Source organism: Bos indicus x Bos taurus, chromosome 9 (genome assembly GCF_003369695.1).
Source record: "Bos indicus x Bos taurus breed Angus x Brahman F1 hybrid chromosome 9, Bos_hybrid_MaternalHap_v2.0, whole genome shotgun sequence".
Taxonomy (NCBI): Eukaryota; Metazoa; Chordata; class Mammalia; order Artiodactyla; family Bovidae; genus Bos; species Bos indicus x Bos taurus.
In genome coordinates, this window is record NC_040084.1 from 29829850 (window position 1) to 29901938 (window position 72089).

Consider the following 72089-nt stretch of genomic DNA (forward strand, 5'->3'; position numbering starts at 1 on the left):
ATATGCACACACACCCTGAGAGAAATTTTCCCTTTGATAACAATGGAATGGTTTTAGTTGGTTGCTAATTTCATAGAATTATTTTCCCTAAAAGGTACAATTTAAAGCTCTTTGGAGAATAATATAATATGTTGATAGGTAGGCAGCTATGTAGCCAAGTATGCAAACTTGTACTCATTCCTAGTAAGCTGGGCTTCCCAGTCACAACTCAGTCAGTAAATCATCTGCCTGCAATGCAGGAGACCCAGGTTCGGTTCCTAGGTTGGGAGGATCCCCTGGAGAAGGAAATGGCAACCCACTCCAGTATTCTTGCCTGAAGAATCCCATGGACAGAGGAGCCTGGTGGGCTACTATCCATGGTGTCACAAGAGTCGGACGTGACTTAGCAACTAAACCACCATCACCACCACCACCACCACCCAAGTACAGATGATGAGACAAAGAGAAAGGGAAAGTCACTCACTCATGTCCGACACTTTGTGATCCCATTGACTGTACAGTCCATGGAATTCTCTAAGCCAGAATACTGGAGTGGGTAGCCTTTCCCTTCTCCAGGGGATCTTCCCAACCCAGGGATTGAACCCAAGTCTCCCACTTTGCAGGCAGATTTTTAGCAGCTGAGCCACCACGGAAGCCCAAGAATACTGGAGTGGGTAGCCTATCCCTTCTCCAGCAGATCTTCCTGACAAAGGAATTGAACAGGGATCTCCTGCATTGGCCGATTCTTTACCAGCTGAGTTACCAGGTAAGCCCCATGATGAGATAAACTGGCTACTAATCAGAGGTGAACTTTGCCACTCCTGATTAAGCCAGAGGCCTCTTTTGAAGCAGTAATTCTGCTTCCACAGGAGAATATCTCCTAAAATTTAAATCAGAGTTTAATAAATGTGGCCCTTGTCATTACTTGGCTTGCTTTTTAAATAGGTTGATTCTTGGGCTTCTCCTCAGATTTGGTGAATCAGAATCTTTGAAGATCATGCTCTAAAATCTGCATATTTGACAAACTCCCTCAGTGATTCTGATGCCCTGGAAAATTTGAGAACCACCATGGTCCAACTGATCAAATCTTCTCCTCCAGCCAGGGAGTCCTCTGTTCTTTGGGGTCTACATTCTTAAATCTGCTGCAGAGGATCTGAATTCTAACAACCTAAATATAGTTTCAAATTACAGCTTAAGGGGAAGGCTTTCAAATTGCTTCAGGCTGCTGTTGTTTCCTTTGGAATGTTTGACTCTTTGGAGTCAGTTACTTCCATCCCCAGATACTTGAGTGAAATTCTTACAGAATAACTTTCCACTAACACTGTCTCTGGAACCTGCAAGAATCCCTACCAACTTCTGCCTTCTCAGGTCCCTTGTTGTTCTTAAGTCACTAAGTCATGTCCGACTCTTTGCAACCCCATGGACTGCAGCAGGCCAGGCTTCCCTGTCCTTCACTATCTCCCAAAGTTTGCTCAAACTCATGTCCATTGAGTCAGTGATACCACCCCATCATCTAATCCTCTGTCACCCCCTTCTCCTCCTGCCCTCAATCTTTCCCAGCATCAAGGTCTTTTGCAAAGAGTTGGCCCTTCACGTCAGGTGACCAAAACGTTGGGGCTTTGATTCAGCATCAGTCCTTCCAATGAATATTCAGTACTGATTTCCTTTAGGACTGACTGGTTTTATCTCCTTGCTTGAGATAGTCCAAAGGACTCTCAAGAGTCTTCTCCAGCACCACAGTTGGAAAGCATCAATTCTTCGGTGCTAGTCCCCTTTCACTGCCTAGATTCTCAGCCAGTACTAGCCCCAGCTAGCTAGAGCTGAAGCTGCTGAATGCTACCACTCTGCTCTTCCCTGTCATCAAAGCATCCTGACGTGAGATATCATTTCTTGCCCACTAACCTCACTGCAAATGTCCATTCATTGGTGTCTCATTCATAGATCTTTCTGGCTACCTTCCTGCCTTCACTGAAATGTTTTTCCCCTGATGACATTCCTCCCTCTATGGGCTTCCTGGAGCAGAGACAGCTCCTCCCACCACATTACACTTCCCATATAATCTACAGATAATATTGACCTTCCCCTCACTTCTCTGTACTTTGGGGTTCATGTTATCTGGCTCATGAATGAATCCCTCTTGAGATGCCTCTTGCCAATAAGTGGCTTCATTCATATATATCATTATTTTATCCATCCACTCAATAAAATTTATTGAATGTTTAATATGCACCAAGCTCAGGGGGTACAAGATGAATGATAGACTAGTAAGGAAGATGGATTGTAGTAAATGATCAAATTATATGGCAACATTATTATAGTAATATATAATACATTGAAGGAGTGATTATACCCATGCATTCAACTAGCACCTTAGAATTCAAAATCTTACCTCCAGTTCAGATGTCTCTTCTGCCTTTCTGCTACAATTGTCAATTTGAGAAACAGCTAAAACCAAAGCTGTCAGGACTCCTCTGGTGGTCCAGTGGCTAAGACTCTGAGCTCCTAAAGCAGGGGTGTATATTCAATCCCTGGTCAGGGAACTAGATCCCACATGTAGGAACTAAAGATCTGGTCTGATGAAACTAAGACCTGGCACAGCCAAATAAAGAAATATTTTCTAAAATAAAAAAACCAAAACTATTGATATTTTCCCCTCCCTTCTCCAGGCTTCTGTATACCTCATCATCGCCATACATGCAGATCCTTAAATTAGAAACCACAGTGCAAGGACAGAAAACTCAAATGGTTACAGAGGATTTTCCCTGATGATGGCTCAGTGGTAAAGAATCCACCTGATCCCTGGTCCAGGAAGATCCCTCGTGCGGTGGGACACCTAAGCCTGTGCTCCACAACTATTGCGCCTGTACCCTAGAGTCTGGAAACCACAACTGCTGAGCCCTCACCCTTCAACTACTGAAGCATGCGTGCCCTAGAGCAAGGGCTCAGCAGCAAGAGAAGCCACCACAATGAGAAGCTCGCCCACCACAACTAGAGAAAAGCCCACGCAGCAATGAAGACTCAGCACAGCCAATAAATAAATAAAAACAATTATGAAAAAATAAATGATAAAAGAGGAGAAATAGAATCCCTAAGTTAGTAAAGTAGGACAGTGGTAAACAACTGGGAAAGGTGGAAACTGAAAACCACAGCCTCATTGGCAGGAGACAGTCACTGACCCATTCCTAGCAATTACTGCAGCTCAGGAATATGTGTCCAGTGCTGCTACATCTTCCAATTTTTAACAAGAACCTAGGGATACATATTTTTGTGAGCAATTTCCTAATTTGTCTAACATTATGCAGCCAGTTAAGGATCAGCCATGTAAGCAAAAAGCATTGAGTAAAAAGTTGTGAATGAGCAGTCTAGACATAAGCATGTTAAGCACCACCCCACAGAGAACTTACTACAAAAGGGAGAGGATGTCTGCACAATGGGGAAGTCGAGTGCAGGCCATTTGGAGCAAGTGCTCAAACTTCACAACACCAATAACAATAACACAAACTGACTTATGTGCCCCTGCTACAATTCAGTGGGAATTCCATACACGACGGCTGCCAAAAGTTTTAACCTGAATCTAATCACGAGCAAACAATCAGGCAAATCAAAATTAAGGGCCGTTCTCCAAAACAACTGACCTGAACTCATCATAAATGCCACAAAATGTCACAAAAGACAACAGCGGGACCCTGCTTTGCAGGAGGGTTTCCCCAGTGGCTCAGCTGGTAAAGAATCCACGTGCAATACAGGAGACACAGGAGACAAAGTTTCAATCCCCAGGTGGGGAATATCCCCTGGAAGAGGAAATGGCAACCCACTCCAGTATTCTTGCCTGGAGAATCCCATGGATAGAGGAGCCTGGCTGGCTACAGTCCAAAGGGACACAAAGAGTTGGATATGACTGAGCACTAGCACAGAGACAAAGAGACAAGACAGCTAAATGCAGTATGTGATTATTAAATGGATCTTGGATTGACAATATACACACACATACACAGTATAGTTGGGGCAACTGGGAAATGTGAATAATTATTGGGAAATGGATGGTAAAGAAGCTAATAATATTGCATCATGTTAAACTTCTTGAGTTTGATAATGATATGGAGATTTTTTTAGGAGGTTATCCTTTTTCTTAGGATATATATGCTTGAGTATTTAGGAGTGAAGTGACTTGATGTTTGAAACGTGCTTTCAGTTGACTCAGAAAAAGAAAAGGGGGTGGGCAGGCTGAGGTGAAAGAGAGAAAGAAAAAAAGTGAAAAATAAAAGTAGCAAAATTAACTGATGAATATAATAATATGGTGATTGCATGTGAAAGTGAAGTGAAAGTGTTACTCAGTCGTGTCCAACTCTGTGTGACCCCAAGGACTATAGCCCACCAAGCTCCTCTGCCCATGGGATTCTCCAGGCAAGAATACTGGAGTGGGTTGCCATGCCCTCCTCCAGGGGATCTTCCTGACCCAGGGATCACACCTGTGTCTCTTAGGTCTCCTGCAATGGCAGACAGGTTCTTTAGCACTAACACCACCTGAGAAGCCGGCAAAACTGCTTGCTGCTGCTGCTGCTAAGTCGCTTCAGTCGTGTCCGACTCTGTGCAACCCCATAGACAGCAGCCCACCAGGCTCCCCCGTCCCTGGGATTCTCCAGGCAAGAACACTGGAGTGGGTTGCCATTTCCTTCTCCAATGCATGAAAGTGAAAAGTGAAAGTGAAGTCACTCAGTCGTGTCCGACCCTCAGCAACCCCATGGACTGCAGCCTTCCAGGCTCCTCCACCCATGGGATTTTCCAGGCAAGAGTACTGGAGTGGGGTGTCATTGCCTTCTCTGGGCAAAACTGCTTACCAGTCCTCAAACACACCACACAAGTTTATTCTCTTGCTCAAGTGTGTCACTCTGCTACAGGGTCTTTCCTTCACTTTCAGGTCTAGCAAATTCCTATCCAGCATTCAAAACCCCAGTCCAGAGGGCTTCCCTGGTGGCCTAAAGTGGTTAGGATTCGGGCTTTCACTGCCGTGACCCGGGTCAGGGAACTGAGATCCCACAAGCCGCACAACACAGCCAAAAAAACAAAAACAAACAAACAGAAAGAAATCCCAGTCAAAAATCAACTTCGATGAATATCACATCTCTCCTCTGAAAGAACGAAGCGGTTCTTCCTGTGTTCCCTTCCATGGGCCCACTGTACTCTGATCTTCTATTGTACTGTGTCTGCATCACCTCCTTCCAATTGTATTTCATATGTTCCTTGAAAGCAGGAACCTGTCCACACTGTGGACATTGCACACAGGTACAGGATTATTTTAACAAATGATTCTTTAGTTATCACAGCCAATATGCCACTATAAACTAGAAGGATGCATCTTGCTCGGGAAACTAAAGTATTTGATGCGTTGATGGTCTTTAAAATTGCTTTATTCAATCTGTTTCTATTTTAGCGCTTTCTTGGAAAAGCTATTCTATTCAGGAGAGGTCTGAGGTGGGTACCTGTAAGAGATAACTAAGCATCAGAAGGTAATCAAAAACAAACTGACAAAGTATTGGGGAGGATTACTTGCTTCAAAAGCAAAATTTAAGTTTCGGGGCCTGTCTTCAATGAGGAGAAAATAAATCCCACAGCCAAGGCCTTCAAAGCCAAACAGAAGAGTTTTGCTGCTGTGAGGTGTTAAAGGCTTAACTTCTCCTTTTCCAAATGTCTGGGCTCTCAAGACCTTTTTCTCTTTCTTGGGAAATTCTAAACATATTACCATGGCCTTTTCAGTGTGGGGGTCTGTTTCCTGTAACTCCGTGTCTCCTTTCAATTAAGATCAAATGGAATTTAACATTAAGCGGAGACACGACTCTTTCTCAAGCTAATGTTAATTATAACTTTGGTGGATGCGTTGCAGCTTGTTCTCAGCCTATCTGATTTTATGAACAGACAGGGGCAAAGCTTCAAGGAGACTGAGCATTCTGCCTCTATTATTATCGTGTTTGCCTGAAATAATATATAGGAATTTTTTCTTCCCAGAAAATCTTCATATAATTATTTCTTATATTGAAAACACTAATCTTCCCTAGAAGCTAACAATAAAATTGTCTATTTGCTTTTACTATATCTTTTAGGGAATTTTTTAAAACTTGGATATTTTGTTCCAACATATTTAAGGTGATATTTTCTACCTTAAAAATTGAGCTCAATGTTGTCAAATCTTCCTATTAAAAAAAAAAGATAACAGTATATTTACTAAATAAAACCAGCCTACATTTAGAGTTGCCAGGTCTAGCAAACAAAAATGTAGGACTTCCCATTAATTGTGAACTTGTTTCTCTGTTTATCTGTATTTTACAAACCTAATGGTAAGTCATGTATCTTTGCAAACTCTTGTTTAAGGAATTTTTCAAAATTAATTTTGAACAATTTACTGTTGTGTAAAAGGATAATAGCCATTTCTGAACCAAAAAGTCTTGAAAATAATATGTGACATCTAAGTGAAGGCCATTGACACTCAGTGGTGGATGTAGATCATAATCATCAACATACCTACTGTTTCCTTAAACGAGAGTTTGCAAAGATGAGGGTGACTTTCCATTAGGTTTGTCAGATAAAATACAGATAAACAGATAAATTCAAATTTAATGGGAAGTCCTGTATTTTTATTTGCTAGATCTGGCAACACTAAATGCAAGCTGGTTTTATTTAGTAAATATGCTGTTACCTTTTTTTTTTAATAGTAAGATTTGACATTATTGGGCTCACAATCTTGCATTATATCAGCTGGAGCTGAGTAAGCATTGTCCATTCCATAAGTTATCCTTGGCTCTCTAGCCCAATGCAGACATCACCTGGTCCCCTCCTGATTCTTGGGTCCTGCAGGCATGAGTTTCTGACCCTGATCTGATCCACCCTCTATGTTTACAAACTATCTAGTTGCATACACCTACCAGCTCCCTAGACAACATAGTAAGAAGCAGAGTTATCACTTTGCCGACAAAGGTCCACATAGTGAAACCTATAGTTTTTCCAGTAGTCATGTACAGATGTGAGAGTTGGACCATAAAGAAGGCTGAGCACTGAAAAATTGATGCTTTTGAACTGTGGTGCTGGAGAAGACTCTTGAGAGTCCCTTGGACAACAAGGAAATCAAGCCAGTCAATCCTAAAGGAAATCAACCCTGAATATTCATTGGAAGGACTGATGCTGAAGCTGAGACTCCAGTACTTTGGCCACCTGATGTGAAGAGCTAACTCATTGGAAAAGACCCTGATGCTGGGAAAGATTGAGGGCAGGAGGAGAAGGGAGTGACAGAGGATAAGATGGTTGGATGGCATCACCGACTCAATGGACATGAATTTGGGCAAACTTCAGGAGATAGTGAAGGACAGGGAAGCCTGGTGTGCTGCAGTCCTTGGGGTCTCAAATAGTCCTACACGACTGAGTGACTGAACAAGAGCAACAACCAGTTCCACCCTGGCTGTGCCCAAATTCCAATTAAGAAGCAGATAACTTTACTAGAATGGTTCATATTTGTACTGACTCTGCATTGTTATATCCCACCATATATATGCCTCAAATATGCAAGTAATTTTTTGGTACTCTATAGTTCTTGCTTTCTTTTCCAGTCCACTGGTCAGTTCAGCCTCAGTCCTAAGCATTTTAGGTGAGATACAATGCCAAAATGAATTTTAAATAAGAATAGTGAGTATGTCAGTCCTTGCTCAATACTTAAAATAATCATGTGACTTTAAAAGTTTAATCTTGTAACATTTCAAATTTCCTACCTGAAAAAAATATAGAGGTTGGACAAAATGACTATTGCTTTAAGGATATATTACTGTTAATAATTGATGACTCTATGAAGTCAGTTTAGAGTCAAGGCTTTCCGAAATTCTAGAATCAGAACATCAACTCCTGAGGCAAACAGTTAAGCAACTTTCCAGTATTACTGTAAAGTTTTACAACATTGGAAAACATTTATCTGTTGTCAGACTTGCATAGCATCACTGCAGATTGCTAGGAGACAGTAAATGTTTTTATAAGCATAAAGCCTTCACTTTTTCCTACTGCTATCTACTGCAAAAAAAGTTCACATAGCTGCTGGTCCAAACAATCCCTCTCAGAGGAATAGATATACCATTTAAAGATTTAAGTTGGAGAAAAGAAAAAACTGCTTATTATCACTTAATCCACTTAGCGGCTCTCTGAAAGGTGGGATGGGGCAGTATAAACCAGAGTCAAATTTCAGTAATGTCCTTGAAGAGCTATTCCTAGCAGAGCTTTTGTTGATGTAGATCTACTGGGCATACTGGGCTTTAAAAAGCAGGGAAGTGCAACTATCCTCCAAATTGTAGAGACAAGACCACACCTGAATACACCCACTCTCTCTGAAAGAATTAAACATCTACCTCATCGTAAAAGCCTCTCTTTATGCAAACTAACCAGATTGCCTCAACCTTAAATGAGCACAATTAACACTTTCTCAATAGTTGCCCTTACCTCCCCAACAGCTTTTTTCCAGGTTCCTGTAATTACAGAGCATTGCTTCTCAAAAAAGCCAACATGACTCCTACCTTTATTCCCACAATTAACTTCCAAATTTAAATTATTCTGTAGTAAAAACTGAAGAATGAGCCAAATAGCATCCTAGAGAGTGAACTGGTTAGCCAGGGCACCTGCAAAATTCTTCTAAAGTGTATTAAATTGCTATCCTTAAAAATTATAATAATTTGTTGTTATAGTTAGTAATTACATAGAATTAAAAAGAACCAAGCAATTAAAGTAAAATGAAAGAGTACAATAGGAAGATGTGATGAAATTTTGAGGAAAAAAAAAAGAAATCCAAGATTTTCCAATGACTCTACTTATTCTTCTTATTATTTAGTTTTAAAAATGCATCAGAAAACATAAAATATCTTAGTTATGTGGTTCTTCAAATAGATTATACGTGCAACATTAAGTATTACCCATATCTCTACAAAGCTGTATGGATACAATTTTAGTTATGATGCTATTTTGAAGCAAAGAAAAAAAGACATTAATGTAGAATGCTACTGGAAATAATATAAAATTATTCAGAAACAAAGCATTCTAAACTTAATCTACTTCATCTCTATTTAATAAATGTTTGACCACTCACTGATGAAGTATAAAATAGAAAAGCAAATGAAAATCTATCATTTCAATGGAATAAAGATGCCATGTCAATGCACTACTATTACATGGTTAGTGTATTAACATCAGTAAAAGTTAACAATACTTTGTCTTATATTTTTATATCTAGTGGTAGACCCAGAAATACCTTACAAAGATAGTAAAAGTACTAATTAATAAAGGTTAGGGAAAAAAATGTTGGAATTGGTTAGAGCAACCCAAGTAAGAAGATAATTTAACACAGATGCTAGAAGTTCTATATATCTTATATGCTATATAGCCTCATAACAATGATAGGATTTTTTTAAAAAGCCTTTGCGTGATGCTTAGCAAAGAACTTTTTTTGACCTTTTTTCTCTTTAAAAAAAAAAAGAATAAAAATTGTGGTTGTTTTGAAATTAAATATGTTTAAATATAAATTGTTTAATTAATGAAATATTAAATATAAGTTGTTATTCAGTCACTCAGTTGTGTCTGACTCTTTGTGACCACATGGACCCCATAGATATAAATATATAATTGAAATTAAATATTTATCTATGTCTATATACAGACAAACACAGAACACTCTTAGAACAGTACATGACATAGAGCAAAAAATTTAAAAATACTACCAGTAACTATTATAATTTTGGTTTGTGGGAGGTCATGGCAGGAAGAAAAAGGTAGATGAGAAAATCCTATTTCAATAAAAATCACTTTTATTGAAAGCACACAAAATATTCTATGCTTTATGGAAATAATATTGTTTTTTGGACCACCTCAATGGCAAATGAGGATTCTGGCCTTTTTTAAGCTTGATGGAGAAAATGAGATGAGGCAGTAAAAGAGTACAAAGGTGAGTAACTAATACACTAATGGATTTGCCGTTAGGCAAATCTTCATAGGATATGCCACATACACCCGTACTCTTTTTTGTTAAATGTAAAAGTAGACAAAAATTTAAATATAGAAATATTTAGTTGTGTGGCTCATTCTTATGTAATTGTCTACTTTTTAACACCATTCAAGTCATATAATTGCAGATTTCACATATGACTGGGAAGTAAAATGTCTAAGTTTGTCAGCTTTTCTTTATGACATGCATGTGAGAAAATGAAGGATTTTATACCTGAGTGAAAATATTTACCACTGGATAACACTTTGCTTTGTAAATAGTGTGCAAAGCACTGAAAATTCAAATAAACAAGTACTTATCCTTAATTAAACTTTTTAATTTATGGAGAACTAATATGTCTTTTTAAAAACTTATTTATGTATTTCATTTTTTATTTTTTGGCTGCACTGGATCTTCGTTGCTATGCGTGGGCTTTTCTCTAGTTGTGGCAAGCAAGGGCTACGCTCTAGTCATGAGGCACGAGCTTTTCTTTGTGGTGGCTTCTCTTGTCGTACAGCACGGGCTCTAGGCACGTGAGCTCTGTAGCTGTGATATATGGGTTTAGTTGCCCCACAGCATGTGGCATCATCTCGGACCAGGGACTGAACCTGTGTCCCCTGATTTGGCAGATAAAGTCTTTACCCTTGGATCACCAGGGAAGTCCTAACTTGTCTTTATGTATTGAAGAACACTATAGAATTGCATCTTCAGCAACTGTAATGACATTCTTTATGTTGAATATTGGAGATAACTCAGAAGAAAATCAAAAAAAGAAAAGAAAAGAGTAAAGAGAAAGAAAGAAAAGAATGTAAAACTATAGTTTACTAGGAGAGGAAAAAAGAAACAACAACAACAACAAAAACCAGGAATCCAAGCTGACAAGTATATTGAGACTTAGGAATAATATAAAAGAGAAAACAATTATGTTTTTGATAATCATGCTTATTGGACATCGGTGTGTTTAAAAAGAAAAATTAAAATCTCAGTTTCTAATGTTGGAAAATAAATAATGAGAAATACAAGATGAAATATCCAGAGAAGTCAAGAGATTAGAATCAGACCAAAGGATGTGTTCTGAAATAGCATACTTAGGCTTCACTCTCTCCCAGTAATTCATGTTGAATAGTGGAATGAAATGAGATCATCTTGGTAATTAACAATAGTGGGGCGGAAGAATAGGCATAGTTCCCATATGAGTAACAAATGTGAAGTGTGTGAATATAGTTACCAGTCTGTGACATAATAAGAAAAATTGTAAAGTTCAAAACTAATTAAAGTTATTGTTAAAAGTTTCTCCTCCTGAACATCTCCTGAAGAAGAAGGAAATGGCAACCTACTCCAGTATTCTTGCCTGGAAAATCCCATGGACGGAGGAACCTGGTAGGCTACAGTCTATTGGGTTGCAAAGAGTCGGACACAACTGAGCAACTTCACTTTCTTTCTTAAAAGTACTCTTAAAGGTAGAAGCGTCAAAGGAGAAAGTCAATTAAGTAACATTTAATAATATATATTTATTTTTAGAGTTTCAACGGTAAAACACTGGTTAAAGATTGATGAAGTACACAATGTATGAGGATTTGGGGAGTACAGTAGTCTTCTCCCCACACTTATCCACAAGGAACATATTCCAAGACCCCCAGTGGTTGCCTGAAACTGAGAATAGTACCGAATCTTATATATACCACTTTTTTCCTATACATACATATCTATGATAAAGTTTAACTTATAAATTAAGAACAGCAAGAGATTAACAAAAATAAGTCACAATAAAATAGAATAATTATAATAACATTCTATAATCATGTTACATGAATATGGCCTTTCTAAAAATATCATATTGTACAGTACTTATAATTCTTGTGATGAGATGATATGAGATGATAAAAATGCCCACCTGATGAGGTGAGATGAAGGATGAAGGCATTGTGACGTAGCACTGGACATACTGACCTTCTGAGGATCATTAACTTCAGGTGATCCTGGATCATTAAGATCAATGATGTAAATAGTTGAATGTTGGGAGCAGATGATATGATGCCTAGGGATCCTGGGAAGCACAGAGCAGGAGGGCAAGAGATATCATGCTACTCAGAACAATTTAAAACCTATGAACAGTTTACTTCTGGAATTTTCTATTAAATATTTTGGGACTGCAGCTGACCTAAGGTCCCAATCTGAAACCAAAGGAAGTAAAACAGCAAGGAAGATCAGACTACTACAAGGAAGGAGTAAAACTACAAGGAAGGAGTAAAATTTGTCTCCCTGAAAGCAGGTTGTGTTACTTTCACTGATGTTGTTCAGTCATTAGGTTGTGTCCAACTCTTTGTGATCCCATGGATTGCAGCACTCCAGGCTTCCTTGTAGTTCACTGTCTCCTGGAGTTTGTTCACACTCATGTTCATTGAATCACTGATGCCATCCAACCATCTCATCCTCTGTCACCCTCTTTTTTCTGCTTTCAATCTTTCCCTGCATTACGATCTCTTCCAACAAGTCAGCTCCTCACATCAGGGGGCCAAAGTATTGGACTTCAGCTTCAGGATCAGTCTTTCCAATGAATGTTAAGGGTTCATTTCCTTTAGGGTTGACTGGTTTTATCTCCTTCCTGTCCAAGGGACTCCCAAGAGTATTCTCCAGCACCATAATTCAAAAGCATCAATTCTTCAATGCTCAGCCTTCTTTATGGTCTAACTCTTACATCCATACATGACTACTGGGAAAACCATAGTTTGACCAAATGGATCTTTGCTGGCAAAGTAATGTCTCTGATTTTTAGTATGCTGTCTAGATTTGTCACTGAAAGATGAACTCCCCAGGTTGGTAGGTGCCCAATATACTACTGGAGATCAGTGGAGAAATAACTCCAGAAAGAATGCAGACATGGAGCCAAAACAAAAACAATACCCAGTTGTGGATGTGACTGGAAACAAGACCCAAGGCTGTAAAGAGCAATATTGCGTAGGAACCTGAAAGTTAGGTCCGTGAATCAGGGCAAATTGGAAGTGGTCCAACAGGAGATGGGTGAGTGCTGACATTTTATGAATCAGCAAACTAAAATGGACTGGAATGGGTGACTTTAACTCAGATGACCATTATATCTACTACTGTGGGCAGGAATCCCTTAGAAGAAATGAAGTAGAACTCATAGTCAACAAAAGATTCTGAAATGCAGTACTTGGATACAATCTCAAAAATGACAGAATGATCTCTGTTCGATTCCAAGGCAAGCCATTCAATATCACAGTAATCCAAGTCTATGCCCCAATCAGTAATGCTGTAGAAGTTGAAGTTGAACGGTTCTATGAAGACCTACAAGACCTTCTAGAACTAACACACAAAAAAGATGTCCTTTTCATTGTAGGGGACTAGAATGCAAAAGTAAGAAGTCAAGAAACACCTGGAGTAAAGATCAAATTTGGCCTTGGAGTACAGAATGAAGCAGGGCAGAGGCTAATAGAGTTTTGCCAAGAGAATGCACTGGTCATAGCAAACACCCTCTTCCAATAACACAAGAGAAGACTCTATACATGGACATCACCAGATGGTCAACACTGAAATCAGATTGATTATATTTTTGCAGCCAAAGATGGAGAAGCTCTATATAGTCAGCAAAAACAAGACCAGGAGCTGACTGTGCCTCAGATCATGAACTCCTTCTTGCCAAATTCAAACTTAAATTGAAGAAAGTGGGGAAAACCACTAGACCATTCAGGTACAACCTAAGTCAAATTCCTTATGATTATACAGTGGAAGTGATAAATAGATTTAAGGGACTAGATCTGATAGAGTGCCTGATGAACTATGAAATGAGGTTCATGACATTGTACAGGTGATAGGGATCAAGACCATCCCCGAGAAAAGGAAATGCAAAAAAGCAAAATGGTTGTCTGAGGAGGCCTTACAAATAGCTGCGAAAAGAAGAGAAGCAAAAAGCAAAGGAGAAAAGGAAAGATATCTCCATTTGAATTCAGAGTTCCAAAGAATAGCAAGGAGATATAAGAAAGCCTTCCTCAGTGATCAATGTAAAGAAAGAGAGGAAAACAATAGAATGGGACAGACTAGAGACCTCTTCAAGAAAATTAGAGATACTGAGGGAACATCTCATGCAAAGATAGGCTCAATAAAGGACAGAAATGGTATGGACCTAACAGAAACAGAGATATTAAGAAGAGGTGGCAAGAATACACAGAACAACTACACAAAAAAAGATCTTCATGACACAGATGATCTCGATGGTATGATCACCCACGTAGAGCCAGAAATCATGGAATGCAAAATTAAGTGGGCCATAGGAAGCATCACTACAAACAAAGATAGTGGAGGTGATGAAATTCTAGTTGAGCTATTTCAAATCCTAAAAGATGATGCTGTGAAAGTGCTGCACTCAATATGCCAGCAAATCTGGAAAACTCAGCAGTGGCCACAAGACTGGAAAAGGTCAGTTTTCATTCCAATCCCAAAGAAAGGCAATGCCAAAGAATGCCCAAACTACCACACAATTGCACTCATCTCACACACTAGTAAAGTAATGCTCAAAATTCTCCAAGCCAGGCTTCAGCAATACATGAACCACGAACTTCCAGATGTTCAAGCTGGTTTTAGAAAAGGCAGAGCAACCAGGGATCAAATTGCCAACATCCGCTGCCTCATCGAAAAAACAAGAGAGTTTCAGAAGAACACCTATTTCTGCTTTATTGACTATGCCAAAGCCTTTGACTGTGTGGATTACCACAAACTGTGGAAAATTCTTCAAGAGACGGGAATACCAGACCACCTGACCTGACTCTTGAGAAACCTGTATGCAGGTCAGGAAGCAACAGTTAGAACTGGACGTGGAACAACAGACTGGTTCCAAATAGGAAAAGGAGTATGTCAAGGCTGTATATTGTCACCCTGCTTATTTAACTTATATGTAGAGTACATCATGAGAAATGCTGGGCTGGATAAAGCATAATCTGGAATCAAGATTGCCGGGAGAAATATCAATAACCTCAGATAAACAGATGACACCATCCTTATGGCAGAAAGTGAAGAGGAACTAATGAGCCTCTTGATGAAAGTGAAAGAGGACAGTGAAAAAGTTGGCTTAAAGCTCAACATTCAGAAGACTAAGATCATGGCATCTTGTCCTATCACTTCAAGGCAAATAGATGGGGAAACAGTGGAAACAGTAGCTGACTTTATTTTTCTGGGCTCCAAAATCACTGCAGATGGTGACTGCAACCATGAAATTAAAAGACATTCACTCCTTGGCAGGAAAGTTATGACCAACCCAAACAGCATATTGAAAAGCAGCGACACTACTTTGCCAACAAAGGTCCATCTAGTGAAGGCTTTACCAGTTGTCATGTATGGATGTGAGAGTTGGACTATAAAGAAAGCTGAGCACCAAAGAACTGATACTTTTGAACTGTGGTGTTGGAAAAGACTCTTAGGCTGCAAGGAGATCCAACCAGTATATTCTAAAGGAAATAAATCCTGAATATTTATTGGAAGGACTGATGTTAAAGCTGAAACTCCAATACTTTGGCTGCCTGATGCGAAGAACTGACTCATTTGAAAGGACTCTGATGCTGGGAAAGATTGAAGGCGGGAGGAGAAGGGGACAACAGAGGATGAGATGGTTGGATGGCATCACCGACTCAATGGACATTAGTTTGAGTAAACCCCTGGAATTGGTGATGAACAGGGAGGCCTGGCGTGCTGAGTCAGTGGGTTGCAAAGAGTCGGACATGACTGAGTGACTGAACTGAACTGAACTGAGGTTTGTCATAGCTTTCCTTCCAAGGACCAAGTGTCTTTTCATTTCATGACTGCAGTCACTGTGCACAGTGATTTTGGAGCCCAGGAAAATAAAAGTTGTCTCTGTTTACACTTTTTCCCCATCTTTTTCCATGAAGTGATGGGACCAGATGCCATGATCTTAGTTTTCTGAATGTTGAACTTTAAGCCAGCTTTTTCAGTCTCCTCTTTCACCTTCATCAAGAGGCTCTTTAGTTCCTCTCCCATTAACGTGGTACCATCTGCCTATCTGAGGTTGTTGATATTTCGTATTGAATCAGTGCAGATTTTACTGGTTTAACTCTTAGATGCCATCTTCTTCCCTAATTTCCAAGTGCTTGGAGTAGCACACATTCCAGGTTCTACTTAAAAACTTTACTTTTGGTTGCATAACAAGGTCTCAGGTAGATTGTGATTGGGACAAAAGGGAATACATTTTTCTTATTTAGTTAGTAATTTTGCATTCTACTTCACGAAATATCATTGTGTCCCCCAAATCAATATATCAACATACTGTGAAGTAGTGAAAATGTAAATATTAATGACCGAAGTTATACCCACTCATGGAATAGATAGTGGTACCATTTCTGACCTACAGAATTCCAGTTAAGGAACAGTTTTGGGGAATGAGATTAAATTTTTCTTGAACATGTTGTGTTTTGCTTTCCTTTGAGACATCCAAGTATTTTCCAGAAGACAGTTCTGAGCTCAAAGGCGGGAACTGTTAATAGTGACATATGAGTCCTAAGGACTGAGCAAGGATAGAAAACTATCCCTTTGTTTTGACAATTTATGTCATGGAATACCACATGAGAATGACTTTTCTTGGACATGCAGCAGAAATAAGATTTCAGTGGGTAGAAGCATAAATGGGACATGTTTAAATAGAATAGAGAAGAGATTCTTTCAAGAAGTTTGACTGTGAAGGGTCAGGAAAAAAGCAGGTTTTTGCTTGACACATGCTGACATGGGAAAAGTTACTTTTGTTGTATTGGTTTTGTTTTGTGTTCTTTGTGGGAAAGACTTGGGCATGTTCAAATGCTGAATGAAAGCCTAGAGAAAAGATGTTAAAGATACTGCAGGCAATATCTTGAAATATTAATATTTCAAATATTTATGCAGAGACTAAACAAATTGATGGCATTTTATGTGTTACCCAAATCTAAGGCAACGTCATGTGATGCTTTCTAAACAGGATTTTTTTTTTTTTTTAAGACAAAACCAAACCAAACCAGAGCAATAAGCATGGTGAATTCAGAAGGGCCACTCAAGGGCTCCAGGTGTCATGGTTTGGGCTGTCTTATCGTGTCAGGGTGGGTCTACACTGACCGTGGAAGTAGACTGAGCTTCAGTTTGATCTATGTGCCCAGCTAATTTTCATTTACCTTGGTAGTCATCCAAAGAAGCCTCTGATAATCAACACTGCTATATGTTACACATGAAAATTGTCAAGAAAGTAAATCTGAAGAGTTCTCATCACAAGGAAAAACTTTTTTTCAATTTCTTTAAATATAAATCTTTATGAGATGATGGATATTCACTATATTTATTGTTATAATCATGTCAAGAAGTGTTATAAGTCAATCATTGTGCTGTGTATACCTTAAACAGTGCTGTATATCAATTTATCTTTAAAAAATGGGAGAAAAAAGAAAAAGATAGTTAAGGGAGTAAGTGACTGAAATAAAAAAAAAAAAACAACAAGAAACCTTTTACTTTGACTTTATTCCTTCCGTTTTCTAAAGAACAGAACCCATATTTAAAGTTTGGAATCCAGCTATATGAAGACACATAAGGCAGCCAAATTCAAGAAGAGCTAACGCCAAGTCATACTATATCTTTAGAAAAAGAAATCATGCAAAAACTTAAAAAAAAATCATTAATAAAAGACCCTGGAGGAGGAAATGTCAACCCACTCCAGTATTCTTACCTGAAAAATCCCATTGACAGAAAAGCCTATTGGGCCATGAGGTTGCAAAGAGTCAGACACAACTGAAGCAACTGAGCATTAACAAAAGAGTGATGAGAGAGTTAATAATATATAGGAAACCAAAAAGACCTTGCTCTGTTTATAAAATTTTGGTTTGAAATCTTTCTAAAAGCTAAGAATGGTTCATATAGGTAAAGCTGATGACTATAAATTTAATTTAATTAAGTTAATAAATTTAATTAAAACTGAAATCTGTCCACTAAAAGAGCCTAAAGCAATGATATCCCCAGGAACCCTTGAATAAATGACTGATTCTGGGGCTGGTATAGGCAGAGTTAAATATGACCCTTAAATATCTTTTGATGCCAGAAAGTAAGGAAGTACTCAGAAAAGATAAGAGATACTCAAGGACACAGAAGGCAGTTTGAAGGAAAACTACAGGCCAAATTTGAAACAATCTGCTTATCAAATTCAGATTGTAACAAATGAATTGAACTGCATTATAAATATAGGACATGACCTCTCTGAAGTAGGTGCAGTAGAAGGAACTGACCCAAGTAACTTTGGAAAACCATATTTTGACCAGAAATTGTAAGGCTAAAGACAAAATAAACATTGTACTCTGGTTTTCAAATTTGTTTTAACTGGAGTATGTTTTAACAATTCTGAAAAAATATCTATATTAAGGATGAATAAATAGGTAAATTAATGTTAGATTATGAGAGCCAGCTTTCTTCTCACTATCATAGAAAGAAATTAAAGTCAACTAGAAAAGTCTAGAACAAACCATGTGATAACAGTTGAGACATCAATATGAACTCCTGTTTAGTTTTACAGATACATTGATCATAGACAGATAAATGATTATAGGTTTTGTGAATACATTACTTAATGTATATTCCCCAGTACTCCTCACTAAAAGCAAGGCTATGCAAATAGCACCCAGGACTCTGACACCCAGTTCTTATTTCTAATATAGTAAACAAAAAGAGAAATGGCTTTTCTAGCACTGTGGCAGAGGTAAGCCTCATACAGGATGGACCTGCAGCATCTTTAACAGAAGAAAGTAAATAAATGCTCAAAACACAAGAGGGCAGAGGCATGTGAAAGGTACACAGGAGTCATTCTGAAAGATCTCACACTGGCCAAACCTAGAACAATTGGAACAATACAATAAATACCAAGCTATTGGATCATAATCCAAAGCGTAAAATAGACAGGAGTTCATACTAATACAAATAAATAATTGAGGGAATAAATAAAAGAGGGAGTGGACTAATCCTCCTCAAAGGAGAATTAAAAATAAAATGTAGATATTCTCCTCTAGGAAATGAAGGTTAATTCCCTCTCTCCTTGAGTGTGGGCTGGATATAATGACTCACTGCCAAGCAACAGAGTATGGATAGTTACTTTACAGTGGAGAAACCTGTTGTTATTCAGTCCCTAAGTCACGTCTTACTATTTGTGACCCCATGGACTGCAGCACTCCAGGATCTTCTGTCCTCCACTGGCTCCCCCTGTTTGCTCAAATTCACGTCCATTGAATCGGTGATGCTATCTAATCATCTCTGCTGCCCACTTCTCCTTCCACTTTCAATCTTTTCCAGAATCAAGGTCTTTTCCAATGAGTCTGCTCTTCACTGTAAGTGGCCAAAGTACTGGAGCTTCAGTTTCAACTTCAGTCCTTCCAATGAATATTCAGGGTTCATTTCCTTTAGGATTGACTGGTTTGATCTCCTTTCTGTCCAAGGGACTCTCAAGAGTCTTCTCCAGCACCATAATTCAAAAGCATTAGTTCTTCAGTGCTCAGCCTTCTTTATTGTCCAGCTCTCATATCAATACATGACTAGTGAAGAAACCATTGCTTAGACTATATGGACCTTTGTTGGCAAAGTAATGTCTATGCTTTTCAAAAAGTTGTCTAAGTTTGTCATACCTTTCCTTCCAAGGAGCAAGTGCCTTTTAATTTCATGGCTGCAGTCACCATCTGCAGAGATTTTGGATCCCAAGAAAGTCAAATCTGCCACTGCTTCCACTTTTTGCCCTTCTGTTTGCCGTGAAGTGATAGAGCTAGATGCCATGATCTTAGTTTTTTGAATGATGAGCTTTAAGTCACCTTTTTCACTCTCCTTTTTCACCTTCATCAAGAGTCTCTTTAGTTCCTCTTTACTTTCTACCATTAGAGTGGTATCATCTGCATATCAGAGGCTGTTGATATTTCTCCCAGCAATCTTAACTCAAGTTTGTGATTCATCCAGCCCAGGATTTTTCATGATATACCCTGCATAGAACTTAAATAAGCAGGGTGATAATATACAGCCTTGATATACGTTCTTCTTTCCTCATTTTGAAGCAGTCGGTTGTTCAATGTCTGGTTCTAACTGTTGCTTCTTGACCCGCATACATACTTCTGGGGTAAGGAGAAGTAGGGTGGCCTGGTACTTCCATCACTTGAAGAATTTTCCACAGTTTGTTATGATTCACACAGTCAAAGGCTTTCACATAATCAATGAACCAGAAATAGATGTTGTTCTGGAACTCCCTTGCTTTCTCTATGATCCAATGAACATTGGCAATTTTATCTCTGTATCTTCTGCCTTTCCTAAACCCTCTTTGTGCATCTGGAAGTTCTTGGTTCATGGACTACTGAAGCCTAGCTTTAGGATTTTGAGCATTATCTTGCTAGCATGTGAAATGAGTGCAATTGTACAGTAGTTTGCACGTTCTGTGGCATTGCCCTCTTCGAGATTGGAATGAAAACTGACCTTTTCCAGTCCTGTGGCCACTGCTGAGTTTTCCAAATTTGCTGACATATTAAGTGCGGTACTTTAACATCTAAATCTTTTAGGATTTTAAATGGCTCAGCTGAATTCCATCACCCACTAGCTTTATTCATGGTAATGTTTCCTAAGGCCTACTTGACTTCACATTCCAAAATGTCTGGCTTGAGGTGAATGACCACACCATCATGGTTATCTGAGTTTTAAGAGCTTTCTTGTATAGTTCTGTGTATTCTTGCCATCTCTTCTTAGTCTCTTCTGCTTCTGTTGTTATGTCCTTACTGTTTTTGCACTTTATCGTTTCCATCCTTACATGAAATACTCTTGATATTTACAATTTTCTTGAAGAGATCTCTAGTCTTTCCCGTTCTATTATTTTCCTCTATTTCTTTACATTATTCATTTAAGAAAGTCTTCTTATCTCTCCTTGCTATTCTTTGGACCTCTGCATTCAGTTTGATATATCTTTCCCTTTCTCCCTTGCCTTTCACTTCTCCTCTTTCCTCAACTGTTTGTAAAGCCTCCTCAGACAACAACTTTGCCTTCTTGCATTTCTTTTGCATTTCCTCATAGTCAATAAAAGAATCCAAAATTCAGTACTTAGTTTCCACCTCAAAAATGACAGAATGATCTCGGTTCATTTCCAAGGCAAACCATTCAACATTACAGAAATCCAAGTCTATGCCCCAACCACTGATGCTGAAGAAGCTGAAGTTGACTGGTACAATGAATACCTACCACAACTCTAGAACTAACACCAAGAAAGATGCTCTATTCAGCATAGAGTATTGCAATGCAAAAGTAGAAAGTCAAATTATACCTAGAATAACAGGCAAGTTTGGCCTTGGAGTACAAAATGAAGCAGGGCAAAGGCTCACAGAGTTTTCTCAAGAGAACATGTTGGTCATAGCAAATATCCTTTTCCAATAACCCAAGAGACAACTTTATATGTTACATCACTACGTGGTCAATACCAAGATCAGATTGATTATGTTCTTTGCAGCTGAAGGTGAAGAAGTTCTATAGTCAACACCGGGAGCTGACTGTGACTCAGATCATGAGCTCTTTATTGCAAAATTCAGGCTTAAATTGAAAAAAGTAAGGAAAACTACTAAGCCAATAGGTTATGACCTAAATCAAATGGTTATACAGTGAAGGTGATGAATAGATTCAAGGGATTAGATGTAGACAGAGTGCCTGAAGAACTATGGACAGAGGTTCCTAATATTGTCGAGGTGGCAGTGATCAAAACCATCCCAAAGGAAAAGAAATTCAGGAAGGTAAAATGGTTCTCTGAGGAGGAAAGACCTGATAGACATGGTATTAATCAAGTAATTCAAGGTTATTATCATCAATGACAAATTATGCCGATAGCATATACTCCCTGACAGAATGTCATGTTGTTGCTCTTTAAGAAATATTCTGGCTTTTTAGGTGGGAAATTAACTTTTTTCTTAAAATATCTGTGTATCATTTCACTTACTATCATTAGTGTGAACTAGAATAGAATTTTTAAAAATTATGATTAACTACTAATCTACTATTACATGGTTCATAAAAAATATACAAATACCATATAAATGTGTTTGTATGTGTATATGTCCTGGAGAAGGAAATGGCAACCTGCTCCAGTATTCTTGCCTGGGAAGTCCCATGGACAGAGTAGCCTGGCGAGCTACAGTCCATGGTGTTGAAAGAGTCAGACATAACTAGTAGCTAAACCACCACCACCACCACCACCATGTGTATATATAAACACAGAGAAAATGATAAGCCCGGTTCCTGCCATCAGTAAGTTAACATTCCACTAGAAAAGGTAGGGAACAAAAAAAGATAGTTACAATATAATATAATCAATGCTATGACAGAGAGGAGTATATGACCATAGAAGCACAGGGTAGAAGTCCTTAACCTAGACTGGAGGGGCTGTCTAGAAAAGATATGATGATCAAGACAGTTTGTGAAAGATGGGAAAGGGTTAGTTAGGTGAAGAAACACTCTGCAGACAATGTGAATCCCATATGCAGAAACATGGAATTAGGAGAAAGCCTGACATTTTCAGGGCTGTGCTGGTACTCTTAGGATAATTTATTTTCCAGAAGACTCCTTGCTCCCTTTTACCATGTGATCTGTGTCTGGACCTGCGTGTTAATCCACCAGACATTAAGGGACGTTTCTTAAACTGAGGGTTAATAGTTAAAATGCACAATGGAATCATGTCTGAGTAAAAATTAATCACATTGTTTAAAAGAGAATATGAAAAGTAAAATAAGGAGAAGAAAAGAGATAAAATCTAACTTCCTTGCCTCACAAAATGTCAGGAGTTACCATATTCCTGACATTTGGTTGGTTCTGGGCCAACAAGTAGAGTGGGGAGATAGTTTACCATCCATCATGCCAGGTAGAAGAAATTTGCACTAGTGTGTTTGTGATTTGTGAGAGACCCCAGTCACTGTCAAATTAAAATATGAGAAAACACAGCTTTTGGCAGCAACTGACTGAAATGGCATGTGCTAGCTTTCCTAATCGGAGAAGGCAATGGCACCCCACTCCAGTACTCTTGCCTGGAAAATCCCATGGATGGAGGACCCTGGTGGGCCGCAGTCCATGGGGTCGCTAAGAGTCAGACACAACTGAGCGACTTCACTTTCACTTTTCACTTTTATGCACCGGAGAAGGAAATGGCAACCCACTCCAGTGTTTTTGTCTAGAGAATCCCAGGGACGGGGGAGCCTGGTGGGCTGCTGTCTCTGGGGTCGCACAGAGTCGGACACAACTGAAGCGACTTAGCAGCAGCAGCAGCAGCAGCAGCTTTCCTAATGTGAGCCAATCCATTGAATTGTCTTTCTTTGAGGCAAAAACAACCCAGAAAATATCTGACGATCACATGTCTCAGGTTGGTCGTCCTGCTGGCCTAATAAGCAGAATGTTTGCCAGGAGTAAAACGGTCAGTTGTATTTTTGAGGCCCATATTTTGGGATCCTACATTTTGGTACCCTCAGAAAATATACCTAATTTATCTTTAATTGACTTTTCACCTAGATACACAGTGTCTTAGTATAAGTTGAAAAATCAGCCAGTTATCCCTAAGCAATTTTGGATGTCAAAATCTAACCGATTTCATCCTACAAACAAGTTAAACAGGTTGCAAAAGCTTGAGATTTAATCCTCACAATATTTACATATAGCAGTAGACTGTGGACTTAGCACACCAAGATAGAGGGTAAAATGAAAATAATTGGTCATCTAAAGTTCTGTTTGCAGTGGGGTTGGATCTCAAAGAAAATTATTTTTTAGAGTATGAATGAAAAGTCATATGCTTAACCCCTTGCCTTTCATTCTTAATTCTACTCCTTCTTGATCAAGACTATTAAATCAGTCAAATGTTTTTAAACTCTTACCTTGATTTCATAAACATTATCTCTAGCTTCTCACCTTTTCACTTTTACCCTGGACTCAATTCAGCAGAGAAAAATGTTTTCATCTGTTGCTTAAACCGCGGCAAACCAAGTTCTCCCCTGTGGCATTTCTTTTCTTTTGCATTAAGTCCAGTTGGTTTACCAGAAAATAATTTCTTGACTCAATATTACTTTTTGAACTAAATTAAGGTATTGAACAGACATGGTTTCTAGATTTTGTTTCAGAAAATATTTATGCAGAGAAAAATTGAAAATAGATAACTCCAGAAATTAATGGTTTGTGTAAGTCTTTTAGGTAAGAGCCTGTCACCCAAATCTCTGGATTTAGAAATCCATTTTTTGTTTTCAGAAAGTTTAAGGATCTAGGGTAACGTTTGGAAGAAAAAATAGGTAAGAACATTTAAGAAAAATAGATTGTGAAATAGTAGATTGAGCTCTAAAACGTTCTTCTAAATAATAAAACCTATCTGAAATTAAAATAACTTTTATGGTATCATTATAACATAAGACTAGATACAGTTCAGTAAAACAGATTAATGGACCAGAACTGATTCTATTATATATAAATTATAATATAATACAGGAAGCATCAAATCAATCAGAAACAGATGGACAATTTAAAAATTGTTTGGCAAAAATTTCAATGTCATAGAAAGTTAGGAAGAGACAGAGACTTAAGAAACACACAAAATGCAACATATGGACTTTGTCTCACGTGCAAAGAAATCAATTGTAAAAAGACAACCCTGAGCTCTAGATTATTAGCTGATATTAAGAAATTACTGTTAGTTTTGTTACATATAATAAAGGCATGGTAATTATATTTGGAAAATAAGTGTCTTTCTTGAGTAGAGAAACACACTAGATTATTTACAGATGAAATGATCGGATATCTGGGATCTGTCTTAAAATGTTCAAGATGAAAAAAGAAAAATGGAGTGAAGGAAAGATGAAATAAGAAAGGCAAAATAATTATTAGGAAAAGTATGGGCATTCATTATATTATTTTTGCTAATTCAAGTAGTTTTGAAAATTTCTGTAACAAAAAGTTACTTAAAAAAAAACACTGGACTCATTTCTTCAAAGATATCTCACATTTAAACAAGAAAAAGAGCAGAGCTTTGCTGAAGATAGAGAAGAGAGCTACAAACTCCGAGTTCTTTACCCTTTTCCAGGAGAGTCCCTGGAATGTCTTTGTGGAGCCTGGTGGCAGTAGCCTTCAACTCCTTCAGCTGATGGATGGCAAGCACCACGGGTCCAAGGTGACTCTTCCCATCCCACAGCTAACCTGTCTGCGCTGGTGTTAGCTGCAACACGCAAGATTTGGTTCCATGACCAGGGATTGAACCCTGACCCCCTGCATTAGGAGCGCAAAGCCTTAACCACTGGATCCCAGGGAAATTCCCCACAGCTGACCTTTTTATAGGAGTACTCACCTCCAGGCACAACCCCCTTCTCACCTGCCCAGGTAGGGATCTCCCTTGTATACACTCTGACATCAACCCTTTCCTTGCTCTTGGTGCCTGAGAATTTGGTACATGTGTTAATCATCTTTTGATTTGTTGTTTTTATATGTAGAATATTTTTTATCATAGGAATAACCTTAGTTTTCATCTTAATAAAGGATGCTTTTTAAAAAGAAAATGACATAGAGGCAATCAATTGACTATTCAGGAAAAAAGCAAAGGATGCCTTAAAATACATTCTACTCCAAAAATAGAAGTACTAAAAAATCATTTGTAAAATAAAAAGTGTAAAATGACCAGCTAAAGTAAAATTGTGATTGACCATGGGGTTGCTAAGTCGGACATGACTGAACGACTTCACTTTCACCTTTCGCTTTCCTGAATTGGAGAAGGAAATGGCAACCCACTCCAGTGTTCTTGCCTGGAAAATCCCAGGGACGGGGGAGCCTGGTGGGCTGCTGTCTATGGGGTCACATAGAGTCGGACACGACTGAAGTGACTTAGCAACAACAATCAAGGTAAAAGATATCTGGCGAAAGATAGGGTTTTCTAACCTTAAAAGTAAAGATCAAAATTTTCACTACACAAAATCTAAGAAATTTCATTCCCAAAACAGACAAGTATTTTAAAGACTAAAATCACATAATAAGCTAGAAAAAGAGCCATTGCATAAAAAGACAAGTGGTTAGACGTTTTATTATCAAAAAAACTCTTAAAAGTGCTAAGATCACAAAAGAGCAAAAGGCGAAGTTCATAAATATTCATTTCATATGAGAAAAAATACCATAGGCATCTCTATATAAAATCTATATTATTCTTGTCACCATTAACTAATATAATATAAATTGAAATAAAAAAGAGAGTTTTGACCTATCGAAACAGCAATAAAAATGTATCAAATATAATTTTCACTCAGTTCAAAAGTCTTTAAAATATTCTAATTTTTGTAATAAACATATCTTATTTAAAAAATAAATTTGTTCATTAAATGTTACTTAGAGTAAAAAGTTGAAAACAACTTAAATGTTCAACAATAGAATGATTAGCTAAACAATGGTTCAAATGTTTCAGTTCAGTTCAGTTCAGTTCAGTTGCTCAGTTGTGTCTGACTCTTTGCGACCCCACGAATCGCAGTATGCCAGGCCTCCCTGTCCATCACCAACTCCCAGAGTTCACCCAAACTCATGTCCATCGAGTCGGTGATGCCATCCAGCCATCTCATCCTCTGTCGTCCCCTTCTCCTCCTGCCCCCAATCCCTCCCAGCATCAGGGTCTTTCCAATGAGTCAACCCTTCACATCAGGTGGCCAAAGTATTGGAGTTTCAGCTTTAGCATCAGTCCTTCCAAAGAACACCCAGGACTGATCTCCATTAGGATGGACTGGTTGGATCTCCTTGCAGTCCAAGGGACTCTCAAGAGTCTTCTCCAACACCACAGTTTAAAAACATCAATTCTTTGGCACTCCACTTTCTTCACAGTCCAACTCTCACATCCATACATGACCACTGGAAAAACCATAGCCTTGATTAGATGGACCTTTATTGGCAAAGTAATGTCTCTGCTTTTCAATATGCTATCTAGGTTGGTCATAACTTTTCTTCCAAGGAGTAAGCGTCTTTTAATTTCATGGCTGCAGTCACCATCTGCTGTGATTTTGGAGCCCCCCAAAATAAAGTCTGTCACTGTTTCCACTGTTTCGCCATCTATTTGCCATGAAATGATGGGACCAGATGCCATGATCTTCGTTTTCTGAATGTTGAGCTTTAAGCCAACTTTTTCACTCTCCACTTTCACTTTCATCAAGAGGCTTTTTAGTTCCTGTTCAATTTCTGCCATAAGGGTGGTGTCATCTGCATATCTGAGGTTATTGATATTTCTCCTGGCATTCTTGATTCCAGCTTGTGCTTCTTCCAGTCCAGCATTTCTCATGATGTACTCTGCATATAAGTTAAATAAGCAGGGTGACAACATACAGCCTTAACGTACTCCTTTTCCTATTTGGAACCAGTCTGTTGTTCCATGTCCAGTTCTAACTGTTGCTTCCTGACCCGCATATAGGTTTCTCAAGAGGCCAGTCAGGTGGTCTGGTATTCCCATCTCTTTCAGAATTTCCCAGTTTATTGTGATCCACACAGTCAAAGGCTTTGGCATAGTCAATAAAGCAGAAATAGATGTTTTTCTGGAACTTTCTTGCCGTTTCGATGATCCAGCAGATGTTGGTAATTTGATCTCTGGTAAAAGATTTGTTAATGCAAACATGTTTACATTTTAAGTTTAAGTCTAAAAAAATTGAAGGTTGTAGATTTAATATAAAAACTATCACAAATATTTTCAAAATAAAGGCTAACTTTTTCATGCTGCTGCTACAGTTGCTAAGTCCTTCAGTCGTGTACAACTCTGTGCGACCCCATAGACGGCAGCCCACTAGGCTCTGCTGTCCCTGGGATTCTCCAGGCAAGAACACTGGAGTAGGTTGCCATTTCCTTCTCCAATGCATGAAAGTGAAAAGTGAAAGTGAAGTCGCTCAGTTGTTCCCGACTCTTTAGCAACCCCATGGACTGTAGCCTACCGGGCTCCTCCATCCATGGGATTTTCCAGGCAAGAGTACTGGAGTGGGTGCCATTGCCTTCTCTGAACTTTGTCAGAGTCAGAATAAAATCTCCATGTTTAGTCATTCTTTCCTTTGGATGTTGAAATTAAATAATTCTTTTCTTTCTTGTTTTTTTTGTTGTTGTTGTTGTTGTTGTTGTTGTTGTTAACTTTTAAATTTCTCTCAAATTTTCTCTAATAAATACCCATTACTTTTGTAAGCTTGTTGAATATTATTTGGAAAAGATGTGTGCTCTATTTGCAACATAAATAACTGGTGTTTATTAGGAAAGAATGACATAGAAGTTTGGCAGTCTGAGCTGTTCCTTGATTTTCACAGTGGTATAGTATGTCATACTGAAATTTATCTTGTCCTTTAATTATAGATCTTTGTATCAAAGCAGCTAGCTAGGCAGAAAGTGAAAAGAAATTGCTGAGCACAGATGAAATAAAGGTCTCTGGCAGAGTTCTTGATCTTCCCTTAGCAAAATTCTTGGACATTATGAAAGATAATGCTTCATATTATACTAAACCAAAAATTGCCATCATGATCAAGACATTTTCTATCATTAGCCAAACACATGTCAATAATGTTAATAACCATACACTGGCTATGGAGCACAGTGAAATATTTGACATATGCCATTGAGGGAAAAAAGAACATTTTTCCCTACTAAAGTGTCTTCTTTTAATTTTAAAAACATGTCTAGGATATGAATACAAGTATTGTAGTAATATCTGTAAAAATTACATATTGGGAAAACACTGAAATGCTCAACAATACAGGGATAATTACAGTATTGACTAGTCATCCTTATGGAATATTATAAGGCCATTAAAAAGATGTAGGTCCACATGGAAGTTATAAAAATATAAAAATAAATAATTCACAAGTTGTATGTATATCTGTGTGTAGTTTGCTTCTCTTTAGGGAATAGGTTGGAAGGGGCCTTCATTTTTTTACATACTTCTGCTTTGTTAGCATTTGTGATGAGAATTTATAGTCGCTTCTATAAGTAAAAAAAGAAGGAGGGGTAAGAAGAGGAGGAAGAGAGGAAGATTCAACAGTAACAGGAGCAGTAGCAAGAAAGGAAGGAAAAAAAAAGGAAAATTTGCAACTGATGCCACCAGTTAGATGTAGAGCCATTCTCTAGAGTTGATCTTAACTATTCACAGAGGGTGTCACACAACAGCAGGGTCTTAGTGAAATCCCAGTAATCTAGGGTATGGTTCTACATTTTTTTCAGCTCAAATGTCAGTTTACCAAGAGCTGATCTATTTCCTGAATGGAGGCCTAAGTTTTTCCGAAAATATGAGGCAGTTGTAAAAATTAGGAAACCACTGTACACATTTATAATTAAAAATAAATGTAAATATTGGACCAGAGCCTCACATTCTCTGATCAGCCTGATCCTCTCACTAATAAGGGCATTTAGGAGAGCAGAGTGGGTGAAGATGCAGACATGGTTACAGAACTTAATTGGGTCACTTGCTGCTACTGACTTTGGTCAAGTTTCTTAGCCTCAGTTTATACTTCCGTAAGATGAAGATAATAATTCTGTCTCAGGTTTGTTGTGCAGAAGAGGGTATATGAATTTACTGAGGAGGTAGTTTGATGAACATAGAAAATGGGGGAAGAATTTGATGTGGATGGCTAGTTTCATTGTATGTATCTATTTCCCTAATGGAAATATATTTGACTTAGAGCCAGAGAATTCAGTCTGCTACAATTGCATATATTAATTAGCGGTCAATATATTGCTTTGCCAGACAAAACACTAGGCATTATTGATACAGCAGAGAAAAAGAAAAAACGCTCCTGTTTTCATAGTGAGTCCCTGACTTACAATGGTTGGAGTTATTTTTTTACTTCATGAAATTCATTTAGTAGAAACTATACTTCAAATTTTGAATTTTGAACTTTTCCTCAGTGAGTGATATACAGTACAAAATTCCCTCATGATAATGGGCAGCTGCAGTCAGCCCTGCAATCATGAGAATAAAGAGCCAATACACTTAAAAACATTTTATACCTGTACAGATGTTCTGTTTTTCACTTTCAATACAGTATTCAATAAATTACATGAAGTATTCAACACTCTATCTTAAATTGGCTTTGTGTAAAGATGATTTTGCCCAACTCTGGGCTAACATAAGTGTTCTGAGTATGTTTAAGTTAGGTTAGGTTAAGCTATGATTTTCGGTAGGTTAAGCCTATTAAATACATTTTTTACTTACAATGTGTTTATCAAGACATAACCCAATCTTAAGCCAAGGAAGATCTGTATTAGGGAAGTCAAACACTAAACCATTCAGTCCATGTTGCAAAGAAGAGAGCAAGGTGCCATGGGAGTATAAAATGGGCAGCCCCAGAAAATTAGAGAGGTCCCAGGAAGGCTCAAGTTTTCAGCTGAGAACTGAAGGGTGAGTAGGAGTTAGTAAAAGATGTAAAAAATTAATAAACAGAAGCCTTAATTAAATGGAGTCAGAAGAAGACTCTCACACCAACTCCAATAGCAAAGCCCAATAGGAAGAAGAAAGATTCCTCTTCTTTCCTGACAACAACTCAGCCAAGGAAAAGCCATGGACTCTGTTTACTTCAGCCCTCCCAACTTCCTTTTCCCCTCTATGAAAGCATCCTCCTTTCCTTGCTATGTGGGCCTTGCCTGTGGCTTGCTGTGGTTGCAGACTCTAAATTGCGATTCTCTGCTGATCCCAAATAAACTCATTTTTGCTGGAGAAATAACTGGCAGTCCAGGTCAGCAAAGAGAAAGAAGAATGTGACTCACAGGGAACCATTTGTGCAAGGGTCACAGGTGATAGAAACTGAGAGCTTTGGAGGTACTAGGAAAGTTAAGAACAGTGTGACTCAGAAGGCTACGAAGAGCGATGAGATTGTAGAAAAGTCAGATCCGGCTGATGTCATGTCTTAGAGACAGGCTAAAGGATTGCAGCCATTATTTCCAGACAAAAGGAGTCATTAAAGATTTCTAAACTGGAAATTCATTCTTTCTCTCTTCTCCACTCATTTCCTTGATATTAATAATACTCCTAGCTGTCATATAGGGCTTCCCTGGTGTCTCAGACGGTAAAGTGTCTGTCTACAATGCGTGGGGACACATTCTGACCCTTATTCCTTATAAGCTTAATATTTATTCATAAGATTCTCAGAGTTCTGCAAGGGATTATGTGCTCCAATCTACTGTAGGAACCAAATTTATTTGAAGTATTCTCACCTTGTGTTCTTTTCGTATTTATAATGGTCTTTTCTAGTCCTCCTGTGTATTACTAAATGTGGTGTTGGACACTAAGGTTTATTTCTCAATAGCTTTGTGATCACACCAATTGTCCCATCACTGTTTTACTTATTACAGTTTTTACAGAAGTAGAAAACACAGAGGTACATTTTGACACTCAGAATTTCACTATACTGGATTTTTTTTTCCTGACAGCATTACTTTTCCCTTTGCTCATTTCCCTTGGGAGAGATCATAGCCATTAGTTAATGCCACCAATTTATCAAGGACTGTCCTACACAGTTCACTGACATCTCATTTAATCATCACAATACACTTGAAGGAATGAATTTCTATTTTCTTTAGAGCTGGAGAACTGAGACTCAGAGGTTATATATCTCGTTCAGGGTCACGTGGAGAAGAGATGACAAGTACTTCCCCAGATAGTTCCAGTTTACCTGTACTTCTGCCAACCTCAAAAACTCCTAGAACCATAAATGTAGAAACATTTTTTTCTTCTAAAGTATACCTAGATAGACTCTCAAATAATTCATGTTTGAATTTATGGGCACTGAAGAGTGTGAGAGGAAGCGTATTCTACTCCTCAAACCTTTAGTCCACAAACAACTAAAAATATGCAAAATCTGATCATTGATGGAAAATACACATTACTTGCTATAAATGGAACTTAATGGTAAAAATAAAAGTAAGTACTCCACATCCAAACCATCAATACAGCTTTGCCCCAACATATGGTTGTGTTTATGGTTCGGGGAGATACTAAAAATAACAAGAAAGGGCATGAGTCTTGTTTAAAGCACCATCTTTTAAAAATGTGTAATGTGTAAGGATGAACACAAGACCAAATCTTATTTAACATGGCAAGAATTTTTTCAGATACCCTTTTCCTGCAAATCTCTCATCTAGTTCCACTTACATTATTTTTGCTTGACATATTATTTCAGCACAGAGCACTGTTTTATTGATTATCTGAGTTTTGTGCACACTTTTTAAGAGGCAACAGAGTTTCTATCTCACAGATATTGGAAATTCCCCAGAAGTCCTGGGATTTTTGGAAAATCTTAAAACGTGCATGTTTCTAATTCTTGAAAACATTTGCAGCTTTATCGTAATGTGGCTTTTAAAAACAATGCCTGCTTTTTAAAGGTCATCTTGCATTTAACCGCAAATTGAGACAACTGTTAAAAATATCTTTTAAATGAAAAACAAAACCCTGTCTAAATACCTGAATCAATCAGCTTATCTTTGTCATCACAAACTATGGGATTAGCTCTTTGGTAGACTGACTCATAACAAATTTAAAGAGTGAATTTTTGTTTGTTTCCATGCTTTATTTCCAAAGCTTAAGTGCTGCTGTGAACAAATAAGAAAAGCTGTAAATTTCTTAACTAACTAGCTAACTACACTTTTTTTTCCTATTAGAGTTACTGTTCTTTATCTTATAAGGTTAGAGTACTTTTATATGGATATGTTCCCACTCTGAAACCTTTCTTTAATTTGATGTTACTTATGATACATTATGGAGAAGGAAGTGGCAACCCACTCCAGTACTATTGCCTGGAAAATCCCATGGACAGAGGAGCCTGGTAGGCTACAGTCTATGGGGTTGCAAACAGTCGGACACGACTAAGCAACTTCACTTTCACTTTATGATACATTATAGCTTCTTTAGCTCTTTTTCTCTCACGCATAATAGCTAATCATCATGTAGAATCATCAGGATAGAGGCAGAGCTTGGTTATAATGCTGACCAAAGAGACTGGCCAAATGCCAAATGATTCCATGATTCCCACATTTGCCATGTTTGGAGTTTTGGGTAACCATCAGCTACAGCATTGACCCTCTTTAATCACAAAGTGCTTCAAGTCCTCCAGACAAGTGAGGACCAGAGTAAAGATGAAAATTAAATAATTCTTTTGATCATTTTTGATGATACTCTTTAATTACAAATGTTAAATCCTGCTAGATTATTCCAGAGTTACTATCGAAATGTTTAACTTGGTACTGGCTTGTTAAAAGGTAAATATTTAGGGGAGCAAGATATAAGGTATATATGAGAAAAAAGAAATGTTTGATACCACAAATCGACAAACAGAACCCAATAACAAAACTGGTCTAAATGTGTGTAAGGAAAAGAAGAAAAGGAATTTGTGAAACTGGGGAAGAAATATGATTGAAAGTTCTAAACTGAAAGAAATAACTTTAATCACATTATAATTGCTTGTACCTGTCATTTTTTATTTAAAAATTATAAATCATAAATAAAAATTATATGATATAATATTTCAAGTATACAGAAATAATGTAACAGGCAAATCTATTATAGTTTTATATTTACTTTGAATTACAGATGATACGATGCTGGATATAGTTACATTTAACTTCCAAATTACTTCAGTCACTGAAGTTTGAAACTCATAAAGTTAAAGTGGTTCCCCCCAAATATTTTTAAATTACCTGCCCAAGAAAAGGCAGTCATTGACAACCTTGGCCAACATATGGAAAATTGTTTCAGAGTAAACATTTTCTTTAACTAGCTCTTTGGTTGTGTCTATCTTTGACTATAGTGAGTAGTTTGAATGATTAGAAACTAATATGCTAGTAAATTATAAATGTCGATTTAATTCCAGTTGCTCTGAGTTGAGAAAAACTTGAATACGAGCCACAGTCACATCAAAAGCAATGTCCGATTTATACCCTAGGACTCTGGGTGGAGTTGAGGCTTCAAGTAATGTTTTAAAGAATCTCAACCTTTTACTCTTTACCCTCCAGAGTTCTTTTAATTAACCTCAATTTAAGCTTTTTTCTCACAGTTTAAGCTTAGGGTTAGTTTACATTTTTGCAGGGAAGGGTTTCTAAATTAGTTAACTGTATTCAAAATTAATAAATATACCTGAATATATGAAATGAAGAACTCTGACCCATTCTGTTCAAAGCAGAAGGCAGTCTTAGATTTCTCTCGATTTACTTTCAAAATAAAATAACCCTCATGGTTTCTGCTTTCATAGCAACTAAAATCTCTATTACTGTCTATACTAATTCTGATGAACAGTTTTGTAAAAAGCAACTGGCTAAGAGATTCCAGCACAAATGTTCCCCCTCCCCGCACAGGCTGTGTTTCATTCCATATCTCATAGGGACAGATGGCTCGTTGTATTAAATAAGACTTGAGCCCAGGGTTTGCTTTCTAAAGTGGGTGCCTCTTGAGACAGTTTTTATATTCAACAGGAAAGTGTGTGGGCATTGAAATTACTCTACACGTCACAGCCCAAATAAGCATTTGGTCGTTGGAGAGAAACATCCGGAGACCAGAAGAAATCATCTGACTTAAAATTTCAACACTTTTGAAGACCAGGAAACAAACGCAAACTTTTTCCTCCAAGTTTGCTTTCTTCTTTACGTGATATTCTTCTTACTCTCTTCTTGAAGCAAAGTTCCACGTCTGTTCTTGAGATCTGAAAATTGCCAGCTGCAAATTCTGACCTGCCAAGGGCTCAGCTATATTTGCCCAACTGAGAAAAGGTAAAAACAGAATCTTGGAGCCAGTAAAGATTATAAACATGTTTCTGCACTGTTGGTGCACTGTTTATAAAAATAACTCACTTGAAGACTTTAATAAGCCCCCAAACTTCATTATTTTTCTCTCCCTCCAAGTACAAAGCACAGATGTCTTGGCATGTTGGAATTTGAAGTTTGGAATTTTTAGGAGAGGCAGTGTGTGGGCAGGGAACTAACAATCTGGGCAGGTAGAGCTTCAACAAGTCTCTTAAAATAAGGTGAAAGAACAATCCGTGGCCTAGAAGCTTCCTGAAGACACACAGGAGCTAGGGTGCGAATGTACTGAACCAAAAAAGGGCACTGAACTTCGATATTCAAAGACTTTAGACAATCCTACCACTTTAAAAAATAAGCAGCACAAATTTGTGTATGAAATTCTGAAGTAAAACAGTGGTAATATAAAATACATGACTATCTAACAAGACTAGAAAATTTCATGTAACAATAGAGGCTTTGCTTAACATAAGAGTTTTTTCTATGTTTACAGAGTAAGACATACTATTATAAGACTATTAAAAGGACCCTGAAATTTCTCTTTCCTGTTTTTATAACATGACCATCCTCTCCCCCATTTTGACCCAATATTTTTTTTTCTTCTAGCAGACTTTAGACTGTACTGCCCAATTTGATAGCCATTAGCCAGATCAGCTATTTAAAATTAAAATAATCCTTTTCCTCAGACTCACTAGCTATTCGAGTGCTTCAGTAGCCACATGTGGCTAGTGGCTACCATAGAGCACAAAATAGAACATTTCCACATAGAAAGTTCTGCTATTCTTAGAAGATTTGAAATTTTCCAACTTTGTAAACATGGAATTTTATGCCAAAAGTGAGTATCTAGAAAATATTCGTAGAATGAAATTTCAGCTTTTTCATAATTTTAAAACAGCTCAATTTTTGTTGTGGAAAATAAGTCACCAATTAAGATATGTAAAACAGCATTTACATTGAAAGGATTTATATTGTAAGTTTCACAGGGCATGGAACTATGGGGTCATTCTAATAATCTCCACTACTTAACAAAGTATCTGATATATGGTTGATGTCTGAAACTTTAACAGTGCTTTCCAGTGGAATTAGAACTTCCATGATGTCTGTGTTGGAGAATGAGGAGAGGTGAGATTTGATTTTCCATTTCATATACTTTTGCAGTTTAAAACTGTGTATTTATAATATGCCTGGATTTTTTTTAAAATAGTGACAAGCTTTAAGATTTGGGGAAAGTTTAAAATGGACTATTTTTTAAAAGCATAACTTGCCCTCTCACTTCCACACACATGCATCAGAAATCTACACTCAGTAGTCTATGTGTCCATTTTTCTCTCTCTCTCTCTCTATATATATATATATACATACCCTATAAGCCATTTGTATTTGAATACACACACACATTCAAATACACCATGTTTGTCTCTTTTCCACAGTAAATGCAGACACATACACGCACAGAGAAAATTTGCCTCTCCCTTCAGAGTCTCAGCCAGCTGAATGTTAACACTTGAAGAAACGTTGATGCTACCAATTATATTGACTCTGAGACTGATTAGATAATCCTTTGACTTTAGGCACATCTAGCCACCAAATTTAACCAGGTTATTTCTAAACTAGTAATATTTTTATGCTCAGAAATCTACTAGTTTGCTTTGCAGTGAGTATTCACGTAAACAATTTTAGAAAGAAGCTTTTGGGACTTCCCTGGTGGTCCAGTGGTTAAGACTATACTTCCATGGTAGGGGACACAGGTTCAATAACTGTCAGGGAACTAAGATCACACATGCTGTGTGGTGTGGCCAAAAAATAAAAATAACTTTCTTGAAATGTGACTTAAAAGTGCTAACACATTTTATATTTTAAATTACAGCAATACTTTCAGTTGCCTGGAATTGATCTTGTACCTCTGAATGGTTTAATTTTCCTTGGGTGTTAAGAATTTTTAAAATCAATTTTTCTGTGTTTTCACAATGTTTTGGGATAATAGAATCTGTTTCACTCTTTTGTCACAGAGCATAACCATACTCAAACCAACCCTGCTCTAATTCTTTTTTACCTGTAAGACCCTATAGTTTTAAAATTTCAGCACCCTCTTTCTAGTCTTACTTCTGTCATATATAGACCTACTGAATTACTCACTATTATCTTATTTTAAATACATCTCATTAATTTTGGGGGGCTTCCCTGATAGCTCAGTGAAGAATCTGCCTGCAATGCAGGAGACCCTGGTTCAATTCCTGGGTTGGGAAGATCTGCTGGAGACAGGATAGACTACCCACTCCAGTATTCCTGGGGTATCCCTTGTGGCTCAGCTGGTAAAGAATCTGCCTGCAATGAGGGAGACCTGGGTTCAATCCCTGGGTTGGAAAGATCCCCATGGAGAAGGGAAAGGCTACCCACTCCAGTATTCTGGCCTAGAGAATTCCATGGACTATATAGCCCATGGGTCACAAAGAGTCAGACATGACTTTCACTTTCATTAATTTTATATTCGAAATTCTTCATTCTTATCCATTATCTTCTCTGTTGAATAAATACTCAAAAATGTTAATCAATGTTGCACTGAATCTAGTTAACAATAAAAACTATTCTTTTAAAGGGGCTTCCCTGGTGGCTTACACAAGAAGATTCTGGAATCTTGTGAATCTTTTTTGTCCAACTCCTCATAATCCATGGAACTGTCTTTGATAATTGTGAATAGATGCAATAGAAGTTTTAAAAATCACACGGGCTATAAAGGCTATCTTTATACTAAATTAAAACTTTATTGAATAAAGAACACTCTCCAGAACACATGATCGATGGACTAGGTCTACATTACATGCAATGAAGCTGAACATGGCAGCAGTTTAACATGGAATGTCAAACAAATTAGTATTTCTCATTGTACAAAACTCTTTATGTAGCTGACATGCAACAAGAAAAGTATGATATTTTGTATTTTCACTAATCATCTGTGATGAATTTTTAAACAGCATTTGAAGAAACTGGTAGATTTCTTTAGGATAAATTTCAAATAAATTAGTTACATGTGCACTACTGAAACCTCTTTCAACCTCTCTTGCATTCCAGATAAAATCTTAGTGCAAACATCAAAGTTGCTGGTTACTCCAAAAGACTGTCAAACTCAAAATAGAATACAAATTCTGAATGAATGTGTATTAAGTAGGACAAAACCAAGAATACCAGTTACTGCAAAATTCATTTAGGCACACTTCAGAGTCCACTCTAAGCATTTCTTCTAAGTCTCTCACATTAATTACTAAAGCCTGTTTACAGTACTAAAATTCTATCATTCAAGCATCAATGATTATATTTCAGAAAAAGAAAATCATTCCTTTCAGCAATAGCATTACTGCTATATTCTAAAAAAAAAAAAAAAAAAAAGAAAGAAAAGAGAAAAAGAATCTAAATTAAAAAAAACCCAGTATCCTTAATAGGATACATGGAGAAAAAATATCTTAGGGAAAAAAAATGTGCTTTATTTGCACAGCAGGAATTATATAATGTAAACACCATATTGGCCCACACCATAAAATCCATGAGAAAGGTTCAAATTTGAACACCATGTGTGCATTATTTTCAAATCTGTGTTTGTGAGTTTATACTGCATCTACTTGTACCAATACATGACAAATAAAACACTCTTCCACACACATTCACAGACAAGTGACTGTTAAATATTGAGCATGGCTTGCTTCCCTGACTCTAACTCAAAAAATGTTAAGTGATATCCCAACTGTCTTTAAAATGTTTATAGAAATCATTAAACGAATATGAATAGTAGTTGAGGAATGATGCAAAGTGATGGTAATACTATATGCAAGTGAATGTAAAAAAAGAATGTAAAGATAACTGGCTGAGATTTGCAAATGCATGGAAAGTCTTCTTTTGTGGGCCTTGTCTGAACTCTTAACTGATACCACGAATAAAAAAATCTAGTAGCGAAGTTCATTGACACCTGGAGGGTCAGGCCTACAAAGCTTACCTTCAAAGTGCAAATTTTAACAATGGAATGTTTTTAGCAGGGACATAAAGACAATCCTCTGTCTTTTTCTTGATAAAGATAAGTAAAATGTTCAGAAAGGATTTTCTCCTGGTCAAACTTATTTCAGTTTCTTGGTAGAACAAAAAAATATTTAACCAAAAATATCACTGACTCTTTCACATACACAGAACTATTCTTAGGGGTGTGTGGGAAAGAAAAAGCCCTTACCTATGGATCACCTAATGCAACTTTTACTTAGAACTTAAGCTGTTTGAATCACCTACATTAAATACCAACATGTACCTCCCTCATCCCCTCCCTCTCCACTCGCCTATCCCTAACACCCCCAATGAACCAGGTATTCTAATGTCTTTGTGTTTTCTAAGCCTCATGGCAAGGCTGTTGAGTACCACCTCCAATGAAACAAAATGAACACCTAAGGTGCATTTTTTATAGCACCTGTTTCTTCTCCACAACTGAGTGGGATCTCAACTGGACCTAGATCTCTAGGTCATCAGGCCGGGGTCGGCTGCTGGCGCGACTGCTGGCTCTGCTGGAAGGCCGCTGGTCCACAATGGCGAGAGGCTGTAGTTCGTGGCCAGCATCAAGCTTTTTAGAATTCTGGTGGTCGTCTGGGAAATCAAAAGGCTGTGCGTGGGAGTTAGAGATGGTGCTGCCTGCCTGCCCCATTCGATTTTGTTCTGCGCTGTAATTGGCCCAGTTTTGCTCACTTGCTTGTTTGTTGTAATTGCGGCAGGAAGAATTGTTTCTGTCTCCGGTGACCAGCTTGTACCCGGGAGGAGACATGGGCGAGAGAGGAGCGGTTGGGGAGGAGCAGCCATTGAAATAAGCATATTTTGGAGATCCACAGTCTTTGGAGGGGCTCAGTGGGCCAGTGGTAGTGTGGTAAGGATCGCTCTTTCCCTTCACACGATCCTTAACACCCTTGAAGAAGACATAGAAGAGTTCGATGATGTTCAAGGCAAGAGACACCAATGACACGACAAGCATGAAGATGATGAAGATGGTTTTCTCCGTGGGCCGAGAAAGGAAACAGTCCACCTGATGTGGGCAGGGATCTCTTTTGCAAGTGTAAACGGCACTCAAGCTGAACCCATAGATGTACCACTGGATCAGCAAGAAGGCCACCTCGAAGACAGACTTGAAGAGGATACTGATGATGTAGGTTCTCAGCAAGCCCCCTCGCATCTTCACCTTGCCGTGCTCTTCAATGCCATACTTGAACTTCTTAATTTCAATCTGCTTCAAGTGCATGTCCACGTTGGCACCATCAGTTTGGGCAACAACTTTGAGTTCCTCCTCCTTCTTGTTCAGCTTCTCTTCCTTTCGCATCACGTAGAACACATGAGCCAGGTACAGGAGTGTGGGAACAGACACAAATATGATCTGCAGGACCCAGAAGCGCACATGAGAGATTGGGAAGGATTTGTCATAGCAGACATTTTCACAACCAGGTTGTTGAGTGTTACAACGAAAGGCAGACTGCTCATCACCCCAGGCTGACTCAACCGCTGTCCCCAGTAGCAGGATTCGGAAAATGAAAAGGACTGACAGCCACACCTTCCCTCCAGCCGTGGAGTAGGCTTGAACCTTGTCAAGGAGTTTGCCTAAGGCACTCCAGTCACCCATGTTGCCTGGGTACTGCCTGAAAAGAAAGCAAAAGACAACTAAATAATCACAGATCCAAATTATTAGCTTAATATGCAGTTTCTTTCAGCCAACAGTCAAAATATTACAAAATATTTCCTTCCAAAAACAAAAAAAAACAGCCCACAAGTGCAAATGATTCCATTTTCCCCTGAAAAGAGGTCTCAGATTTTCTTGATATATGCTAAGTTTTAGAAAGAGCACAGCCTATGTGCCAAGTAAAGTGAGATCTTAACCTTGTGAAGAGGTATTACTTGCTCAGCCACTGTCTCACCCTGTCGCTTGAGAAGCTGTCAGTGCTAAATGTCTCTGCTTATTTTATTGTCTGAAAAATGAGGCTCATTCTTGTCTGATAGGCCTGTATCTGCATGCCTACCTAAGCGAAATGCTGATGTGTAGTATTCAAAACCTATGGGTACCTAAGCCTTGAGGTAAAAACTCCCATACCCATGCACATGCACATGATCTGTTTTCAAACCTCAATCCTATTACATATAGCACATTATTCCCAATTGTAAACTGAAATGTTTCTCCTTGGTATTTCAAGTGTCTTTGTGCATACTCTGTACTGTGGTCATTTATACTTCTGTTTTTTCTTAAGCACTGACTTATGTGGTTTGGACGTCTGTCTTCCACCCAGAGGCAAATATGCTGTGCTCAAAGGTACCATCGTGACACGCTGTATCCCTAGATGCAGGAACCTACTTTCAAAAACAAATACTAAATGCACGTAACATTTCAAGTAAGAGTTCAGTTGGCCTCAATGCTAATTATAGCCTGCAAAATAAAAAGTAATCTGTTATCTGTAGTAAAAATGGTTGTTTTTCATCTTTGGATTCCTGTATACTTTCGAGTTCCTTTACTGGATTTTGGACCCTCAGCCCACACACTCTTCTTAACTTCCTATCACTACCTTGATATCTTAAGCCTAGGACTTCCCCATTACTGGGGATGAGAAATAGCCTCAAGTGTATAGAGATGACAGGAATCCCCAAAGTTATTAGTTCAATTTATACTTTTAATTGCCAGTAGTCCATTCAATTGATGAAAACTGAGGTCCTTAAAAGTGTTAAGTGACTCAGTCATATCTGACTCTTTGTGACCCCATGGCCCGTAGCCGGCCAGGCTTCTCTGTCCATGGAATTCTCCAGGAAAGAATACTGGAGTGAATAGCCATTCTCTTTTCCATGGGATTTTCTCAATATAGGGATTGGACCCAGGTCTCCTATACTGCAGGCAGGTTCTTTACCATCTGGGCCGCCAGGGAAGTTTTGAAAATATTCACCTATCAGTAAGGCCAGAAAAAGACTTTCAATCCCAAGACCAAGGCTTTCCAATGCACAACACTCATCTTAAAATTGAAGTTAAGCTGAGTAAAAGTTAGAAATGTTCTCATGCTTTGATATATAAAATCTTATCAGGGGCTGAAATCTGGGAAGAAATGAATAATATTGCATGAGGCAGTCATAGAGAATACAGTCTAATTTTCAGCAGAGAGTTATTGGAGGGTTCATAACAGGATGAAACAGTCAAAAATTAGTTAATAATTAAAAACAAGCAAAGCAAAGACTTCCCAGGCAGGAACTCACTGAATTTTAAAGAGTATAACTAAAAGTAGGATTAAATAGGTTTCTGACAAATAAGTTTGCTGTCTTAATATATAGAAGTTTTTCAGCTGGAATTAAACTATGAGCCTGTTCTCCTTATGTGAAGTAAATGAAATCCAGGGGAATCTTCTTCTCCACTAAGCAATATTACACTTCTGCCTACTCCTTGTACCTCCTGGCTATAGAGGCCAGAAAAAATGAATTGGAAACCCGGCCTGGGATTTCCTGGATGGAACAAAGAGGAGATGGCTGATCCATAAAGTGAAACTGTTATCAGCTATCTAAATTAGCAGTCAGTGTGTATTTTTTGATGACAATCCAGAGACTGGTGCCAGAGACTGACTGGGGAGGTGAGAGGGTATAATGAGTGGAGATGAGCGGGCAGGTTATAGGAATTAACGCCCTTCTGTCAGTGGTCATAAAGAACAGGAGCTTCCCCACTAGGAAGGGCCATTTTAGATGGTAAAGTGCCAGTGAAACTGATGTATGGAATGAGCAGTCAAGCAAGAAAAAAGGCTAGGAGGATTGACAAAGAGTTAAATAGCCAGGGAAAGGCTTGAAGTGAGAGGGAGTAATTTAGCTTTGACAGACAGTTTGATGTGAGAGAATGTCAAAGAAAAAACCTACAATTTAGCAGAAGACACTGCACTGGGAATGAAGAAATACAGTCCATGAGGGTCAAACAAATAGAGCAGAATTTCTGGAGCTCTATCAATAGACAGTTTCGATGTGATGATGTGTAAATTGGCCCTGATTCTGTTTGTAGAGAATTTCACTATTTTGCCAGTGTCATCTGCTTTTGCTCAATACTCCAGTTGTGGGGGGTAGGGAAGATGAGCCACAAAAACAATCAAGTATAAAATGATAAACTACACAATCTCATCACATTCACACGATTGAGCTTAAGGAAAAAAAAAAAGTTTCAGGCACAATGAGATTTTAGTCAATGTTCCATTATTATTTCAAACAAAATATACTGATGTTTGTGACAAATAATTACTAAGTTTCTTTATACTCTATGGAAAATAAAACCTGACTACCATATAGTTCTGAGATTCCACAAAAATAACCTATACTGCCACCAGTGTGTGAACTGGTTACTGGGCAGCTCTCCAGGTAGTAGCAAAGTTGTCTTTTCTTTAAGGAGCCATACAGTTGTCATTTGCATTAATTAATGAAGTTACACTGGTTCATCTGTCGATATGAATTATCCAGTTGGAAAACTTGTATCCTGTAACATGTAGATACCTGTTATTAGCACTATCATAGAGACGGTCAGTGGTTAATGTAATGGCTTATAATGCTTGTGATTTTCAAAGAGAGGTAGCAAAACCTTTTTGGGAGTCATTCACTTTGCTGTGAATTAGAAATTCTACTAACTGTTTGTCCCCTCATCCCCATTATTGGTTTAATTTTTCCAAGTCAGGGTTGAAAAATTAATGCCTTTTTATAAGGAGCAGTCATGATGATGTTTACAGAATCCCCCAGCATTGATTTATAGACTATACACCTCACTCACATTCAACAGTATGAGATAAGTATTCTCTTTGATACTTTAGAAAATCATGGCAGTTGAGCATATATCATGTATACTCATTTCTTCACTGCTATGTTCCCAAGGTGGAAGTTTATATATAGATTAAGGTCTAGGCTAAGGAGCTGTACAAAGTTCTTGTTAGTAGCAAATGCTTGACAGCAGTTGGACCATGTCCTCTCCGTACCATGTTAGATCACATTTTTCATGGCTCTTCATGGCCCTCTAGACTAGAAGCCAAAACCTCAGTCACCCTAAGGGTGACCTGCCCAAGCACCTTCTGGACTCTCTGCAATGTGGGGAGGGTTCAGGGTGAGGAGCAGAACTCTCTGGGCACCTGGGAACAGAGCTTACCTGTTACTGTACAGCCCCTGACCCTCTACCTCCATTGGCTGCTCCCCGCGAACACAAAGACTCAAATACTTTATTCAAAGTGGAAAATAAACCTTCAATTTTAAGTTACTTTTGACTGTCTCCTTTTTCAGAGATATAGTAACATATCACTGTGCCAAAGCTATAATCAAGACACTATGTCATAAATGTCCCAATAATGATTAAGAGAATTAGAATATATTTTACTTTCAATTTTAAAGATTTTTCGTAAGAAGAGATACTATAATCTGTTGAGTGAGTGAAAAAAAAAAAAGGTAAACAGGATTGCTTCCTGACAAAATCATTTAATGGATTTGGAGGTGGGCAGTCGGGGAGGAGGAAGTGCCATGTGTGTTTCTAATATCCTAAGCCAAAAATTATAAGCCTCTTGGGACTTCCCTGGTGCTTCCACTGCAGCAGGGGCCAGGGGTTCCATCCCTGGTTGGGGAACTAGGATCTGGCATGCCGGCTTGCCATGCAGTGTGGACCCCCTCCCCCAAATTATAAACTTCAAAACTGAGCAGTAAATTCTAATGTTTTTCTTTAATTTTTGTAAGACCCCCTCTCCCCTGTGGTGAATGACTTTGAGTGGGCTCAGTTGTGACCATTCCTCTTATAGTTACAACAGCTAGATGTGCTTTGGGTAGTATTCACACCCACATTCAATTAACATAACCCATGTTCAATCTGTCAGCAAATGCTATAGGTTTTGTGTTCCCCCCAAAACAGACTAGGAGTCTCACCACCACCCCAGCTCTTAGCCTGATCTCAGCCATCACCAGGTTACACGTCACCTCTCTTCAGGTTACACATTGACAGCCTGTTACCCTGCTTGCCAATCTACTCCCCTCAAACAATCTGAAAAAAACTAACAAGCTGATCTGCCTTGATCAACTCTGTCCCATCCCCATGGCTGGCTCTGGTCTCATCTCTTCAGCCAGTACTCCAGGCCTGTCACTGGCTACTCCCCCTGTTCTTTTTTTGTTTTTTAATGGTCCATATAATGACATATTATATGTACTTATCTGTTTATTGTTTGTCTGCCTCCATGACAAGGACTTCTATCTGCTTTTCTCAACTAGAATGTGACTTCTATATGGGAGTTTCTTGTGTCCACTGCTGTATCTCCAGTGCTTAAAAGAGTTGAGAGATACCGAGTATCTATTGAGTGAATTGAAAGGGGCCTGTAACAAAAAAGGTACCAGGTTTCACCAGTTTTGTTTGTTTGTTTATTACCTCCTTGGGACTCTCTTAATTATAGTTACCTATCCCAAACTTCTGAAGTTTCAAATTAATTAAAAAGGGACTTACACAGTTAAAAAAAGTATTGTCAATATCTCATATGATAAAAACTATTCAATCTTTCAAGTGATAATTGCTGTAACAGAGAACTGTCTGTTGTAGCAATATATTTTAATGATTCCTGAGCAAGTAGTATGATTAAATTAAGAAAACAGGCTCTTTAACAAAGAATTTGTTAAACAAGGTCTTGAATTTATTAGACAAGGTCATAGTGATTTGGAATTCTTGCAAAATGTATCTGGTATCATAGATATTTATGCAGTTTCACTATTATGCTGTTTTACAGGTTAAGATTTCAAAGAAACAACAAAAAAACTTGGTTTTTTTTTTTGTCCAATTCCGCAGGATTTGAATTCTGACTGGACTACACAATTCAACTGTTGCTGAGAGAGATCCCATGGTATCTTGCAGTGCAAGAAATAACCTGTTAAAACTTGTGTTTATTTCAAGAATGATAAATCTTGGGGTAAGATTGGGGCTCTTAGAAGAGTAACAGCTGGTATCAATCCCAGTTAATGTAACATCTCTACATAGGTTGAGGGTGTGTTAGGCAGTTCAGTGACTTGAATCAGGTACTATGAAAAATATATATTCATCAGATAATAAACAACCTTTGCTTCCTTATATGTGGGTAGTCAGCCTAACTCTGTGGTGTGCTAGTTGCTCAGTCGCGTCTAACTCTTTGCAACCTCATAGACTGTAGCCCTCCAGGCTCCTCTTGTCCATGGAATTCTCCAGGCAAGAATACTGCAGCCTTAGCCACTCCCTTTGCCAGGGAAATCTTTCCAACCCAGGGATCAGACGCGGGTTTCCTGCATTGCAGGCAGATTTTTTTTTACTGTCTGAGCCACCAGGGAAGCCCTGGTGTATCAAACCTATTTCGTGTAAACATCTACTCTATTTAAAATTCTGCCCATGGCTCCATGATTAGCCTTAGATTCTTTTGTAAAGAATGCAATGCTGCTACATTTCTTCTGACGTGTACCTGATGTGTGGCATTGATTTTTTGCGGGTGGGATGGGGAACACACGTGCCTTTTCACCTTGGCTCTCACCTCTTTTCATCACATAGTCAATCTACATCAGCCTCCACAGAACAATGATGTGAGATGGGAGTGGAGGAGTGAGGAACTCCATCCAAAGAGAAGATGACACCTACAAAAATAGATAATCCTCTCCCTAGTCCAACAGCTATCACTCAACTCCCCACTAGCAGAAGTTTCTCATGGTCACTGATGGTGATACAAGAAAGAGCCTAAGTCAGAAGCTGCAGGCTAAAAGCTGTGTTCTTAGATTGCCATTGGATGGAGGCAAAAGCCCTCACAAGTGTATTAAATCTTCTTTCCTTAATGAACACTGAATGAGTAACTCATGAACATGAAGCTCTTAGTAAAAGCTCAATAAAGTTTCATTCCTCTTTAAATGATTTTTAGATATAGATATAGCCCTTTTATTTTCTAACTTTGGTATTCTTTCCTTTAGCAAAATAATACCTAAGAAGTGATTAACATTTTCCTAATGGTAACCAAAAGCTCCTGAAATGAGTACAATAGCAACCTCAAAGAGATTGAAACAAATTTACCCTTTATCAATTATTGAAGAGAAAAGACCATGAAAAAGGTCTGCCTGTATTTGTGTTTCTATTTGGAGACATCTTCTCTAAATCATGGAAAAAGTCATACACTAGAGAATGCATCTGCCTTACAGAAATTGCTAAAAAAAACCCACTATGTATTTTTTATATTACTGTGAATTTTAGACATTCCATAAAACACTTTCTTTTTTTGACGGTGCCACGTGGCATGAGGGATCTTAGTTCCCCCACCAGGGATTGAACTTGCACTCCCTACAGTGGAAGAAAGGCATTTTCACCACTGGACCACCAGGGACGTCCCAAAACACGTCTGTTAAATAAAGTATTTAGACAGCTAGGAAAACTTGGATGCGAAGGTTACTGAAAATTAAGAAACTCTTATGGAAAAATTTATATATATAAAACTTCTATATAAATGGCTCAGCATGGTCTGTGTTTTACCTTTGGCAAAAGACAGTGTGTACATACACAGGCAAATGGGGAACCTAGACAGGCAATGTGGAGACAAAGTAGAGAATTTAGGTGCTTATCTGAAGAGGGGGAGGAGGGAGAACTCCCACTGAACTCCAGGGATTTTTTTGAAATCTGACTTATCTATATTGAATACTGACATTAATGGTAAACACCAGATAATAACTTGTCTCTCCAGAACTGAACTAACGTGTGTAGATACGCTTCAACAATTTCAACAACTGAGAATCTTGAAGGGAAGTCAGAACCGGAAAGGTGGAGTAGGAGGTATTAATCACTGGTGACTTTCCTATCATTCCCTTCCCTCGGGTATCATATATAGAGAGGCGCTGAGGCTCATACCCAGCTGCATCTCTGCACATCACCAGAGAAAGGAAGGAATGCAGTTTATTGTGAGGTTCCCACTCTCCTCTAGGTAGGAATTGAAGACATGTAAGTAACAAAACAACTCTCAATATCTGAAAACACACCCTTTCAGATGCTTGCTTTGACACTGTGTTTCCAGGAAGGGTGAGCAATGTAAGAATTACACTGTAAAGGGCCAGGAATTGAGTGGATAGGGCAGCAGTGATAAACCATAAAAGGTAGTAGAAAAATATGGAACATAGTGGGATCAAAGCCACTGCAGTAGGATCAACGCATTACCACTGCATTTTGCAGGCAAAGGACAGGTGAAAACTGTACTGACTTCGGAAACTAAAAAGCACTCCACGTACACGTTGCCAGGACAGAGGCAATTTCAGGCAACCTGGCCTACATAGAGGAATTAATTACTCTTTTCCATGAAGTGTTTTTTTCCCTGGATTTTTTTCATTCTCTGAGACGGAGTTAATTTAATGAGATCTCTGTATTACTAGAGGCTTTTATTCTCAGCAATTCCTGGACAAGTTAGGCCTTTAAAAATTTTTTTCATCATCTATTCTTCAAAGTGCCCAAGGCATTTTAGACTAACTTCATATGTGTCCAGTTTTCAGAGGGGGAAATTAAGCATCTTTTCATTACCAACTTGGTTTGGGAAGCAAAAGAAATTAAACCCACCTCCAAGTAAAGCCATGTCTGTTTTTCCAACAGTTTATAGCTCTCCTCTTCCCAACCCCACTTTGTACTCCTAGAGAGAAAAATAGGCACGCCCTAGGGTGAGGATGCGGTTGGTTAAGGAGAACTTTTGATAGGCTTTATCAGAGATGCTCTGTAAATATTTGGATGACTAGCGAAAAGGATGGGGTGGGCGAGCCGCTGCTAGGAACCGGGGAAGATCTGAGTTCCCGAATTCTGGAACTGATTTGCCTCCGGACACGTCATTAGCACTTTACTCATCTCATGATGGGGCTTCCTCCGCTCTCCCCACTCCACCCTCATTCTTGAGAAGTTTCGAGAACTTACAGAAGAGTTAGAAGTGCCAGTTAGGTACGGTAGGTAATTCCCAAGGCGCTCAGGTTTCCTTACAGTTTATACAGTAGGATTCAGCAAGTTCCAAAAAAAAAAAAAAAAAAAAAAAACCACTGCGGGAGTGGGTGTTGGAGGGGAAATTAGATTGATACAGTTAATTCAATTAATCATTTGCTCTTCTTTTTACTATTTGGCACACAGTCCATCTCCCCCACCCCCCGTCCCCCGCCCCCTGCCGCTCTCCCCCTCCCGCTTCCTTCCCAGTGGCGGAACTCGGACCTGCTCAGGGTTAGACTAGAGAGGATCGGAAGGACTCCTTTGAGCAAACCTTTGCAAATCGCCAGGGCTCAGACAGCGCAGGAGCCCCGGGCGAGCCGGGCGGATGCTAAGATGGCAGGAGGCACCCCGCTCCCGCCGGGCCCCAGGCCCCCGTCCTCCTTCCGAAAGCTTTCATTTTTCTTTGCTTTTCAACCTTCTCTGGTGCAAATACTTCAAACTGCAGGGTCACACCAAAAATTTAAACTTAATAGTCTGTGGAGTTAGATCAGACAAAACCCCTACCGGACACGAAAACGCAAGGTTGTATTTCTAGCTAACAGAATGTGTGTTACCCATAAGAGCATGTGAGAAATTGAACCCTTTTAAATAACAAATCCGCGTTATCTTTGCCTACTGGCAGCACCCAGCGACTCAAAAAAGTTGCCCCAGAGGTCTGAAGTTTGTTACAGGATCGGACAAGCGGAAGATGGGGTGGCGTGGGGTGGGGGGAGCTCCCTCTAAGGGGCTGTTTTAAGACATTTAGATTCCTATTCTTTCTAGGAGCCCCTGCCTTACGAGACCTTTTGGAAAAACACCCAGGCATACACTCTTTCCGAGACTTCTGTTCTCCCTCTGTTCATGCTTTGTAAGTAACCATCACCCATTCAAGGGATTTCACCTCCTGAATTGCCAGCGTGGTCGAGTCAATGGTGGCTCTCTTGCGAGTCTCAAGATTTTTCCATAGTGCTGCTAACATAAAGTAACCCTTTACTGTGGCTTTAAGAACCTCAATATCACAACTCTGATTTTTATACCTTTTGTTTACTGGGTAAAATTCTAGGAAGGAACCACGTGGAAGTCAAGTAACCGCAAGATCTTAACAAAGCACTTTGTTAGGAAGTTTGCTTTGCAAGGCTATAGAACATCAGTCAAGATTTCCATATGAAAAAGAACAAAGCGTAGAATTCTATAGCAAGCACGTTAAGCAAATTTGCACTTTGATTTTTGTATTGTCAGTCAAACCCCCAACGTAGGCCCCTAACCTCGCCCTCCCCCCCCCCAAAAAGTTACAAAGCACCTAGACTGTTACTGATCACCCCCAAAAGTAAAATTACAGTCTAAAATGGAAAACGAAATATCCAGTAAATTAGTTCTTTATCCTCATCAGAAAGATGTGAATCTTATTTACCTGTTGCATTATTAAAAGAAAAACTTTTCAGCAGTCAAAAAGTAAATACCGTAAGTTTAATTTTAACTTTAAAACTACAGACATCTTCAAGTTCATCATTCCCTTTATTGTGTCATATGAAAGCTACATTTAACATATTTAAAAACTTTAGAAAAGTTTCACTGCTAGAAAAAGACACGGTTAGGTAAAGTTCTTTTAAAAACTTACTCTTTCTCTTAAAAGAAGTGAAGTAGGCAAGCCAAGTGATTGAACTCCTCAGAGGATGAAGAAAGATGAAAAAGCAAGCCCAGGCACTCAGACCTGTCTATTTAAAGTTTAAAAGTCTGCTGCTGTTTGGTACTTTCCTCACTCCTTCCCCCTAATGAAAGAAAAGTGCTGATACCTCGTAAAAGCTTTTTTCTTACTTGGAGCACAGAGCTTTTAAAAGTTTCAAGCCACTGACTCAACAGGGAGGGAGGGGCTAGAAGAAAGGGGAGGAGAAGAGGAAAGGCGGGCAGGGGGGTGGAGAGCGGGCCGGAGAACGTGGACGGGTTGGGGAAAGAAGGAGTAGCCAGGTCCAGACAAAATTGTGCTGTAAATGTGCTGACGAGACGAAGTAGCAGTAGAGACGTGAGTGCCACTGCTTAAGTCACTGCTTACAAATACAATTATGGGTTTCAGTTAGTGCTTTTCTCACCAAAAGTTCGGGGATTAAAAAAAAAAAAAAGTAATGTGTTTTAGAATAATACAACCTTTTCTAAAAGTTTACTTACTGTAATATATATGTGTGCTGTAGTAAGTTAAAGTGGTGGAAAAGAATATAGCCAGCACAGACTTTGTTTCCTACTGGACAAAGGTGTGTGAAGTTAAAGGTGGGTGGATGTGAGTGAGTTCTTTCACCAGCGAATTCCTTTCTTCTTAGTTTAAGTAGGGACAACGAACAAAGGAAATGGAGATGGGAGAGAAATTTCAAAAAGGAACATTTCATGGTGATATACCCATCCCAAATCCACCCTCCAACCTCATGACAGCTTTGAATTTTATTCTTTACTGCAGCTTATTGTTTTATAAAACAATAGATATAACTACTTTATATGTAATACATTTTGACTATGAAGATCTAGATGTCTGACCCCTACCAGATCTCCAGGGAACTGAAAATTTATACTATCTCAGCCGCATTCGTGCCAACTCACAAAAAATGAAATCTCTTTTGTAGTGAAATAGCAGGTTATTTTTTTGTGAAATACACATGTTAAGTTGACATTGAGTGGGTCCCGAAACTATCAACTTTTCTTGAGACCATCTGCCTTTTTAAAGCCCACTGGATAGTTTTCTGCCTGATGCCCCCAGAGCTCCACATACAGTTTTTATGTGCTTTCCCACCACTTCCAGGGTCCTCCCTCTTCAGCCCTCTGGCTTAGGATTTATAATAGCCTGAGTCATGTGGCCTCAATCTTAGAGTGGACAGATTCTTTGAGGACACTCCAGATGCCATGCTAGAGGCTGTGGCAGGACACTTCCCATAAACTGGCTTCAGTGATGCTCCTGAGGCTGGGCAGGGAATTCTCTGGAAATTATTGGCCATTATTATCTGGAAACAAGGCAAACTGATCCAGCTTTAATACTCTTTACTCTTTTGTCACTAGTACAAATATTAGAATAAAAGATGATCGCAAGTGTTTTCTGATAGATATCCTCCCCTAAATTTCATTTCATTAAAATAAAACACCTTAATAGGTGTTACTAAAACATCTTCTGAAATGTTGTAGCATTAAGACACAGTTTTGCTCTCTTATTTGCTGACCATGCTATTTCTAAGGGTACGTTTTTCTTTATGTTAAATAAAGGGAACAAAGAAGTAGAAATAATAATCTGATTTTCAAGTCTTCAAGATCAGTAGTCCATGACTATTGCTTCAGTCTTATATTCGTATTGTCCTTTCCTTCAGATGAGTCTGTTTGGTCCTAACTAAAAATTACTTTCCTTGATTCAGAACACATTCATGAAAATATGATTTACTCTTTTTATTTTAAGAAAATATGCTTTCCCTCCCTCTTAAAAAAAGGGAAGAAATCTGTGCTTCTTTTAATTTATGTAACTATTTGGCTTATTTTTGTAAAAGGATTTATCAAGTACACTTATTACTGAAATCATCCACTTTATGTTTTAAAATTTCCTAAAATGCTAATTCAGAATTAGTTACATTAAGGAAAAGTTGGAATTGGCTATTTTACAGCAGGGTTTTTTTTTTTAATGAAAAATTATGTTTATTTCTGATTCTGTTTTGTTAGATGTATAAAAAGATATTGTTATCTAAATGTTTTGGTTCCTTTTCTTTTCAGTCTGTTGCTTATGTGACCAACTGCAAAGAGAAAGAAAGAACCTCTTTGTACCAAATTAAGTTACTCATGAGAATCACTTGAACCATTTTCTAAGCCCAAGAGATTAGTTATAGCATTAGCCAGTAATTAAATAAGTTCTCTTAACATATGGACTGTATTATATCTTTTATTTCTAGAGTGATTGCCACAAAAATCATTCATGAAAGAGATGAAGACATCCTATGTGATCCTCTCTTCTTTTGAAATAATACCACCAAGATTTGATCCTATGAGTAATAGAGCTCAGAAAGAGCTAGGCCACTGAGCCTTGACCACAGTTATCTTTCATGGACACCTGAAGCTTCTCCAAATGTCTAGTAGCAATTCCTATTATATTTCATACTGTAGCAGTGCTGGTGAGTTATATTTTGACCAATAATATATTTTCTATAAAGTATCCCATTTATCTGACCTTAGAAGTTTATCTCCATTGGCATCTTTTGCAAAAATTGTGGATAGATTTTTTAAACGTGTTTTCCTCAGATTCTCAAAAATACCATTTCATTAATATAAACACTGACTTTACAGAACTATATATTCTCTGATTTTCAGGCCTTGTCAATGCATAAGAAATGGATGTGGCCCGATTTGCTAGGCTATACTGCCCTATGAGGGATGAGAGGCAGGCATTGAGAATTCTGTCATCTGCAGAGTTCTTTAGGCGCCACGATGAGCCAGGCTTTGGACTCTGTTTTACCCATGTTGCACAGTGATGAGCATGATATTTTTCAGAATCATGAGAAGTATTTCTTAATGTGAAAACCAACTGCATTTTTCTAATTTTTACCTTTGTTTCGAAATAGCAATTTTTGAAATTTTAAGAGATGAACGGATTAATTTTTAAGGCTTTTAAGTGCTTATCTCACACCAACTCTCCCACTTCAGTGAGTAGCGTGAACATTAAAAAACAATTGATTGCCATAGATTGAAGACTAGTAAGGAGAATATTGTAATGGTACAGGAGTGAATTATAAGAACCCGAGGAACCTGAATTAGGGGACTAGGAGTCAAAAAGGACCAGAAGGTACTCGTCCTTTCCAGCCCTAGAACTTGATGACAGATTGAATTGGGAGGACAAGGGAGAGGAATGTGAAAACTGATTTTGGAGTTTTGATTGGGAAAATATTACTAACACAAAAAAGTAAGTTGGTAGGAAGAACTGATTTGCTGAAAGAGATTTAATGATTTCAGTTTGGAAAATTTAGTTTGAAGAACTGAAACATCTTGGTGAAGATACCTGACTGGCAGTTTAAAACATGGGTTGTGAAGTTCAGGTTAAAAGTGTTGTGAATTTGGATTATATTCATAGAATTGATATTTGAAACCACAGGTACAGGTAATATAACTAAGAGGTAGGCTATAGGCAGTGGACCAAAAAGCACGCACAGACTCAGCGGATTTCCTCCTTTAGTGTAGGCAAAGAAAAAGAATGAAAGAAGAGGCAAGGTGGAATCAGGTAAAGGAGAGTGGGCTTATTTGTGAGGAAAATATCACCCTGGTACTTGGGGCAGCCTTAATTTTGCAAAGGGAGTGGGTTTAGTTGCTAAGTCATGTCCAACTATTGCGACCTCATGGACTGTAGCCCGTCAGGCTCCTCTGTCCATGGAATTCTCCAGGCAAGAGTACTGGAGTGGGTTGCCATTTCCTTCTCCAGGGGATGAAACCCTGGTCTCCTGCATTGCAGGCAGATCCTTTACTGACTGAGCTACCAGGGACTGCTTGAAAAGGGCAATTACTCCTTTAAATTGAGAGTGAATGCAGACCATAAAGGGAAAAAAAAAAAAAAGTTTTAAAGTGGAGAGTGTGTGCTTTAGGAAGCTAGAGTTTGAAGATAACTTCTCAAATAAGGTAGATGAGGTTATCAGCTGCCTCCGAATAGAACAGATTGATCAGAGTTGAAGTTTGCAGTACCTCTGCAGGAATACGAAGTCAGCTTTAGAAGAATAAAAGGATTATCTAAAACTGGGCCCCGGCTGGGGGCAATGTCTGGGATGATTTTGTATTGGATTAAGATAGCATTGTCAGATGGATTTCCTTTCTTTAACATCAGTAATTCTATCCAGGCACCAAATTTCTGTTTTATCTAATATTTATTGGACTGAAAGGAAGAAGTTAATTTGCAACCTCAAAAGTATGCATATTCAGAAATACTCTACCTAAACTGATAAATCTAGCTAGAAAATGTGTTCTTAAAGTGACAGGTGGTCAATCATATTTTCCTTGGAATAGTGTAGATTTCCCAGCATTTTACTGACTTGTGCTAGCATCCTTTTTCAATAGATAAATATTTCTGGGGTCTGACAATGTACTTCAGAACTCCAGAGTATTCACTTAACTGAAACTTGGTTACCATTTACTTATCTGTCATCCATGTGAGTGATTTAAAGATAAAAGATTGTCTCAACCTGGGTAAAATCTGAACTTATTCTGTAGCCTACACCTGTTTCCAAGTCAATCTTACTGTGAGGCCGCACAAAGAAAAAGTATTTGTCAAAAAAAAAAAAAAAGACTTGTTTGTTTTGTTTAACAGGAAAGAATCCCAGCCAGTAGATAAATATGTCTTTGGCTCCACCTTCTGTACAGAGTGAAAATCAGCGTCTAATTCTTTGACTTTAAATTTCTTCACCCTTTTTTATTAAGCTTGGCTAATTTTTATGATCATTTCTCAATGTTTACATTCATTTATTCAGCAAATATTTATTTTGTCTCAGGAAGCATTCTGGTGAGGGTATTTTAGTTATGCAAGAAAGACAAAAACAGTATCAGGTTGAACTTTATTCAACCTGAGGCTCTGGCTTTTCTTTAACTGAACTTTGAAAAAGTAAGCACATAATGGTAAGAAAAATAATATTAGTTTGAGACCTTTTTTCAAAAAAACCTGTTCTTTTTCTCTATGTTGACCATGAAAGGAGCTTGCATTTTTTAGCACCCTATTAATGGTGTGCCCACTTTAAAAAAAATGAAAAACAAACAACAAAAATATTACCAGAAGCAAAGCTGGAGGTTTTGGATCTGAAACTCTTGATTTTGCACATAGGTTAGTTCTGATTATATTAGAAAAGACAATGTGGCTTTTGAATGGACTGACAATTAATTGTTTGCTCTAACAGTTTAAGTCAGCTAAATATCATCTTCCAAATATTATAATATTTTAGGATGAATAGAATAAACATTTATTTTAGGACAAAGTAGAATAAAAATTGCAAATCATTCAATAAAGGAGTTACCTCATTAGCATAATCATTCGCCATGACCTTATGTTTGGCTTTGTAGTAGATGCGGTAGAAATTTGGAGAACATAGAGACCATTTTTAAGTCCACGTGATTTCTTTATGTGCAAAAAGTTTGCAAACAATCAAGAACATGAACAAACATATAATTATAATAACAAATGTATGAACATACGTAGTTGTTGAATTGATGCCAAGAAAAAGAAAAGACTTAACGTTGCTTCAAAAGTCAGCCAAGATTAAAATTCCCAAATAAAAAAAAATATTTATATGCTTGGTTAAAGCACCACTTACCAAAGTCGTTAAAATGCCTTTCTGTTGTATGTCTAAGTCTCCTTGGTGCACAGGAAAAGGTACCTATGGACAGCTTTATACATCTCCTTTTAGCCGTCACAAAATTTCATAGAATTTTATTTAGAATAGCATGAAGCAACACAGTTATCTTTAAGGCATCATGCTTCCTAGTAATTATAAATTTTATATGTATTGAAAAGTAATTTAGAACACATAGCTCTAAGAATGACAAAATTTAAAAACCCCAGTTGATTTTTAAGAGAGACTCCTATTTTCTTAATAATTATTTGCTACTGGAAATGAGTAGTAGGTCTCAAGTGGTTACTGATATAAAAACAAGATCCAAATCTGTCATAGCAGACTTAATATGTTTGGAAGGTTTATGTGACTTTTTTAATTCTTGGAGATTCATGTGGTCACCTATAACAAAACCCTTGAGGTCAAGGTCAGCCCAATATAAAGTCAGAATATTATCACCCAGTGAAGTATAGGTTGCTGCTGCTGCTGCTAAGTTGCTTCAGTCGTGTCCGACTCTGTGCGACCCCATAGACAGCAGCCCACCAGGCTCCGCCGTCCCTGGGATTCTCTAGGCAAGATCACTGGAGTGGATTGCCATTTCCTTCTCCAATGCATGAAAGTGAAAAGTGAAAGTGAAGTCGCTCAGTCGTGTCTGACCCTCAGCGACCCTATGGACTGCAGCCCACCAGGCTCCTCCATCCATGGGGTTTTCCGGGCAAGAGTACTGGAGTGGGGTGCCATCGCTTTCTCCGGAAGTATAGGTTAAGGACATCCAAACTTCTTTCAGATCTATAGCATCTGACTTAGTCATTCTGTTTGGAGGCTGGATTTTCCATCATTAAGTTTGATTTTTGGACTAAGACACTAGAGTTTTTAAGAAGGTGAAAATGGAAGTGAAAGTATTTTTTGGAGAAGGTAAAACAAAAATGAACAAAAATTAGTTTACCATTGTGACTTACAAAGATAGTTTTAGAAGACTGAAGATATAAATTTTTACAGGAATATGCAGAAATAAAGGGCCTAGGAACTCACCTAAATTTGATCTAACTGACTTTTAGTTCTTTTTGGCGTATATTAGTGATCATCGCAAAAACCTGAGGGGTGTATTAAAGTTATTCCCTCATGACACTAGTACCAGCTCAAAGTAAAACAAGCCTTAGATCAAGTTTGACTTCATATTTAAATATTTATTTAATAAACACTTATTAGTAAGCAGACCCTAAACATTTCATACAGCTTGCTTTGCATTCTCTACAAAGTCCCAACTCTCTGTTCTTTTTAGGTGCTGAGACCACCACCTTGCATGAAAAGTTCTCTTAAAGCAGAAGTGACAATATTCCAGAAACTGCACTTGATTGTTATAGAAAGACTCAGCCACCGGATATCCTCCCAGCCAGTGACTGGGTACAGGGCCATTTGAGAGTCAAGTGACTAGTTTCTTAAACCCTATTCACACCAATCTTAAATTATAGCCAACCTACGAAAATTGAATACCACTCATTTCACCAAGGAGAGCCTGTTTCTACCATTAATTATGCTAATTAACAAATCATTAATTTTGTCAGTAAAAATCTGTATCTGACATTCAGGATGCAAATTAGAAAATAACTGGTGTTTTTCAAAGACATGAATACAGAAGCACTTGTAGTCTCCGAGGTTGCCTTTTTGGTGTATGTTTGCCACCCATGCCAAACCATGAATTCTTTATTTATTTATTATTTTAAATTTATTTTAATTGGAGACTAATTACTTTACAATACTGTGGTGGTTTTTGCCATACCTTCACATGAATCCACCATGGGTGTACATGTGTTCCCCAGCCTGAACCCCCCTCCCACCTCGCCTCCCCATCCCATCCCTCAGGGTCATCCCAGTGCACCAGCCCTGAGCACCCTGTCTCATGCATCGAACCTGGACTGGCAATCTGTTTCACATATGGTAATATACATGTTTCAATGCTATTCTCTCAGATCATCCCACCCTCACCTTCTCCCACCGAGTCCAAAAGACTGTTCTATACATCTGTGTCTTTTTTGCTGTCTCGCATATAGGGTCATCGTCCATCTTTCTAAATTCCATACATATGCATTAATATATTGTATTGGTGTTTTTCTTTCCGACTTACTTCACTCTGTATAATAGGCTCCAGTTTCATCCACCCCATTAGAACTGATTCAAATGTATTCTTTTTAATGGCTGAGTAAGGGAGATGGTGATGGACAGGGAGGCCTGGCGTGCTGCAATTCATGGGGTCGCAAAGAGTCGGACACGACTGAGCGACTGAAGTGAATTGAACTGAATACTCCATTGTGTATATGCACCCCAGCTTTCTTATCCATTTGTCTGCTGATGGACATCTAGGTTGCTTCCATGTCTTGGCTATTGTAAACAGTGCTGCGATGAACATTGGGGTACACGTGTCTCTTTCAATTCTGGTTTCCTCGGTGTGTATGTCCAGCAGTGAGATTGCTGGGTCGTATGGCAGTTCTATTTTCAGTTTTTTAAGGAATCGCCACACTCTTCTCCATAGTGGCTGTACAAGTTTGCATTCCCACCAACAGCATAAGAGGGTTCCCTTTTCTCCACACCCTCTCCAGCATTTATTGTTTGTAGACATTTTGATAGCAGCCATTCTGACCAGTATGAGATGGTACCTCATTGTGGTTTTCATTTGCATTTCTCTGATAATGAGTGATGTTGAGCATCTTTTCATGTGTTCTTGATTAAGTAGCCAGACTCTATATGTAACTCTATATGTAACAACCAACCAACACACACATTTATGGTACTGCATCTTTGGTAAAATTTTTAAAAGTAAATTACAGACATAAAACAGGGAAACTGTGTACTGTTTATGTAGTGCAATTTAGTACATTGGAAAATGGAATTAGCTCCTGGATTCCTGATGTTAAGAAATGGAAGCAAAAGCCGTGAGATGAAAGAAGATGCCGGAAGAATTGGAGCATTTTAAGAATGTATAGGGATATGAAATTTAACAATTTTACGTTTAAATGGCCCCATCTCAAGTTATGTGCATGCATGCTAAGTCACTTCAGTAGCGTCTGACTCTTTGTGACCCTATGGACCGTAGCCACCAGGCTCCTCTGTCCATGGGATTCTCCAGGCAAGAATACTGGAGTGGGTTGCCATGCCTTCCTCCAGAAGATCATCCAGACACAGGGATCAAACCCACATCTCTGGCGCCTTCTGCATTAGCAGGCAGGTTCTTTACCACTAGTGCCATCTGGGAAGCCTTCAAGTTATGTATCTGCCCCTAAATATGGCAAGAATATTTTAAATGCTTTTAGTATGAAGTTAATATGTGTTCTTAATGCTTCATAATGCTTTCTAAATATTTGCTTCATAAGTAACTTGAATCCTACATCATGTGAAGTTCAAATTTATTCATATTCAGTGGGATTTCCTTTATGTTTTACAGTGACCCTCTTCAGCCCACCCTGGCAACCCTGTCAATTTCCTGGCCCTGGGCCACTCATGTTGAAATACTGGTAGGAGGTTGTTATCACCCAACATGTGATCTGGCAAGCAGCAGCAACTAGGTGTGTTCAGTATTCTCCTGGCAGTCCTGTTTTATAAAATTTCCAGTCACAACAGCAACCTTGATATGTTTGGGAGGTTCAGGTGACTTTTTTAATCTATTGGAGATTCATGTAGTGTTAGATGGATTCATTCCAATTACCAATTTCCCTTCAATAATTTTAATAGTTCTTTTATTTTCATTCTTGAATAAAGTACAAATGGATTTTAACTATTAAAGTTCAAAATATTAACATGTGGAAAGTGAAAGAAATCATTATGATTATTATAGACAATAGAAATTTCTTAAATCTAAGACATTAATAGAAACAATGGATTTACACAGATGTGATTCTCCTTATATGAATACTTTTTATAAAGAGTTTCAATAATTTTGTTGGCTTTTTATGAAACAGTTTATCCATTGGGGAAAAGATTACCAAGGTTGTCAATCAGACTTTTTGATTATACCCATCTATAAGAAAATAGCATATTGTGTATTTAGACTAAATTCTAAAATATTGTCAGCTTTAGTAGACATTTTCAATGAATTGACCACTAAACCAGGTAGGACATAAAATCAGTCTTTATTTTAGACCTTAATTAGGCATTGAAAACTAATTTTAGATCAAGAAACATTTATGGAAAGCCTATTATTTCTTTAGTAGTTCTTTGTAATTCTAATTCTAATTAAATGTTTAGAGATATTTAATTCTCCTTTAATTAGAGGTAATTCTAAGATAAGCCCTTTGTTTGGGAGGTTTTCAATGTCCTTAACAATGAAGACATGCCAAAACCATATTACAAAGTGCTTGATAAACTTTAAAATTTAAATTAGTTAATAATTTTAATATAAGTCTCCATAAAGATATATAACTGTGCTATTCATATCATAAATTATAGGATCTACTAAAACAATATAAAATTGTCCAATAGTTTTATCATGAGGCAGGATGAGCTGGCAATGTTTAAAGATTTTTGATGAACATACTCTTCAAACTGTCAGTTTATCTCCTATCTGTATGTATAATCTTATTTGGAAATGATATAAAAAAATTCTCATTTGAGACCCTTCCTGAATAGGAGACCCTTCATAATAATGGCCTTTTTGTCCAGCCCTCACTGTGTCCTCAGCCTCTGAGTGAATGAGTCTGAATTCCAGGCTAGAAGTTAGAACTCTTCCTTTGCCACTTACTTGCTATTTAATTTTGCTTTGGATAATTCTTTCTGTCTCTTGTTTTATTCCAACTTCTTAATATGTAACATACTTAAAGAAGAAGGAACATATACCAAATGTGCAGTTTGAAAGATTTTTGCAAATAAAATACACCTGTTTAACCAGTGTTTATCAAGAAATAAAAAATTACATCAATAGCATCCCCATAGCTTTCCTCGATGGAGTGGCACCCCACTCCAGTACTCTTGCCTGGAAAATCCCATGGACGGAGGAGCCTGGTAGGCTGCAGTCCATGGGGTCACTAAGAGTCGGGCATGACTGAATGACTTCACTTTCACTTTTCACTTTCATGCATTGGAGAAGGAAATGGCAACCCACTCCAGTATTCTTGCCTGGAGAATCCCAGGGACGGGGGAGCCTGGTGGGCTGTCATCTATGGGGTCGCACAGAGTCGGACACGACTGACGAGACTTAGCAGCAGTAGCAGCAGCTTTCCTTGAAGACACTTCCTTTCATTAATACATGCCCCATAAGAGTACTCACTGTTCATTCTTTCCTATTTTTCTCCTGTCTTTAAATTCAATCTTAAAGAATGTACTTTTTTGTGTGTCTGGCTTCTTTCATTTTCATCCATATTCTTGCAGGCAGCCATAAATCATTCATCATTATTGTGTAATATTCCTCTGTATGTCACAATTTCTTTTCTACTGTTAATGGACCTTTGGGTAGTTTCTACTTTGATGATCCTCTGAACATGCTAGTACAGGTCTTTTGGGTTGTCTGTCATTTTGTTGGAGTTCTTTATTCTATGAGTCCTTTGTTAGATAAGTGTATTGTAAATAGCTTTTCTTTTTCTGGGTTGCCTATTCACTTGCTTAGTTGTTTCTTTTGATTACAAAAATATAGACGTAATATAGTCTAAATTATCCATTTTTCTCTATAATTAGCACTTTTTAAAATCTTTTAAGAAATGTTTGCCTACCTAACCAAAATCAAGAAGCTATTCTCTCCTGTTTCCTTCTAAAAGTTTTACTTACTTTTAGTTTTACTTTTACCTTCTAAAACTTTTGTCCACACAAAACCCTGAAAATCATTATTTATAGTATCCTTATTTATAATTGCCCCAAACCTGAGACAACCAAGATGCCCTTCAATAGGTGAATCAACATATGTACACAGTGATTCACCCATACAATTGAATATTAATTAGTGATAAAAGAAATGAGCTATCAGGTCACCCCAAGAAATACAGAAACCTTAAATGACTATTACTAAATGAAAGAAGACATCTGAAAAGGCTACATCTTTGTGATTCCAGCCACATCACATTCTGGAAAAGGCAAAACCGTAAAGATATTAAGGAGATCAGTGGTTTCCAGGGATTTGGGGGAGGGAAGAAGGATGATTAGGTGAAGCACAGGGCATTTTTAAGGCAGTGAAACTATTATACGTGAAACTGTAAAGTTAGATAAAGGATATTATGTCTTCTTTGAAATCTATAGAGCTATACTATGCAAAGAATTAATCTAGATTTAAATTATGTCTTTTAGCTAATAATACTGAATCAATATTGGTTCATTCGTTGTAACAAATTTACCATACTAGAGTGATGTTGATAGTAGGGGGAACTATGTGAGGGAGTTAGGAGTACACGGTGATGCTCTGTACTACTCTTTAATTTTCATGTAAATTTTTATCAAAATGTTCTAAAATAAATGTTTATTCATTAAAAAATTTTATTGGGTGGACATGGCTCTGCACTTTCATATGATTTTTAAAAATCATCATCTCCATTTTCATGTATACACAAAAGATTAATAATAAAAAAAGAACTGTTAGGATTTTGAGATGGCATTGGGATAGATCTATAGATTTTATTCTTTGTTTTGCCTTTATTTTCAAGAATATCTTTTACTGGATGTAGAATCTAGAGTTGACAATTTTTTTCTTTAAGCATTTTCTTTTTTTAATTTTCCAAAAGCCATATATATATATATATAATTTTATTTATTTATTTTTGGCTATGCTGGATCTTCGTTGCTGCTCAGAGGCTACATTTTGGTGGCTTCTGTTGTTGAAGAGCCCAGGCTCTAGGTGCATGGGCTTCAGCAGTTGTGGTTCTTGGGCTCTAGAGCACAGGCTCAGAAGTTGTGGCGCACAGACTTAGTTGCTCCATGGAACGTGGGACCTTCCCAGAACAGGGATAAAACACTTGTCTCCTGTGTTGTATCTCAGAATTGCTCATAATTGATTTTCTTTTCTATTGGCAATGTGTTCCATTTATCTGGTTTCTCATATGTCAGGCAAATTTTAATTATACTCTAGGAATTATAAATGGTAAGTTGTTGAGATTCTGGATTCTATTACTTTCCCCTGATGTGTGCTATTTGTTTTGTTTTAGAAGGCAATTATCTCATTGGGATTTGTGAGGATAAAATTGTTTTAGAGCTGGACTAGACCAGCTCTATGTTTATCTCCAGGGACATCTGGCAGTCTGGCACCTTATCTTGGCCAAGAAAAGGTCAGTGAGCTAACTAATGATTTATAATATTCTAAGTTCAAAGCTTCCCTGGAGACACCCAAGACTGGCTTGTTTATTGATAAATTACACCTGCCATGACCAGTTAAACTTTTGAGATTGGCTTTATACCCAGAAGAGCAGAAAAGGACTTTCTGGAAACTTTTGGGCAGCTCTCCTGAAACTAAGATTTATCAGAGAAATCTTGGCAATTCAACCCCAAGGTGAAATACGTATTCATTTGTGGATATAACAGACCCTGAGGAGCTGTGCCTAGAGGTTTCAAACACCCTCAGTGCTCGCTCTCTCTCTTTTTCTTTTTTTTACCTTTCTTCTCTTGCTGTACAATAGCTTTTGCCTTTAATAAAATTGTATATGAGTACATTCATCCTTTAGTATCCTTGGAGTATTGGCCCAGCAGATACCAAAATCCAATGCTACTCATGGACTTTATATAAAGTGACATAGTATTTGCACATAACTTACTTATATCCTCCCCTATACTTTAAATCATTTGTACATTATTCTAATACTTGATATAATGTAAACACTATGTAAATAGTTTTAAATACAATGTAAATGTTATGCAGATAGTTGCTAGCGCAAGACAAATTCAAGTTTTGCTATTTGGAACTCACTGGAATTTCTCTTTTTCTGAATATTTTTGATCCATGATTGGTTGATTCCAAACATGTGGAGCTCACAGATATAGAGGCCAACTGTGACCTCTGTGGAGTCTTGTAAATCCTTTCAATTATCAATCTATGCAAAATTGAATTGCAAACTTTGTTTCTTGGGTGGCAGCTTTAGTCTCCTTTCAGATGGATTACTATTGGCCAAGATGCTTTCTGTTTCACACATGTGTAATTAATGGGTCAAAGATATGTGTGGGAACAATTTCAGAGTCCCCTTTCTGATTTTTTTTTCCCCAAAATTTACCTGTTCTATTTCATGAGCAGACGGAAGAGCTTCAGTTTTATGACCTTCAGTTTTCTGGTTTACCTGACTATTTTCAATCGTGTCTTCACTGTTTTCAGCACCATTTGCACTTGGCCTCAGGATGAAAGTTTCAGAAAATGAGAACTCCACTTTTCTAGAGGAGTATGCTCCATCATAATCTATCTCTTTCTCTTTACTTTCTAGTGCTTTTGTTGTTGTTCAGTTGTGTCCAACTCTTTGCAACCCCATGGACTGCAGCACACCAGGCTTCACCACCTCCCACAGCTTGCTCAAGCTCATGTTTATTGAGTTGGTGATGCCATCCAACCATCTCATCCTCTGTCGACCTCTTCTCTTCCTGCCTTCTATCTTTTCCAGCATCAGGATCTTTTCCTATGAGTTGGCTCTTTGCATCAGGCAGTCAAAGTACTGGAGCTTCAGCTTCAGCATCAGTCCTTCCAGTGAATATTCAGGATTGATTCCCTTTAGTTAGGATTGACTGGTTTGATCTCCTTGCAGTCCAAGGTACTCTTAAGAGTCTTTTCCAACACTACAGTTTGAAAGCATCAATTCTTTGGTGCTCAGCTTTCTTTATGGTCCAATTCTCACATGCATACATGACTACTAGAAAAACCATAGCTTTGATTAGACGGACCTTTGTCAGCAAAGTAATGTCTCTGCTATTTACTATGCTGTCTAGGTTTGTCATAGCTTTTCTTCCAAGGAGCAGGCATCTTTTAATTTCCTTGCTAGTTACTATTGTAGTAGGTTCAGATTTTATTATTGTTTTCTGTGGAGGATTCAGTCTTGTTTGACCTTTTCCCATCATCATTAGAAGCAGAACTTCTCCCATGAAATTTTAAAAATATTGCCTTTTCCCGTAAAAAGGTGTTTTAAAACTAAAAATGTTACGTTTGTTTGTTTGGTATATAAGATCTATTATATATCTTGAGCTAATGAAATGTTTAGAACCAGAGCATTAAAAAGAGAGGCTGTCTCATGTTAAGAATAATCATGAATTTTTTTTTTAAGACCAGGATGGTCAGAAAAATTATCAAAAAAATAAATAAAAGTTTCCCGTCACCACCCCAAATCTTTATCAGTTGATTGTTAATTATAACTCAGTGGTCTGATCATGTATTTGACGCTCTCACTGAAGTCCTGGCATTATTGAACAATGACAGGTTGATGTCAGTGAAATCTAGAAAGAAAGATTGCTGTGTAATACATGAACATGATCCCTTTTTCCTTTCACCATGTTAATATGCTGTCTTATTTAATCATATTAATTCAGTTTGGCAAGCATTATATATCTATTAGTGCACCCCAACTATGGATTTCCCCAGGGGCTCAAGTAGTAAGGAATTTGCCTGCCAGTGCAGCAGACACAGGTTCCATCTTTAGTTTGGGAAGACCCCACATGCAACTAAGCCTGTGCACCAGTACTTCTGAGCCTGTGTTCTCAGAGCCCAGGAGTTGTGACGACTGAGCCCATGTGCCACAACTGCTGGAGCCCGTGCACCTAGAGCCTGAGCTCTGCAACAAGAGAAGCCACTGCAATGAGAAGCCTGCGCACTGCAACTAGAGAGGAGCTCCTGCTCACCACAACTAGGGAAAACCTGAAGAGCAATGAAGACCCAGCACAGACAAAAATAAATAAACAAAATTACATAAAAAAGAAATAAAAGATGCAAATTTGCATTAGTGTTCATTACAGCTATTCAGTTCAGTTCAGTTCAGTCGCTCAGTCGTGTCTGACTCTTTGAGACCCCATGAATTGCAGCACGCCAGGCCTCCCTGTCCATCATCAATTCCTGGAGTTCACTCAGACTCACGTCCATCGAGTCAGTGATGCCATCCAGCCATCTCATCCTCTGTCGTCCCCTTCTCCTCCTGCCCCCAATCCCTCCCAGCATCAGCGTCTTTTCCAATGAGTCCGCTCTTCGCATGAGGTGGCCAAAGTACTGGAGTTTCAGCTTTAGCATCATTCTGTCCATAGAAATCCCAGGGCTGATTTCCTTCAGAATGGACTGGTTGGATCTCCTTGCAGTCCAAGTTATATATAAAAAAAGCTGAGTGCCAAAGAATTGATTCTTTTGAACCGTGGTGTTGGAGAAGACTCTTGAGAGTCCCTTGGACCGCAAGGAGATCAAACCAGTCAATCCTAAAGGAAATCAACCCTGAATATTCATTGGAAGGACTGATGCTGAAGCTGAAGCTCCAGTACTTTGGCCACCTGATGCAAAGAATGGACTCATTGGAAAAGACCCTAATTCTGGGAAAGACTGAAAGCAGGAGAAGGGAATGATTGAGGATAAGATGGTTTGGCCACCTGATGCAAAGAGTCGACTCATTAGAAAATACTTTGATGCTGGGAAAGGTTGAGGGCAGGAAACAAGTGGGCAACAGAGGGTAAGATGATTGGATGGCATCACCGAATCAATGGACATGAGTTTGAGCAAACTCTGGAAGAGAGTGAAGAACATGGAAGTCTGGCCTGCTGCAGTCCATGATGTCGCAAAGAGTTGGACACGACTTAGTGACTGAACAACAACACCACGTTTACTTATGAATAATTTTCATTCCACCTGCTGGCTCAAGGGGAACAAAAGTTACAAAGTTGTCTGACTAAAGGCCCTTCTGGTTGGATTTTACGGCTTGCACACCCTGAAATTTCAGATCGTGAAAGGACGTTATTTGGGGAGGCAGTGCATCCGCACCTCCAAGGAGACTGCTGTGGCAGCTCTCACAAGAAGGCTGTGGGCAGAGGCTTCCAGCTTGAAACCTCCAATGGGATTGTTAACAGTAACCGTGGGATGTTTCTATGATGTCACAAAGCAGGCACCTTTGTGTGGCAATAGCCTGGGGTAGTTTTTGAGCAGGCCAGAGGGGAGGCACTGTACGCGTCTTATTTTTCCCATATAATGCAAAGCAAGAAAGTGACAAATGCTGCCTGTCCAAATAACTTAATGTGCATTATATCTGCCATTTATTGAATGCCAAAGACCATTCTTAGTGATTCACACACAACAGTTCACTTACTTGTAACTAAACCATATAGGATAGGTACTATTACACAGGAAAAGGAACATTTTTCTTTTCTTTTCTTTTTAACAAATGAAGAAACTGAGGCTTTGAAAAGTTACTTGACCTAGATCATACAGTTACTAAACGTCTGAGCTCATATTTGTACTCTGAATCCAAGGGGTTCATCATAAAAAATGAACAATTTTTACACTGTAACTGAATAAATAAATTTTTTTCAAGCTGGTCTCATGGTGGCTTTTTTTTTTAAGTTCTGGTGTGTTTTTAACATATATATTCTTGGGATTTCCCTGTCAGTCCAGTGGTTAAGATTCCATGTTCCCAATGCAGGGGGCACAGGTTGGATCCCTGATTGGGGAACTTAACATCTCTCATGCTACTCAGCAAGGCTTAAAAAAATATGTTTGTTTTTGGAAGTTGAAGGCACGGGGATACTCTATTAAGTGTGCATGCTAAGTCGCTTTAGTTGTGTCCGACTCTTCACAACACTATGGACTGAAGTCCGCCAGGCTTCTCTGTCCATGGGGCTCTCCAGACAAAGAATACTGGAGTGGGTTGCTATGCCCTCCTCCAGGAAATCTTCACAACCCAGGGGTCGAACCCACGTCTCTTTGTCTCCAGCATTGGCAGGCAGGTTCTTTACCACTAGCGCCACGATCTATTAAAATATCTTAAACTAATTCCCAATACCACTCTCCTTGCATTGATGCCAGCAGTTGGGGAATTCTGTCCTTCTAGCTAAACAAAAGTTATGACCTACCTAGACAACATATTAAAAAGCAGAGACATTACTTTGCCAGCAAAGGTCCATCTAGTCAAAGCTATGGTTTTTCCAGTAGTCATGTATGCATTTGAGAGTTGGACCATAAAAAAAGCTGAGCACCGAAGAATTGATGCTTTTGAACTGTGGTGTTGGAGAGGACTCTTGAGAGTTCCTTGGACTGCAAGGAGATCCAAGCAATCCATCCTAAAGGAGATCAGTCCTGAGTGTTCATTGGAAGGACAGATGCTGAAACTGAAACTCCAGTACTTTGGCCACCTGATGTGAAGAGCTGACTCATTTGAAAAGACCCTGATGCTGGGAAAGATTGAAGGTGGGAGAAGGGGACGACAGAGGATGAGATAGTTGTATGGCGTCACTGACTCAATGTACATTCGTTGGAGTAAACTCTGGGAGTTGGTGATGTACAGGAAGGCCTGGTGTGCTGCAGTCTATGGGGTCGCAGAGTCCGCCCGACACGACTGGGGGACTGAACTGAACTGAGCTGCATTTTCAATGCTTACCACTAGAGGGAGTGATCAGACCATGGAGACCAGCGGCAAGTCCACTAAGGAATTCCTTGGTCACCTCCTGCATTGGCAGCTGAAGTAGCCTGAGCAAGAGATTGGGGGGCCCTTTGTTAATAAAAACAGATGTCTTTTTGTTATCTGCAGGAGATGATTTTGCAATTCCAGTAAAGAGAAGAGCCAAGTTGTGGAGCCTTGACGTGAGAGAGGCTAATACGCTTAGTATTCTAGATTTGATCTTCTGCACTGTTCAAATTTTAGACTAGACAATTCTTCATTCTTAGGGGTTGTCCTGTGCATCATAAGATACTTCGCAGCATCCCTGGCCTCTTCCTGCTGTTGTTTAGTCGCTAAGTCGTTTCCGACTCTTTTGCAACCCCAGGGACTGTAGCTCACCAGTCTCCTCTGTTCAAGGGATTTGCCAGGCATTTATTATTTCCTTCTCCAGGGGATCATCGTGACCCAGGGATTGAACTTGTGTCTTCTGCATTGCATGTAGATTCTTTACTGCTGAGTCACCAGGGAAACCCCAGCCTCTACCTACTGCTGCTGCTACTACTGCTGCTAAGTCGCTTCAGTCGTGTCCGACTCTGTGCGACCCCATAGACGGCAGCCCACCAGGCTCCCCCATCCCTGGGATTCTCCAAGCAAGAACACTGGAGTGGGTTGCCATTTTCTCCTCCAATGCATGAAAGTGAAAAGTCAAAGTGAAGTTGCTCAGTCGTGTCCGACTCTTAGCGACCCCATGGACTGCAGCCCACCAGGCTCCTCCGTCCATGCGATTTTCCAGGCAAGAGTACTGGAGTGGGGTGCCATTGCCCTCTACCTACTAGACATCAGTAGCACTCTTTTCCCTACTGTGAAAATCAAAAATGTACAGACATTGCCAGACGTCCCTGGGGCAAAATTGCCCCTAACTGAGAACCACTGTCTTAGAGATCCAAACTTTCCTGAAGACTTGAGTCCTCAAAGATAAATAAAATATTTCTTTTCCCTGGTGACTGGGAAATCTGGGCTGCTTCTTGGTTTGGGTTCCTCAATTCAAGGCTATGCATGGAAAAATGAGGTTAGTCCCTGTTTATAAAAGACATATGGATAAAGGACAGCATATATTGTAATACCTATCAAAGTGGCTAAGAATGCAAGAAACAGTTTGAAACTTTGCAATTAGGGAGAAAAGAGTAAGAGTTGAATCCAGAGGGGTTACAGAGATGATGTTAGGCAAGAAGGAGTTATCAGATTCAAGAAGCAAAGCCCAAGCAAGCAACAACAAAAAGGATGCAAAGCATTCCACAAGGGAGAACTCTTAAGAGACATCTGTGTGCACAGTAGAGGACTAAGTTCTTTGAAGAAATTCAAATGCTTGTCCTACAAGCTTGCTTTTCCAGTATTTTCTGTCTTACTTGCTAGTACTATTCTCCAGGGCTAGAAGCCCTGGAGTCATCTTTTGCAGTCTCTCTCTTTCAGGAAGGAAGTGATTTAAATAGGACTTTGCCTATCTATTAGACACATTCTTGACGCACAGAACCTAGCTTATATTGAGAGTTGTAGTGAACACTCTGCACAACCCAGTAGGCTGGCAATAACTTACTTACTTGCAGCATGAAAGTGAAAGTCACTCATTCATGTCCAACTCTTTGTGACCTCATGGACTGTACAGTCCATGGAATTCTCCAGTCCAAAAATAACCCAAAAAGTTTAGTCAAGAGGAAAAATACATACACAAGAGGAAGCACCAAACTTGTAGAGCAAATTAATCCAAAGCCCCATGTGTTATATAGAGGTTTGTAAACTGTCAAGAGCTCTGTTTTTATCAAAAGTATTATCCATGGGTCCTGGGTCTTGACATCCACAGGCCAGTTATTGTTTCTCCTGGTAGGCTCAGGTCTTCCCTTTGGTGGACAGCTATCCATTCAGTTCTCCCTTTGCAGAAAGGATAGCTTAGACTTAAAGGAATTTAATCATAGGATGGTGCCTGTGCTTGCCTAGATTACTTTTGTTAGATGAAGTACCCATCTACAGGGGCTCAGAATGTTAACTACTAACAAGTAAAAAATATGCCCCCCCCCCACCACCTTCTGAGAACATTGCTCCAACAAGTCATTTGAACAAGAATCTCCATTTCTGGCTCTTCTAGAGAACATGATCTAAGGTTCATTGATTGCATACTCAGAGCTATCAAGACCACATATTGCATTGATATCTTTCCCACATTTTTCAGAAAAATAATGTCCCAGCATCCTAATCACAGATAACTCTTCTTTTTTGGCTGCACCATGATCTTAATTCCCTGGCCAGGGATGAAACCTGTGCCCCCTGCAGTGGAAGGAGTTTTAACCACTAGACTGCCAAGAAGTCCCACAGATAAGTATTGTCCAGTTGTTTTGAAGTCACCACCCTTATCTTATTTTAAACTTTTATTTAAATTCAGTGTTATCAATAAGTCCTTGGGATAAAGAAATGTAATAGAAAGACCTCAGGACTGGTATTTGTAGAATGGTAGAATATGACAGCTGGACAGGATCTTAGAAATCATCTAGCTGAGCTTTTTACTTTACAAATGAATTGCTTGTGGCCCAAAGACATGATCTTCTCAGGGCGATACAGTTAGTGAGTGGCAAAGCGGGAACAGAACCAGGTTAACCGGGTTTCCAATCTTCCATTGCAGTGCTCTCTCCACACATCTCTGTTTCTTGTTAGTGACTTTGCTTACATGAGGGAATCTCAAAAAGTGGGTGCTATGCAGGCAAAATGGAATAAATATCTTTTAAGCACTCAACATCCAAAAAATATCATTTGAATAAATTTAAGAACAATATGACTATAAGATGCCTACTATAATACATAGATTTTTACTTTTTATTCTTCTATAAAAATTAACTGAATTTCCTTGCCAAGGATAAATACATTAATAAGACAAGATCCCATCTTCAGGAGGTGTTGGGTCTAATGTTATAGGCAAGCTGTGGAACCAGAGAGAAGTGGTAATTAATCTCACCTGGCATCACCTGGGAACGGTTCCCAGAGGTAACATTTGAGATAATTCTGGAAGAGCGAGCAGAATTTTGATAGGTAGAGAAGAGAGACCAAAAGTACAGAGACTGGAAAGTCTGGGGCATGGAAAGCCTTCCAGCATGGCTGAAGTAGGTACATCTCAAGAAGAGAGTCCCGGAGCTTGACAGTTTGGAAGCGACTGCCATGAAGGCTCTGGGATACTGGAAATAATGTTTTGTCGCTTGATTATAATGCCTCTCCATCCCAATTTTCATCTCCCCATAAATTGTTCTAGTCTTCTTTAGTTCTCATAGGATATGGCACCATGCTGAATGCCTTGTAATATACACTTAGAGAAGGGAAAAAGGAGAAGAAACGGGTACCTATCATCTTCTCTCTCTTGAAAACCTTTTTATTTTGTATTAGAGTATAGCCAATTAACAATGTCGTGATAGTTGCAGATGCACAGGAGAGTGACTCAGTCATACATATATACACTTACCCATCTCTAAACTCCCCTCCCACCTGCTGCTGTCATCTTGATCTCCTTTCTTGGGTGTTAATGA

The 72089-nt window shown here is 38.5% G+C and overlaps 1 protein-coding gene across 1 annotated transcript; it reads right to left on the minus strand.

The window, feature by feature from the left end:
* Window positions 1-37491: 37491 nt before the first annotated feature.
* GJA1 (gap junction protein alpha 1) lies at window positions 37492-50539 on the minus strand. The gene is made up of 2 exons (XM_027551098.1): window positions 50329-50539; window positions 37492-40404 (listed from the first exon to the last, which is right to left on the minus strand). Exon 2 carries the CDS (start codon window positions 40386-40388, stop codon window positions 39237-39239), a length of 1152 nt encoding a protein of 383 aa, XP_027406899.1. The 5' UTR covers window positions 40389-40404; window positions 50329-50539; the 3' UTR covers window positions 37492-39236.
* Window positions 50540-72089: the final 21550 nt, after the last annotated feature.

Coding starts and splice junctions, on each gene's coding strand:
- GJA1 (XM_027551098.1), bottom strand. CDS start 40,388: ATGGGTGACTGGAGTGCCTTAGGCAAACTCCTTGACAAGGTTCAAGCC.